Genomic DNA, 72,089 nt, shown 5'->3' with positions numbered 1-72,089 from the left:
AATCTTTTACAGGTTGAATAAATTGTCAATAATCAATGTTAATAATAAAATAGGTGGAAACATAAATTTTGCAAAATTTCTTTTTTTCCTTTGGAGAAAATTTACATGAAATGAACAATTTCTGAAAACTAAGATACAGTCAAACCTGTTTTAAGAGGCCACCTTTGGGAAGACTGAAAAGTGGCCACTTAAGACAGGTGGCCTCTTATTCCAGTTTGCCCTCGTAACAGTCAGTCGGTCAATAAATATACGACATTAAGCACTATAGTTTAATTAATTAATCAGATGTTTGAACAGGTCAACTTCACAAAAAAATTATGTGAATATATATATTAATTCATGCTCATTAAAAAAAAATAATTCCAATTTTTTAAGATTTGTGCATGTTTCTGTTCCAACATATCATTTAATCTTCATACATTCACCAGTGTGCTTTTGTTACATTATAGACATTAGAGATATATGTGCCTTAGTATGAACTTTTTTAATTAAAAAAAAATTACACAAACATACTAATTAAAAGACAGTTTAATGGTAAAAAAATAAAGCCTAGAAATTTATTTTAGTAAGAACATGCATGTCATTAAATTGCATCTAAAAATTTCACTTTTATATGTTCAAGTTTTGATCAGCAGTGTACCCCCCTCCCTTTCAATTAATCGGCAGTTAACTTACTTGCTGAAGTTTCTGAAGTCTGGTAAATTTTATTTCTAATAAATCTGTCAGAATTTCCATGTAAATGTAACATACACAGACAAACAAATAAGATTAACCAGATAACCAGAGAGGTGTATTTACGCAGTTGAAAATCATTCTACAACACAAGTGTCCTGTGCAGTAGAGCGTAACTAATCCCTATCGATCGTCTCTTGGAAGTGAAATTCATGAGATAATCATGCCATACGTAGCACTTTGTTTTTACAAGAGTAGCAATTAGGGCTTCTACATGTAATCAAAATCTAAAAGGTGTGAAAATATCGATAGCCTTATATTAGGTCACAGACTCTCACAGTTAACATTCAAGACAATGTTAATTAATATCGAAAAGTATACAATCTAGCTTGAAGATTGAATTTATTTAGGTATGGGAAAACTGAAATTGTTATTAACTTCTTTAAATTTTTCAATCAGCGATCTTGAAAAAAGGTTTAACAGGAGAAATATATTATTTTCATAAACACAAACATAGTTTAGCGTATCTAAATGTAATTTGTTTAATTGCTTTAATAGAATAAATTGACTACCAAGCATTTAATTGCCCAGGCGAATATGTGTTTTATAAACGTGGTAGAATCGCAAAAAGTGACAAAATGGCCGCTTATTACAGTGTCAATAAGGCTGTGGGTGATGATTTGAGTGGCCGCTGGCCGCGTTACACAGGTGGCCGTTTATTCCAGTTAAAATATATAGTAAAAGTCGTCAGGGGGAACTGAAAGTGGCCGCTGACCGCGAGTGGCCGTTGATTTCGGGTGGCCGCTAAGACAAGTTTGACTGTACATGTAATTTTAAAATCTGTTCCATGGTAAAAATATACAGCGTAGATTATTTAAAATGTTGAAATGTCGTAATAATTTAGCATGATTTCAATGTACAAGTCTTATTACCGGTAATTCCTTTATCTGTATACTGTACCTTTAAACTAATTTTGATGATTCCCGTTAAAACAGAGACTTTGGAGAAATCCACAGCACTAAATATTTCTATCTTCTCAGAAAACAATTTCTGAATGTTGCTCATCAAACTGTTGTCAGTGATGCTGAAAATACATTAAACTTGATATTGAACAGGTTCAAATTATAAAGCCAATAAATCTTAAGGCAGGGCTTCATATTTAAAATTTTGTTACTAAATACCGATACATTACTTTAAATCAACCACATACTATACATTAACAGTTCTTCATATCTACATTCAATATGCATATTTCTTTAAAACTCTATTGAATGCTCAGCATTTACAATACCATAACATAAACAAGAAGGCCAAAAAATTATTGTTTTTATGATTTTACAAATATTGGACAAGTGCAAAACCATTTTCCCTACATAAAACAGGAGAATAGCCACCACTGCATGAATATGGGCCTACTAAGATTTTTTTCAGAGAGAGAGAGATGATTCAATATTAACAACATCTCCTAACCACAGGTCAGTTTTACCTGGGAGCGATGTTCCACTGCCCCTTCCTCTGCGCCGCTGACATTGTGTAACTCTGAGGGTGAGTGCGGCGGCTGGAATCACTACTTCTCTCCTTCCGCGTCCCCTCCTCGTAGAGCTGTCCCACCTGTGTGTCTATTGCACTGATGTCCTCAATCACCCGCTTCATCACCGCTCTTACATTCCGCGGCTCAATGGTGTTCAGCCAGTCTCTAGTCTCAACACTTTTACGCAGCATCTAAAACAAATATTTCTGATTCAGAAAAGTTTTACAGAAATCCTTGTTTTGACTTCAGGTAAATGTGGCGATATGATTACAAGAAAAATTGTACTCCTATACCATACCTGTGAGATAGAGAGACCCTGTACTTTGACATAGTGATTGAGAAGTTTCTGGGCAGTCTCCTTGGAATGGGCTGTCAGGTCACTGATGGGGGTCACTTTTGTTCTCTCCTCCACCATAAATTGTTCCTCTGTTAGAGTTATCTAGGGGGAAATATCAAACATTTATTGTAGTGTTGGCAAGTAAAATGTAGCAAGGCTCTTACTTTTTTAACAGTATAGATTTAATACAGAAAAGATAAACTGTACAACAATATAATGTAGTGGACCCATAAAAGGTAAGATATGCTAGAATCTTGTACAAAATGAAGTAGCACAACTACCTGTAACACAAAGTGAATCTTTACATGATGAACATGCCTTTTTTTGTAAAGTAAGAGTGACATCTTGCCAGGTACAATCTGGAGATGAAGCCTTCAGTAAGAGTCTTACCAGGTAGGATATAGTGGAGCCCTCAAAATCTAGACACAGGCGGGACAGGATCAGTAGCAGGGTAGGGGGAATAGAACTCTTGTCTCCTCCGCCCTCACAGAACTCCTGAAAATAGAAACATCCTGGTTACAAACAGAAACAGCTTTTTTTCCTCTAAATGTAAAAACAATTGACTTCATCATAGGGGAGAGAATCAAATCTTTGCAAGGCCCCTCAAAAAAATTTAGAAGAGTACAATGCTTGCTTGCATTTACAAAACAATAGTCAGTTGATTCTTGTTCTAAACTCTACAACTAGAAATGTACATGTACATCAGCTTTAGCAAATGGCTGATTACAGGCACCATTGGAAACCCATGAATGATACTTTGTATTTCTTTATTGAAGAGCAGGCTAAACATGCTCATATACATTTTCACAAGTCACTCTTAAAGTTATACATGTATTGACATTTGCATTGTAAGCATTTTTCATTTTTCAAATGATTTTATTTCTCAGCTGACCTCACAGACTGTGTTGATGTGAGTTAAGAAGGCCACTACCAGCCCCTCCCTGACATCGTGAGTACAGAATGGTCCCCGGAAATACGGCTTAGTGGCAAAGGTGATGTCTGAAGCAGTGAATGCCTGAAATGTACAAGTTACATGTATATCAGAAACAATTCAGAAAAAGAGTCTAAAAGAACATCCATACAAAAACAGTGGTTAAACTGTATTTTCTAAGTCAGGTGGACAGTTAATATGTACATCACTCCATGTATGTAGGTCATTCAAGGTACAAAAAATATGCAACACTCTTATAACTTTTTAAATTCTAAAACACAGCAATTCAAAACAATCACGATATTTACCTTAAAAAAATTCTGTAAATTGAAATATACATGTAATTTTTATACACCAGTAAACTGGTAAAAACTCTTTTGAATGTAACAGACTTTATGTGCAGATAAACATAAAAGGTTACTGAATACTATAATTTTCTTGCATTCCACATTTTGACATATGCCCCTACCTGCAAATTTCCCAGGACTGACTTGATTTGTTCTAAGATGGAGGACTGCATATTACCAAGGAGGTCGTTCAGGTTAGCCCCGCCCTCCTTCCCAGCAGTCTTTGGGGCAGCTAAACTCTGTCTGACATCTGTCATACAATCTACAATAGATAGTAAGCACATTATCAGATAATGATTTTTCAAAATGTCTTTGGAAATAATTTCAGAGTTTCTTAAAAGCCGTATACAGGGAAATTTTTGCCCCTGTTTTATTTTCGCCCCTTTCGCCCTTGTCACAAGTGGGCGAATTTAAAACGGGGTGATTTCAAAGAACACAGTATAAATTCTTAAACAGAACTGGGACTGGGCAAATTTAAAACGGGGCAAATTTGTAAGCAAGTGTAAAATGGCGAAAATAACACTGGGTGAAAATAACCCTGTATACAGTATTTAAAAACAAAATCTAACTTTATTTTATTCAAAATCAGTTCTCCTTATTACCAGAAAAATGTTGTTTAAGAGCCTGTAGATAATGCCCCACACGGTCCCTGGCAGCTTTAGAGACAATGTCTGTACCAGCTCTGCAAATTATTTCAAACAGAAAATTTATTACCTGTGTATAAATTTAAAAAGAGACTTATTCTTTTGTTTTAAATGAAAAATTGTATGTCTCCCCAACTGAAAAGTTATTAATCTTAAAAGTGTGAACAGAGAAAGATATTTGTATATGCATTACACTTGCACATTTGAAGTTCGTCTGCAGGTCATTTTCGGATTATGTTTATTTTAAAGGAAGATTACATTCATATGCGTATTTTTCAATAACAATTGAAAGATTGTAAAGGAAAATCAGTTATTATTAAAAAGTTGCTCAATTTTAATGTTTCTCATATCTTCAACAAATACCTGGAGAAATCAGTGTCAGGTAGAAGCTTGTTCATGGCCTGTAATCGACGATGGAATCTGTCTAGTGCTCTGACAAGAATTGTGTTGTCCCCCGTCTCCCTCTATAAAGTTAATAAAGGCCAATACAGTAAAACTTGGTCATAACAAAGTCATTGGGACCTATGAAATTACTTCGCTATACATGTATCCGTATTTCATTAAATTCGTATAAGAAATCTGTTAAATTTATTTAGCTGGGGATCCAAGATAACTTCTCTATATCCATGAATTAGCAATACAGTTAATTCTCGATAAACTGCCACCTTTGGTAATTTAGAAAACATGGCGGTATAACGAATTTGGCGATGAATTGAATTTCCCATTTTTTAGGAAACAGGAAGAAGAGTTACCGTTCTTAGAAATACCATTTAGCGTTTCTATTATCATTACATGTACATGTATATAAAAACATATTTCTAAATTTGAAAATACTTTTTATGTACAATTTTGCTAAAACAAAATGTGCAGTTGTGAAATAAAGACAAGTACATATGTTTGCATGTAAATCTGCACGTCTGATATTGAAAAAAAAACATGCTGGGTTGATCGTGATATAGATCTATGGCCGATAGTAGGTAAAATGAATTCTTGATTAAATTCATTGTTTATGGCATCATTGTTAATGAAACGTTCACAATTTATACCGTATAATTATTTTTTTATCTAAAGCAGAGATCATCAAAATAATATCGTTATATCAGTGTACTTTGATAAAGACCACTTTCGCCACAGTGTCGAAGCCGTGACTAAATGATTTTTATTAAACGGAATACAAAGTTATTATAACAGTTCATGTTAAAATTATACTTTATTTAAATCTTATTTAATTATTTAATTGCATGTATCTTGCTGGGTTTGCATGCTTTACAACAGGGATAGTGTCAACCAATTAGCCGCGCTTCACTGACCACATGCACCTGTGGCGGTATATCGACACTTAAAAATGGACGTTTGTTGTGAAAACAGGGTGGCGGATGGCGATATGCGAATTTGGCGTTATAAAGAGAATTTTATATAGCAGGAAAAACGTTCTTGGGAAATCATGGCGGTATTGCGAAAATGGCAATGAATCGAATGGCGATAATTCGAGAATTGACTGTATCTATGTTCGTACTAAACGAGTTTTACTGTAGAAAAACAACAATTTCATATTTAAAATAACGAAATTCTTTTGGTCTCTGTGAATCTATTTCATCTGAAGAAGAAAATACCTCAAGTTGGATACGTCTTTGGACATAGGAAAAATATCTCTCCATTAAATCATTGACAAAATTCACCAACTTCTTTAGTGCTATGGCATCTAAATTCTCACTGTAAAATAAATTTTCAGACATTTTGTTTCAATATTTACCAAAAAATTTCAATATACAAATCAAGATAAAGAATTTGATGTTCTCTTACAAAAGTTACAGAAATAAATTTTTAAGTAAATGCAACATATATAATCCAACTCACTCTTCTTGAAGCCTGTTTAGAAACATGTCATTATATGAGGCAATCACAAGACAGATGTTACTCAGAAAGCCATTACATCCATTGTCCACAAATTCCAAAACATCCTGAAAAATATCATGTTAAAGATAAAAAGAGTTTATGTTCAGAATAAAATTCACCTCATCTACAGCATTCACTGAATTTTAATGACACCTTATTTTCTCCAGATAGACATTTAATCTTCATTAGTGAAACAATATTTTCAGACATTGTGCTCACTAGTCTATATACAATATACATGTATATTCCATGTAGCAATACTAATCTACACAGGAATTATATTTTCACAAGCACATTAAAGTTCTCGCGAAAAGAAAGTAATTTACAGCATGTACATGTATTTTCATCTGATTTTGTCGCAGGGATATTTGTACAGTGATTTTTACTCATAATTTCAGATAGATTAATTTGTATTTACTTTCAAAATACCAGTGATACACATGTAAAGTTTGTTTAAAGCATATGTCTTTAATTTTTTTTTTTTATCAAATATATGAAGATCTTACTTATTCCTATTAAATATCAAAATACATGCATTGCATGTATGTTATTAACATATGTACACATTATCTATACATGTATATGCATCCAAGTATTGGGGGGGGGGGGCATCACTATCCTCAACTACATGTACATATAGTTAATCAAATTAAAATCTTTAATCAAACATTTTAGGCGGCAGATGGTGAAGTTAAGATCTACCATGGGTGTGGCTAGGTAAGCCTCTGCAGGGGAATCCATCTCCTCCTTCATATCCTCCCCCATCTGTAGCCGAATCTGTCGGTCCAACAACGACAAATCAACTTCTATCTTCTGTCGAGCACTATCAACATAATCAAGACCCAACATTAAAGATGTTGTAAAGAAATAATGGCTTTCTTTTTGTTCTATCAAAAAGACAGATTGTTTGTACTCACTGTGATAGGAATTCCTCACACAAGCCTTCCGCTGGTTCATTTAACTGTAGTAAGAGGTCCACACACTCAGCCAGTTGTTTGGGTGTAGACTATACATGTAAACAAATCATTCAACTTTCTATTAATACAACACAGGCACTTGTTTCGGTAATAAATTTGTAACCCATAGTATAATAATAACATAATGTTATTATTATACTATGGATTAAAATTTATTACCAAAACAAGTGCTTGTGTAATACAAGTAGTTCTAAAATTTGTAACATTAATCAATACATTGTATTTGTTTCAGAACTCTAATTAGGGTTCAGTTTTGCTCATATTGAATTAATCTCATACATAGTCATGAATGAAGCTGTTGCTTCATAATAATTAGACTTGAAACATTACACTAGAATTTAACATTTGCTTTTTAACATAATATTATTTATGAATACATTATACAAATCAGTTAACAGTGTTTGTGTATGTTACCTCTTTATCCTTGAACTGCTGCCTGAGGATCTGACACAGGTGTTGGATGATCTGGTGACAGTCCTGGTTGATTCCCTGGAAACTGGCAATGTGCTGGTACCGCTGCAGGATTCTTTTGGCTTTACTGTAGTATCTGATGATGAAAATATACAGAACTTGTTAATGCAGTAATCATACAATGTATTCAGAATATAATTTTCTGGGAAAATATACAGGTACATGAATGTCTACATAAATTTCTTTGCGAGAATAATGTTATTAATCTACAGGCTTGTAAATGGGCCTATGTGTGGGGATTTGTGAAAATGTGCTTAACTCCACAAAGCAGTTTGGAATAAATAATGAAATTTACATTTGTAGCAGATAAATAGTAATTCATTTAACATTCAACAACCTTATTGCTAATACATTTATAACAAACTGAGCCCTTGGGGTTAATTATTTTTGTTTAAGAGTATGAAAAGCATATACATTTCATGCATTACAAAAAGAAAACAGACAATTTCAGTGACTATGATGCCGATGGTGAACTTTTGCAGAATGTGTTACGTACCTGACAGCTTGACTGTAAGCGTTCATTTCAATGCACTTGTTTAATCTCTTAGGAAGCTCAAACAGAAATTGAAGCTGAAAGACAAATACTGAATTGTAAATGTTTTGCATAACATTAGATAATCATAGCTTTAAATATTTTTTTTTTATAATGAATAAGTTGCAGAATTAAAATACAGTCTTGTACTTTTTATGTGAAATCACCTCGTGTCAAAAATCTATGTGCAGAACTAGAGTAATAAACTAATAATTGTTCTAAAACATATTCAATATTATCAATAATTCGGGGTAGCAATTTATTCCTTTAGATTTAAAAACTGATGGTAATTTTTCACACTGCTTATTATGGTAAATTTGCAAAATCTTGATCAATATTCATATTGGATATGACAACACACAGAAAAACCTACTCTCTTGAGAAGGGAGTGAACTCCTGATAGTTTAGTAATTTCCTGTCTTCTGTCCTGAAGAGTGTTACTAATGTTCCCACTGAATTCTGTAATTGTCGACATATTGGTTGCCAAATGGTCCATTTCATCCTCCATTTTCTTAAAATCATTTTTCATCTGTCAAGTTTGAAATGAGAAATGCATCTTACAATTTTCAACAGATTTAATATAAGAGATAAAATACAGTCAACCGAAACATCACTTGGCCTTTTCAGTCAGTTCAACTTGATGGAAAAGCCTGAGTGATGTTCTCTGACATTGAAAAAAACAGTCAATCCTTATTGTTTTGAACTTGATGGGATCAATGAAAGAACTGCTTCAAGATTTGACAGTTTTTTGAAATTTGAGACATTGGGAAAAAAATACAGAAAGAAAAAGTGGCTGGTACTGTACTATGAATATACATGTAGAATTTCACATAAAGATTTAGATATATAGACATTTGCAAGACCAAGGTTCAACTGTATTATAAATATAAAACCAGAAATTACTTTTCTGATTGTGTCTGTGGCACTGATGAATTTGTTGTAGTTTTCATACACCAGAGTTTGCATATCACTGTCCAGTGCTCTGATCTGAGTGACTGTTTTTGCCTCCTCATCCATTAACTCTGTCAGAGATTTCTCTTTTATTAGCTTGGAGAGATACATGTCTGGGTTGAAATGTGCTCCATTGATATCACAGGGATCTATAGTGGGGGATCCAGGAGTGCCTTCCTCCATCCCGTAGTACATTTTAAGCATTCCATGTCGCTTTTTTCGACTGCCATCATTATTTATATCTGAATTTAACAATGTAAGACATATACCTGGTATATCATAAATAAATTTAAAGTACAACATAGTTAATTTTCATGTACACATTTTCGTTTTAATTGAGAGCAAACAAATATATCAAATAAGTTCATGAATGAAATAAAATTTTAGGATATTATATTGTAAACCAACAATTATTCGCGTCATGTTTTATTCGCGATTCGTCAGTTTAAAATCAATCCGCGACAATTAATTTTCATGACTGAAGAAGCATTTCCTACAAAAACAAAGGAAAATAAATTGTGCGGGGCAATTAATATTTGCGACTTAAAGAAGATCGTGAAACTTGCGAATATTTCTTGCACGCGAATAAAAGTTGGTTTACAGCATATAGCAATTAAAAAACAAAAATAATTAAATAATACTTTTCTGAGTTTGTTTATACAAATCTTGCATCTCACGGCTCTTTTTAAAATTTTACTCAAGTTAAAATAATCTAACTGTGTCTTGGGACAAGCCCTCACCACAGTTAGAATACTCATATACTTGCAATGTAGCAAAAAATTGCAGAATTGCTCCGAAACGAATTTGAAGAATATTACACAAGGATTTGCACTGGAAATAATTTCAAAATTAAAAATAACAAACCTTTTTCAGGTTGCATATTTCTTTAACCTAAAATATAATCTAAATAAGGCGGAAATTCAACTAATTTTCTCAACGTTTTTTCTTGCTTCAAATTTACGTGTTATGTTTGCATTCGGACATCTCTGGATTGTTCTTAGTAAATGCACTGAGTTTGAGCAGGGACCTATATACTAGCGAAATAGGGACCTAATTATACTATCGAAATAGACATCTCTCGCGATATCTCGTAAGTCGTTGAATTTAGTAAGTCAGCTTTAACTAATTATATCACTTATACTATGAGATATTTCAGATCAAAACCTTTAATTATAATATCTACCAAAAATTTAAAATCATTCCAGATTTGTTTTTAGGACTGATTATACTCCTAATCTTAGTTGTTATTTCGTTTTATTCAAAATCACCACATGCCCCTGATCAGCCATATTTCTGAGGAATCGCTAATTCTGGTGTTTGTTTGCTTTATATTTAAATTATAATTTATGCTTTAAATAAATATTAAAAATCCATTCCAATACATAAAAGGAATAAATAACATTAATCAGAAAACAGGATTTTAACTGAGAATAAAAGTAGTTTGAAAAACTTGTAGTGTGGTGCTCGATGTTTTGGGTAAATAAACATGGCCATGAAGGAGTTGCCTATCCCATTAGTATATAGGTCTCTGGTTCGAGTTATCGCTCATGTTTATTTTGCTACATAGTGAATACACGGAACGAATTCTATCGTTAAACCGGGTATGTAGGACATACATGTATATCATTTTAACGATAGAACATTTTATCTATATTTACCCTGATTCTTTTAAACTGATGCTTATAATTCGTTCCATCAAAGTTTAATAATGCTAAAGCTTTATGGTGATGTCAATTAGTAAACTAGATCTGAAAGTGCTTTATGAAGCAGCTAAGAAGGAATGCAAAGAACAGACTTCTGAATTTAAATAATCAGCTAAAATATTCAAATTTTCCACCTTCTTAGGCATAAATCTGGTTTTGCATGATTTCATTATTTCATTTTTAAAAAGAGGAGGTAATCGATGTGCATTTGTTGCAAAAACACACATCATATCAGGGACATATATTTTATTAAGTATATAGGTCCCTGATCATATACCCTGAAATTATGACAGCCCTGTTTAAAATGACGTGTTTATATCAGGTTATGTTGAAATTGTTATGATAATCACAAAACTAAATAAAGGAGAAACTTTAGTAAATAAATTTATAAACAAAAATTGTTTTGGAAAATAAAAAAATAAACGTCATTTTAGGCTGCAGGTGTCAATAAATTATCAAATCAGAGTCAAATGACAACCTCCTTCATCTCCTTCGGCCATCTTGTTCGCTTATATCATAGAATTAAATACTTATATGAATAAATAGAATTAAGTTGACTATCTGTTATAAAAAATATACCCACAATAAAGTATTGAATTTATTACAATAAAGAGAGAGCTCAAGAGAGATATCATTACAATACTCCAAACTTCTTATATTTTTGTTAAGACTTTAAGCGGTCTTCCGGTTTCCTAAAAATATGTGTCCATATCATTTCAGTCCACGGCTTTTCGTTTCAATTCATGATTGAATAGTAACCTATGCTTTTCAAGTACTATATGGTCGTGTTTTATTTTGAGAGATGTTAAATGTTACCTATTTAGGCGATAATTTTGTTGTTGAATGTACATATAATTTTCTACAGATGTAAAGTTCTAATGTTTTTGCCCAAGTTAAACATTTTACTTTTTTTGCGCTCTTTTGAGTTTAGCTTCCTTTCACTTCTTTTGACACATTATGGGAGCCTCGTTGAAATGAATTTAGTTTTAATGGTAATGCAATACAAATTGTACCTCAAGATACCCCCTTTTAGCTTTATGTCGTAAAAGGCGACTTTAGCAACAGCTGTGCTTATTGAAAAGGCCTGTTTTAAAATGAAAAGAATTATTGGATTTGATAACCCATGTAAACTTTTAGAAAAACTCTTTGATGCCCCGTGTTCACAGCAGGTGTGGCACGATATTTCAAATGTTGATATTTTCACTTAAAATTCATCCCTAGAGTGCTCAATGGCCCTAAGTGCCGAGCATAGGCCTAAATTTGCAGCCCTTCACCGGCAATGGTGATGTCTCCATATCAGTGAAATATTCTGGAGAGGGACGTTAAACAATATACAATCAATCAATCTTTTGAGGGATATACTTTGTGTATGTAGGTGCCTACAGCGCATCTACAGTATTCTATTCATTGACTCAAATATATTCTATTGTATTGCAAGCACATAAACTTCCAATAGACAGTTCATATATTTCACAATATATGACCGATATTGTAATGTTTGTAATACTGGTGTGATTGGGTGACCATTTTCTCACTATTCTCGACCAGGGACTTAAAATTATATACTATAAGTCCCTATTATATAATAGTATATAGGTCCCTGATGGAACCTACAACCCTCAGATTTAAAATCCAACTCTCTACCAACCGAGCTAAAGGATTAACCACTAGATAGTGCTTAATTATAGCTAGTAGGAGTGTGGCCTCACTATATACAACACATACAGCAACCTCTTTGAACTCTTGTTACACATGCATACAATAATGACTATAAAGTAATGTTTAATACCTTTCTGAATATCCTCGTCCCCATTTCCTCCTCGTAAAGACTATAATCAACTTCCAATAGCATGTAACATATCATAAGTTATATGGTACATCTATGTGCTATCGTAAGTTTAGTATTAAAGTAATAATCGTTATGCGAAGGATATTTAAATGTTTCAAGTGCAGGACTTATATTTTGTGAATGTTTTACTTTTCAATCTTCTCGGTTTACATTGTGCATTTTCCTTTCCTTTTGTGATCAGAAAATGATCTTCTTTGGTGAAATATTGTAAAGGTGTTATAAGCAAGCATTTTAAATGCCACAACACACTACTGTATGGTGCTTAAAATTCTATCATGCTAGCTCAAAAGCAAAAAAAAAACAAACCATTTTTTGGCATTTTGTATTTCCATTTAGTTACAGATGTTGAAATAATTAAAATATACATGTATTCTGAAAATCACTTAATATAATATCCCAGCAGATTATACCCATTTTTTGTGGCAAAAAGATATCTTTAAAAGCTTAGAAAAACAAAAAACGAACTAGTTTTATGCATTACATTCCAAATAAAACATATTGCACCAAATAAGTCTATGGAAATTGGACTTACAATAATATATAATGTATTTCTGAATCAGCACTGCATATACAAATTTGGACTGCACTTTCATAAACAATATGCATATTATAAATATTTATCAATTTCATATGTCCAAACATGTCATGGTCATGCCATGCACAGTTTTATGGCACTTAATGTTTACAAAATATCAAAGCTTGATGCCCTATCCAATTCATTTCCACTAATGAAATATTTTAAAACTAATATCAGCAAATTGGTAAGCAAATCAAAGGTTTAAAAATATGCATAAAATAAATTGGTAAATACATCTGCAATGAACTCAATTGCACATTTTTTTCTCAAATTCTAATAGTATCATTGCAATACACATGTATTAGTATGGTTATGGTATATCCAGTTTTTCGACATTGGGCCATAATAAAAATATTCCGAGATTCTCATCCCCGCCCGCCCCGATTTTATACCCCCACCTCGATTTTTTTAATTTCTGTTTTTCTTCGTCTTAATTCTGATCGGGATCGGTATTCATCTACCATTCTACTTTCGTTTTAAATCCCGCGAAAGTCGACATGATTTTGACAGCTGAAAAGATTGTAATTGCTGTAATACATGCCTTATATATTTTAAACAAGGGTTAATGGTTGAAAAAAGATTGGTGATGATGTGAAGTAAGAGATAATTGAACCTTTACTATGACTTTTATTTGGGTATTGTAGATAAAATTACACCGATTGACCAGGTCTATAAAAAATCTGCAAAATTGCAAAAATATAAAATAAAAGCCGCCCGCCCGCCTCGATTTTTAAAAAAAATTCGGATGAGAATCTAGCAATTTATTTATTATGGCCTTATTAGTAACTATATTCCTACTGCATACCGAAGTAATACAAAGAAACACACTTTCTGTTCAAACAAATAAATATGTCAAAGCATGGTTTTTATAACTTTGAACTTTTATTTATAACTTTTTTTAAGCGGCCACATTGAATTTTTGCAGATACGTTTTACGAGCTTCCATGTCATCAGCGGGCCTGTTGTGTGGTGTCCATACTGGCTCTCCAACAAAAAATCGATGAGCCTGGATATAGTTCTACAATTCACAAATATATATGCATTGATTAAGGAAAGATAAACTACAAATAAAACATGTAAATTGATAGCATTGGTGTTAATTATTACCTAAAATTAAGTGTTTAAACCAAGCAATGGAAATATTGACAACATAATTCACACACAACAATGCAAATCTGTTACTTTTTGAGAAAACATACATATACACTTACAGTATATTCATAGGGTTGTCCCTAAGACCCAAGATCTGGGAAATATAATGACTTAATCCCCCCGTTATTAAGGGAGGAACCCCAAACCCCTTCTATCTTTTTAATGTCCCCTACTGATTAAAATAATGCATCTAGAGATGGACAATACCAGAATCTGACCTACATTTTCTAGATGTGACCAGGTTAAGTTTTGGGAACAGGTCCATTCCTAAGTAATTATAAGCCCTACCTGAACCAAACTTCAATGCAAGGATGGTGCATCCAGGAATGAACAATAACCAACCTGCTTCAGATGCTTGATCTGACTGATTTATATTTCCCAGATGAGTGACCAGGTTAAAGTTTTGGGAGCAGGTTCTTTCTAATGTAACTATAAGCCATATCTGGGCCAAACATTCATGATTGATGGACACTAACACATCTGATCAACATTTTTCTAGATGAGTGACCAGAGCAATATTTTAGAATAGCTCTATAACGAAATGCCTGTTATGATCAAACTTGCATTAATGATTCAGCTAGAAGTAGACACTAAAAGACTTGCTTCAGATATTGGATCTGACCTACATTTTCTGGATAAGTAAACATGTTTAAGTTTTGCATGGAATTTGATCTTGTGATGCTCAAGAACAAATTTTGGTGTGAGATTAGCCTTATTTAGGGACACCATTTGTCAAGGTGAGTTTTCTTGTCTTTGATTACCTATGTTTTATTTATTTTTTTGGGGGGGGGGGGTTGCTGTGGAAGGAGATGAGTATAACCAAACATTTGCTATCTCACCTGTTCGTCCAGTGTAAACCTGTGGTAGATGCCTGCTGGGAGAATGATCAGATCATTTGGGAGGACTTCAATTCTGATCCACTTGTTGTTTTTATCTCTGACATCAAAGTAGCCACTACCTTCTGTAATGTAGCGTATTTCCTCATCTGTGTGGAGGTGCTCCTCAAAAAATATCTTCAGCTACAATTCAAACCTGTATCTTACTGACCAAAGCCAAAGCAATTAAATGAATCATCAGCTGGAACTTTTCAAAAGTGTATCATTTACTAAATAGTTTTATTCAGATGCCAAACAAAAAGTCATGGTATTTATCATATGTTCTTGTTCCATCACAATTTCTGCTTGAGAAAAGAAGGTGGCAACCAATAAAGGATACAAAAATATTAAGGTAAGTGAGAATTCAACACAGACAGCAGTCTGAAGAGAGCAAAGAGAAAAGTTGCCATGTAAAGAGAGCCAAGATTATCAACACCCATATGATTTAGTCCCCTTATCTTTGCTTTCTTGTCCTGACATTCTAGTTCTCTACAGTCAACCATGTGTCCCTTACCTTCTTGCCCAGATAATAAAACTAGGGAGTGAGACAGGGAGTAGCTCTAAGTACACCAAATTTGAATGCATATTCAATTATCTCACCTTTTCCTCATAGTTTGGGAGTTTTTCCCTGCTGCATGTAATCATGTCTTTATAAGTGTAGCCACGGTCACTTCGAAGCTTGTTCACTTCCTTCTCAGCTTTGGCAGGATCTGAACTTATCTGATAAATAAAAAAAATGCTCAAATTTATTTTGTGAAAAAGATTTACAATATCAAAGTTTAATTTCTTAGCAAGAGGCCCATGGACTTTGATGATATATGGGTATCATGAGTTCTCAAACATATAACCAGCTTAATATTATACACCTGTGATAGCTTGTTTCTCTGGCCTTCCAATAATGCTGCATAAACGAAGTTCATTTGTGCAGTATTATGGGAAATCCAAGTAAAAAGGCTTTTCCTGTGACTGTAACTCTCTAAACAAGAAATCAAGTGCACCTTTCTTTTTAAAGAAACCTTATTGTTTGATGGTTTCTTGTTAATGAAGACTATGAGAGATTGATATCAATCATTTTAATTATACAGTTGATCTTTACACATTGACATCTCAAATACCATGGATATATCAATAGTGTTGGAGGCCCTCGTCACTAATTTTCCATGTATTTTAACCTTGGTTTGTCAATTTCCTCAAAAAAAATGTGGGGTGGGGGGTGGGGGTGGAGGTGAGTGTAACAGGATTGGGTAACTCAGTGGTTAGAGTACCCCCATGGTTAGCAGGAGGTCGCAGGTTCAAGTCCCAGTCTGGACAACAATCATTCCCGCCTGTTGCAATATATTTAACCCCCCGCCCAAAGAGTATACCTAGCAATAGACCCTTGATCAAAAGTTATAAAAACACACATCCTTGTCACAATGTCATGCATTCAGTTTGTCTGCTGTGTGTAGGTTTTCAGAGAAAATGTTTTATGGGGTTGTCACCATGCAGGTTTCTGGAAATGTGTTAATTTGTGGAAGAGTGTGAGTTGAACCCCTCCCTTTAATTATTAATATTTACTTGGTTTTAAAACTATGTATAGCTAAACAAAAATGTAGCAGTCATTGTGTAATTAATTATTAATTTACTAAATTACGATTATCACCAAACTAGCCATGCAGTCGTCTTCTTTTTTTTATTTTACCTCGAAGTACAAGACCCCCAAATCCTTCAGCTGGTCCATGCTGACAAACTGTGGGGGGTCCGTCATGTGGGGTTTCCTCTGGTCATCCTCCGCCTCGTCCATGTACCACGCTCGCACCATTGTTTACAACCTTAATGTCGCACAGTTCTAAATATAAAGTTAACGTCCTAGATAGTATCGAACCAGTTAATTTATCAAGGTGAAGGTCACATAAGATGTACTACAATAATATCCTGGATATTTAAAAGCCTCATTGTTTACATGGAAACGGGATGATGACATAATTAGACAAAAACCTGTTATGAATATTGGATGTGACAAGACAATGTTTTGCATTCTTTGTGGCAAATAAATCTTACACTGTTTACGTGGTGCTATTTTTAGCACAACTCAACGCCCTCTATCGATTGACTAAATGTCAAGTAAGGGGGGGGGGGGGGGGGGGCAACATGGTATGCCTCATCAATGACAGAATATAACATGACATATTTTGTTGCATAGTATAGCCTAGATATTATAATGAAATTAATTTTTTTCAAGTGCTTTGATCATAATTAAGGGACTCCGATCCTCAGCCAGAAAGGGCAACTCCTTAATTTATAATTTAATTCAAAAAGTCTCAAAATGAAGCTTGAAAATTAAATCTTTTCATGCAACAATTTTCATTATATACCTCTCCATGTGCTTCAAGGTTTTTTGAAGTTCTCAGAAAGGTCTAATTAAAAGTTGAAATTTTACCCCGTAAAAGCATTTTGAAATTACATATATATCAAGAAACTGATGTTTATTTTAATTTTACCTTTGATGTTTATTAGCATGATATGAAATTAGAAGTGATTTATGGAGCTTTGCAATGACAAGAGAACCTTTATACACTTTGCATTTTTTAAAAAATGATCGAAGTTAATAATATAAATTAAAGTACATTATATGTATAAAAATTGTGGAATTCCTTCTAAAGCCTGGATACCTAAGATTTTTATTTTCAAAATGTGTTAATTTATCAAATTTGAATTAGAAAATACATAGCAGGTGTTTTTATTCGCAATTCCTGAAAATATATTTGAGATTTACTAATTTTCTCTATATAATATGATAAACTTGAAAGAAGAAGTTTGAAGAATAATTATGGGTAAAAACACGTTATTTTGAAAATTCAGAGGCAATTTTGTGAGCATTTTCAATAAGTCAATGCTTGATTTCAGAACCTGAGAATCGGAGTACCTTAAGTTATCATTCTTGTTAATTACTGCATGTTGGAAAAAAAATATTACAGAAACAAGTATAATCCTTTGATATCACATCTTTCTTTAAAAGTATTTTATTGTGCTAATGCTGAATTAATTAAAAATTCAATTATTTCTACGTACCTTATCCTTATTAAATAAGGTAGCATATATATATATATGTGTGGGCAAATGTCTTCATCATATATTGTGTGGAAAAAAAATCAGGGAATTCTATGTATTGGGTCAATTTAATCTACAGAAACGTGGAGATATTTAAGTTCAAAATCCGTGAAAAATTAATTTGAAATTAGATAGCAAATATCATCTTTATCTACACTTAATGTAATATTTTTATTTTTTTAGCTCAGATACGCCAAATAAAGCTTGAAAATGAGCCATCAATTTCTCAATAGAGAATATGAAATGGTATGCACACACCAAAGAGAGCAAAAAAAAAAAAGAAAAAAAAAGAAAGAAAATAGAAAGATGGTCCATTTTTTAAATTTTACCAATGGCTATTTGTTTTTTTCCCCCAGAAATACAATATATGTGAGGTACACTTTAATTCACAATTGCAATTTATCAAAAACAAACTTTTTTCAGAAATCAATAGAGCAATATTTCTCATAGATTTCACAGCCACGTAGCATCGTTTTTGAAAGTTGGGGGTCAGCCAGAGAAAAAAAAAATTACTTACCTGAAAAAGTTGACAAGCAAAAAAAAAAAAGAAAAAAAAAAGGAAGTTCCCCAAAGTCGAAAATCCTATTTCGTGTGTGTGAGAGTGTGTGTGTGTGTGTGGGGGGGGGGGGGGTTAGGAGCCAACATTTTCCTTATATCACAAAAAGTTTGAGGGGGGGGGGGGCAACCAGCCTTTCAATGATCATTTCCTATAGTATAAGTAATGTTGGGAAGTAAAGTGTTGCTACGTGCCTGTTTCAAGTAAACTTAACAAAGTTTACGACCTATAGTGGGATAATTTTATAAGATGTCATAAAGTTAAAAAGTTGAGCAAAATTTTGTACAGATTTATCAAGAAAGCTAACATTGTAGACACGTATCTTAGAGCATCCAAGAAAAGTTAGAAAATCTTAAGATATCTTTATATATTTCATTTGTGTCTTTTTTTAATCATAATCAATCCAAAAATATATATCAATCCCCACATAAAATTTTTGTTCATGTTAGTATCAAGTATCCTATTAAATAATCAAAAATACCATTCCTTGATATGAGCTGCATGATTTTATAATAGTGCGTCAGTTCCTTAGAGAAAAGCGCTCCTCAGGATTTTCATAGCTTTATTTTAAATCCCCAAAACCTGAGCTTTCTTCATAGTAACATTTTTGTTGTGAAAATATTTCCATACAAATCAAATTTTGTCACAATTTCATTTCTGCTAATTATTGGAACTTTGTTTAACATAATTAATTCACAAAGTGAACTTATAAATGATAAACATTTGGGGCTCAATCTAGCCATGCATTTTGCATTCCTTGTTAGCATAGACGTCAGAATCGGAGGGGCTAGGAGACTTCCTCACTTTTATGTATATAGTTTTTCGCCTCCCTCGGTCCGTCTGTCTATGTAGTTGTCTGTCTGTTTGTCCGCAAAAACTTTATCCTGCCAATAACTTTTGACTGGGTGGGACTATAGCTTTCATATTTCACATGTGTATTCGTTGTCACAAGACATACAAATATGATCCCCTGACCTTGGAGTTTGACAAAATTCCAAACTTTAACATTGGCCATAACTATTGAGCGATAAAGGCTAGGACTTTGATACTTCACATATGTAATCCTTGTGACAAAACCTTTCATTGGATACCAACAACCTTGACCTTTTGACCTTGAACTACTTAAAAAAAAGTTTAATCTTGGCCATAACTTTTGAAGGGTAAGGACTAGGACTTTCCTACTTGAAATATGTAATCCTCGTGACAAGACCTATCATTGGATAGCAACAACTTTGACCTCTTGACCTGACCTTTGAGATTGACCTACTTTTAAAATCTTTAACCTTGGCAATAACTTTTGAACAGTAGGGGCTATGACTTTTATTGCTCACATATGTATTCTTTGTGACAAGACCTTTCATTGAATACCAACAACTTGACCCTTAGACCTTGAAGATTGAATTACTTTAAAAAAAAACTTTAAACTTTGCCATGACTTTTTAAGGATAAGGGCTAGGGCTTTATACTTGACATATGTAATCCTTTTCAAAAGAACTTTCATTGGAAAGCAAGAATCTTGATCTTTGACCTTGATCTCAGAGTTTGACATACTTTTAAAAAACTTTATCCTTGGTCATAACTTTTGAATGATAAGAGCTAGAACTTTCATTACTCACATATGTGTTCTTTTTGACAAGACTTTTCATTGGATACCATTGGATAACAACTTTGACCTTGACCTTGGAGATTGACCTACGTTTTAAAAACTTTAACCTTGGCCATAACTTTTGAACAGAAAGAACTAGAGCTTTCATACTTCTTATATGTAATCCCTGTGACAAGATCTTTCATTGGATACCAACAACTTTGACCCTAGGGGTTCTACCTTTTTTCAGTACCAAATTTTCCTTCCAAATGCTCATATTTACCCTTTTGTAACCTAAACTGCAACATGTTTGTGGAAAGTAGGGGTCTATGGACCCCAGAAGGGAAGAGAAGGAAAGGCCGACCAAAAACAACATGGAGGCGAACAGTGGAGAAAGAACTAAAGGAGATAAATCTCACCTGGGGAGAGGTGGAGAAGATCGCAAAGAATAGAGAGGAATGGAAATCCCTAGTCCTTGCCCTATGTGCCTCCGGGTGCAAAAAAGGACTAGGTAGGTAGGTAGGGGTCTAAACCTACGCCCCAATTTTCATTGCCTATATTATGTCTATCTTTGCGGGTATCATCATGTTTGATTTACATTTGAAAAAATTTAACCTTTGCCTTCAGTGTTTCACAAACACATCTTGAATTTTCTTGGTTTATCCCCCCTTTCAATTAACACCCCCCTTTCACTTTGCTTTCAATGTCTATGGTTTGCCCGAATTTTTTCAAGGTGTACCTGAAGAAACTGTAACGTATAGAGTTTGGAGCTTTTATTCTAAGTGAAATATTATTCAAATTTTACATAGAACACTGCTTGCAAGTGATGGCCACCTTTCTCTTTTGTGTGAAAGTATCAGTGTTTTGTTGTACATAGATTTATGGTAAGTAAAATATCAGTTTACACATCTAATTTTTGAGCTTGATCATCAATAAATACTTTTAAATATTATGAATGTTTCTCCTCCTTAACCTTCGAACCCGTGTGTTTAGTCCATATTCTGCCTCAGGTGTGTCGGCCACTAACACTTCTGGTGGTGCCCCTCTGTCTGGGGTACAAATGCTGGACATTTCCACTAAGTTCTGTTTAAGCTGTTCTTTTAGCCTCCCTCTTTTCTTACTCTGTTTTTGATTGTGAGAGTTTGATAGAGAGGCAGGAGATGATCCGCTGAACAATCTTTTTACAGGTGTTGTAGGTGAATCTACTTCAGGTGTCCCAGAATGCACTTCTCCTAGTTCTGGAGTTTTAATCACTCCTGGGTTTGCCATAAATTCACACTCACCACTCCTTTGTAAAAGTGGATCCATATTTTCCTTTTTCTTATTGCTCTTTCTATGTGAAAATGAAATTTCTTTCCTGGCTCCCTTTTCGGGTGAATTTTCCTTGAATGCCACACTTTGATCCTCACAGTCGGTAAAATTGACATCCTCTATGACTGTGACTGGAGGAGTTTTCTCCCCTACAAACTGAAGGGAAGCAAATTTTGTCTTTTTCTTAAGTCTGGTGAATCCGGGTGATTTAGAATTACTCCTGCCCTGACAAGTGCACAGAGCTTTGTTGTCAAGTAAAGATGGGGGTGAAATTCTTCTCCTGCGGGCCCTCCTTTGCCCTCTTACTGTTCCTGGAACACCATTAAACTGAGGAGATACCTAAAATACAAAGTAGTGTTTAAATTTCCAATGATTCATACTAAAATTCTTTTTTCAAAACAAGTTGAATTAAGTTTTCTTTCTTGAATAAATCAAATTTTAGAGTTTGACAAATTAGCTCATTGTAAACATCTTACAAACTTAAGCCAAAGAATTCTTGGACTATTCATTTTAAACTATTCATTTATTCATGTGTTATTAAAGCAAATTGAGATTTGAGAATAGGAAATATCTAGCAAAATTCTGGGAAAATATCTAGTCCTATCTGTGTAGATTGACAGAACATTGTTAATCATCAAATCTGAAGTTTATTAAGTAACAATTCATATAAACATGTATATAAATTTTAATAAATTTATTTCTCTAGAGATAAAAACAAGAACTACAGTTAGATCTCACTTACCCAAGAAACATTACTTGTGCTGTGCTGCCCTACAGTTATTGGGTGCTGAGCACAAAAGACAGGGGTTGGCACATTTCTCTGTTTGTTTACAGGACTTTCAGTAAATACTAATGGAGCTTTGTGATGAGATGATTTCTTTCTCCTTCTTGGCATATTTCTTTTCATACAGATCAAAAACTGAAAGAAAACACAAAGACCAAGACTATAATAAAATGTTGGTTTCTTCAAAGAATGGAATGCAAACCTTGAATCTTGTTGATATCAAGAAATCTGAACTATACAGTTAATTTTTTAAAAAATCATGTAAACCTTTTGGCACTATCTAAAATAAAGAAGTCCATAAAACTTTTCTAACATGTCTAATTCACTCTTTCAATTAATAAATAAATGAAATAAATGAAAAAAAAAATTATTGACTTCAACTATTTGATTAATCAATGAATTCTTTCCTTGTAGTTCTAATGCGTTACTCTTTACAGGCAAACCTAAATGCTCAGGAGTTTAATAGTAAACAAAATTATGCATGACAGAGTGCAATCTAATGAAAATTAGATTCATAAATCATCTTCTTTCTTCTTCCGGTAAAGTGAAGGGCCGCTGCTGCGGCATATTCTCACTATGTTTAAAAGCGTGTACGTGAGGGGGAGTCCACAATATTAAAAACTGATAAAAACATGTCCTGCTTGGTTTACGGTGCTTTATATCCCTGAATCCTGGTCTTAAAGGACTCCAGGGACATGGCCGTGATGGTGTCTTCTGGCAGCTGGTTCCATATCCTGATGGTAGTAGGAAAGAACGATTCCTTGTAGACGTTGGTACGGCAGAATGGGATCCTGTACCGGTGTTGGTGTCCCCTGGTGGCTGCTCCTGTTTGGCAGAATTGGGGAGGCAGGTCTATGGCAACAAGGGAATGGACAACACGGTACATCATAATAGCCTTTGCTTTAATTCTGCGTTGTTGTAGACTTTCCCATTCTAGCCTGTCGATCATCGTTGTGACACTACTGGTGGTGTTGTAGTTATTGGTCACGAACCTAGCTGCCCTTCTTTGCACAGCTTCTAGTTTTTCGATGTTTTTCTTTGTGTGAGGGTCCCAGACAGTGGATGCATATTACCTGGGGTCTAAAAAATGTCTTGTAACACTTGTCCTTGATGTTGCTGGGACAGGACTAGAGGTTCCTCCTTAAGAAGGCAGTGGTGTTGTTTGCCTTCTTACATACACTATCAATATGATGGTTCCACTATAGGTTGTTGGAGATGTTGACCCCTAGGTACTTGGCCTTGGTGGTAGTGGCTAGCTCCTTCCCATGGATGTAATATGGGGTTATGCGTTGCTTCCGTTTGGTGGTGATACGGATAACCTCACACTTGTCTGGGTTGAAATGCATTAGCCAGTTTGTTTCCCAATCTTGGAGGTTGTCAAGGTCCGTCTGGAGTTGTCTGGTATCCGCCTCTGTAGTGATGGTCCTATACAGAAGGCAGTCGTCCGCGAATAACCTGGCCTTGGACCTCACTCTGGAGGGTAAATCATTTATGTATGTCAGGAATAGCAGTGGGCCGAGGACTGTTCCTTTTTTCACTCCAGATGTTACCGGTGCGGTTGGTGAAAAATGGCCCTCGACCAATACCTTTTGTGTTCGTCCGGACAAGAAACTCCTAATCCAATTGAGTAGGCTGCCTTGTACCCCGTAGTGGTCTAGTTTGGCTAGCAATCTCTCATGTGGGACCTTGTCAAATGCTTTGGAAAAGTCCAGTAGCACTGCATCGACCTGGGTGTTGTTTTCAAACTCATAGCGAGGTCCTGGATTGTTGTTATTAGTTGGGACTCACAGGATCGCTTCTTCCTGAACCCATGCTGGTAGTCGGTTAGGATACTGTGATGCTCGAAGAAATTCATCAGGTGGCTGTGGATGATGTGCTCTATTACCTTGCAACACACAGAGGTCAGGGACACAGGACGATAGTTTGCAGGCTTGCTTTTATCACCCTTCTTGCAATATAGGCCACCTTTCTCTTTTGTTGAAAGTCCTCAGTGTGTTTGACCTTGGTCAATGGATGCCTAAAAATCTTGGTGAGTGCTGGTGTAACAGGGTGAGCCATCTCTTTTAGAAATTAGTGGAGATCTCATCCGGTCCAGTCGCCTTATGGGGTTGAGTCCTTGCAGGTGTGTCGGCCACTACGCCCTTCTCTGTGACTCTAATGTCAGGTGCCGATGGGGTGGAACAGTGCCTAGGGATGGAATATTGGATGTATCCTCTGTGGTGAACACTGACTCTTGTTGGTTCAGGAGAGAGGCTTTAGTTTGTGGATCTCCATGAAGGTTTCCGATAGAGAGGCAGTGGAGCGATCCCAGCACTGTCACACTTCTTACCCTTAATGAAGGAGTAGTTTCTTACTGTTGGAATCCTCTTGCACCATGTCTGATACGTACGAGTTATAGGCACTTTTGCATTCATGTTGGGTTGATTTTCACGCCTGTATCTCTGTCGATCCTTATCCTTGCCTGATCTTTTATATGTGTTGTAAGCTCTTCGTTTTCGTCTTGACAGATGCTTGATCTTTCTGTTACACCATGGCTGGTTAAATCTACCTTGAAGTCACACTTGGTTGGTAAAATGCTTCCTGATGGTGTTGAGGCAGACTGTCTTGAAGGTGATCCAAAGGTCATTTATGGGGGTGTCATGTGTAGAGCCATCAAGGAGGTGTGCCAGGTCGCTGTCAAGGTCTTCTGCCATCTTCGTTGTGTTTGCTTTCTTCCATAAGTGGATGAGGCGTCTGACCGGTTTCTGTCTGGAAGGCACTATGTTTGTGTCGATCATGATCATGTCATGGTCACTAAGGCCCGGGCAAGGTATGCACCTGTTTAATAAGGAGGGGCGATTTGTGATGAAGACGTCTAAGGTGTTGGTACCTCTGGTAGGAAAGTCTACCATTTCGCCTCCAATGTCAAACACAGTGTTGATAAAGGTGGTGTTGATACCTGCTGGGTTATGTTGGGTAGAAGTGCTGGAAGACTTCCAGTCGATATCGTAAAGGTTGGCATCGCCTCCAATCCATATGACTGAACCTTGATATTTCCTGGCAAGGTTCTTGACAGCTGAACACAATTCCTCTATGTATTCCATCTTACTGCTTGGTGGCCGGTAAATTGAACCAATGATCAATGGGTCTTTACTGTGCTTACAGGTGATCGCAGCTGCTGTAAATTCAAATGGTGGTATCTGTATTACCTGGACCCCAGCAATGTTGGATTTGGCTATGATATACACCTCCATGTGGGTCGCCTAAATTTATCCTTCCTGGCAAGGAACTGGTAATTATCCGGGAGAACTTCCTTTTCCATAATTCCCTCGTGTAACCAGGTCTCTGTGGCGATGATGATGTCAGGATCAGTATCCGATAGTAGATTCCAAAGAGACTCTTTTTTGGCTTTAATGCTTTGGAAGTTGATGACTATGACGCACAACTTTCTTTTGTCAAAGTCGTGCTTGATGGCTCTGTTAGAAGCTTGTGGTGATGACGTGTGTTGGGGTGGTCCAACTGTGTCAGGGTCAAAGTCAGAGGCTATGGAAATATGTGATGAGTGTGACGGCAAAGCCACAGCTATTTTCCATGCTGGCAAAATCTATGTCCTCGAAGAGGCTAGTGTTGAAATTTGGGAGCCCACATTGGCAACAGTACCAACTTACGTCTGTTTTACTAAAAGCTTCATAAATACAGGTGTTCATGTTAAGACATTTCCTGTGGAACCATAATTCGCAGTTGTTACATGCTATGGAGTGTACATCTTTAGACCATTTACAGGCTTTACCACATATTTGGCATGGAAATTTTGGTGGTCAACTCCTGATTAGGGTGGCAGTCATTAGCATTTAGCATGACAAGACAAAATAAATACAAAAGGGCTGGCCTTTCGAAACACTTTTTAGGTGCCATTTTGAACTGATGTTTCTCTACAGTACTTACTGGGCATGTGAAAATGCTGGCACATATATGAAAATTATTCATTCATAACTGAATGGTCACCCTGACATGAATCTATGGGATGTTTTTAGACGATTAAGAAGACTAGTTGCACTGGATTCAGAAAATCTCATTTTAACAGTTTGATTTTCACTATATCTGACAATTGTCTCCAATGCTTTGTCTATAGATTTGAACAGAATTGAATCAGGGATGGACACATATTGATTGCTGAATATTGTGAAAGACTAGTAGAATCAGTGTTCAGGAAGGATCATCGAAATAACTTTTCATATTTTAATAGTTGGTATACTTGAAAGAGTTTAGTTGAAAAAAGTTCTTTAATCCTGAAGGTGTTGAATATATTCAAGTTTTATTCAGAGCATATACAATAGACGAACAAATGAATTAATCTCACTCATTTCAAAGATCCCTTGCCCAAATGAGCTACGAAACTAGAAATAAGTAAAGTAATGTTCACTCACCTTAGAAACTGCATTGTCTAAGCTTGTCACCTATATAGATAATAGGTAGGGAGCATTCCATCAGAAACCAACTTAGAGCGCCTGATGAACCAGATGAATATTCTTTAACTTTTTTGACTAATTTTTTTTTTTATCATTAAGCTATGTTTTCCAATTCTTTTTTAGTTTATCTCGAGAGCTCTCTTTGAATATACCAAAATTTTCGAATAAGGCACTTAACACGGTTTTTATTTCTGTGTAATTAAGATGACACGCAAGTTCTTATTTCATCCCAACCAACTCAATCATCGAGCCAGCTGATTATTGTACTTTCACTTTCGGTGAATGTTAAACAGTTTTTCATTGGGTGGATTTTTTCGAGTGTCCAATGAAATCGACTTTAAGAAATCTCTAATGATATTTTAGTCTCGCGAGACTTGTTATTCTACGATTTGATTGGTTGACATGTTCTGTGCATCGAAATTCAAATATGGTGGAAGATAATGGTCGTAGTGGCTTGCCTGTCGGTGGTGCATTTTCCTCAATAATTGGTGTCATGCACTTATGAAAGAAATACAAAATACTGTAAAATTGGTATAACAAACAAGTTTTAACAAAATTGTGAGGAATTTCCATGGAAATGCATATTTTTTAGGTATAATAATTTTACAATATGTTTTGTTTGCCGTATGTTTATCAAAAGGTCAAGAAATCAAATTTTACCATTAAGCAACAAGAAATCGTAGAGTGAAACATTCTACCCCCTTTAAATAAAAAATACATACGGAGGAGTTAGGGATTTTTCGTTCAAGGGTTTATTTTCTTCATTAACAAAATGTATTGTTTAATTTGTGTGCATTGAAACTCTTTATCAGGTTGGGCACACACCCCCAAATGGTCATTTAACCCCCGTTTGGTGGTTAATCGCCCATATCGGCGTCTTTATTACCTACCAAATGGGAGAGAAAAATCGTTATGTTCAGTTCTCTAGAATGACGTGAAATGGCGCATAATTTCAACTCACAGGGAATAAAATATAGATATTTTTCTAAACTTTGAACGAAAAAAATCAAAATTTCAACACGGACTTTTTTGCGCAGTGTTGTTCAAATATTTGACAAAATCGTCACCTATGTAAACAAGACTTGAAGTGTAACGTTTCTGTGTTTTAACTTAAAAAGAAAAATTCCCTCCATCTCGCGAGTAGTTGCACCTATCAATCGTGTTTATCACTTCATATTTCTGTCATCCGGGCAACCGATCAATTATCTTAACCAATTAAAAATGACGATCTTTTCCGAACTTGGGTCAAATGACTCATTTAACTACGGAGGCCCATTAGTGTTAATTTTCAAAAAGTAAAATAAGAGGAAGGGTAAGAATTCGCTTTTATTTCGTATGCAATGGCTTTATTTTTTACAAAAATACGATTTGCAGTGAATTCATGATAAAATAATCGGTCGAAAACTATAATCTTGGAATAAAAACAAGAATAATTGCAAATGTCACTTTGTAAATCTTTTATTCAAAAATATTTAATAAATATAGTAGATACATCATAGATATGCATACTAAACCACAAAGGGTCGCACAGAAATCGTAACTTCATCCTAAATGGAAATAAAGAATAAATGTTACATTCAAATGTAGAAAAAATGAATATTATAGCAATAAGTGCCCACCATACGAATAAGATACGAGGAGCTCGTGTTTAACAGGATTTTATAGAGATTTATATAGATGCAGATTGAAAGATCATTTGAAAAGTTACTTCTCTAGACTAACACCTCTTGTTTAAATATATTTTTTATCGAACTATACACAACAAAATAATTTTTCTTATTGTTTGAGCAAATAGTTCGGCTGTCATGAACAACTGTGGCTTTCGTTTTTACGAAGTTCCAAAGAAATTTCACATGGAAAATTGACTAAATTGTATTAAATTTGCGAGGAATATGTTAATTAAAATTCCCCAATGCCTAAGTAAATGCACTTTTGCTTTATTTAAATAAAAATTGGATTTGAATAAAAAAGACCACCAATTGGTAGGTAAAAAAGACACCGATATGGGCGATTGACCACCAAACGGGGGTTAAATGACCATTTGGGGGTGTGTGCCCAACCTGTTTATAGGCGTTAATAAACATGTATAGGATCGTCATCTTATGCATTTAGACCTTTACAATCCCAAAATAATAGCTATGTAGTATGTACTCATTATACACTAATACAATACATTGGGTGCACCGCAAAAGTCAGTTCCATGTTCGTTCGCCCTAAAAATTGTTCGCCTGATTTCCCGTTTGCCCAATTTCACATTCGCCCAGAGTCCGCTCGCCCTAAAACTTGTTCGCACAGAGTCGGTTTGCCCTCATTTGATGTAGAATAAAATCTAACAAATTTCTTTCCAAAACTTTGGTACATTCGAAATAAAACATTATGCATATTCTGTCACAAATGGTCACACTAAATACACGACCTATCAAAGACCTAACAGACCTTTGGACTTTTAGTACATAGATAAATTTTGTTTAATTCCTTTAAATCATTCTTTGAGATCAAAGGGAGATTCTTCAAAGGTAAAACCTTCAACATCCGCTGTACAGTTCTATAAATAACACGGGTGTCTCCCCCCTAATTAACATTGATATTAATCATATTAATCATCTAATTTACTCTAGTGCAAACACTTTATCATTAAAAAAACATTAGAATCAAATAAAAAATTAATCAAGACTAAATAAACATTGTTTATCAGAATTTGAGAAAAATATCCCAAGTTTGTAAAGGAAATAAATAGAAGAAAATGATATTGATATATGTTAATTTTTAATTCATATGAGTTAATATATACAAGTATATATAAGTATTGGGCGAACCACATATAGGGCGAACAAGATATTGGGCAAAAAATATTTCGGGCGAACGGACTCTGCGCGAATGGACTCCCGCGAACAGGTAGATCGGGCGAACGAACCCGTTACCGCAAAAGTCATCAGTTTTATCCTTAAAGCAATGTAAACGATAACAAGTATGCTTCACGAGTGTGGAGAGCTTACTGGTTTTTGTTTACGGTGATTTATGGATCCTGTGGGTGCACCTTGCTGCATACTTGACACAGGTCTAGGGAAAAGCCCTATTTTAGGTTGTCTAATTGAGTAATTCCGAATGTTAATAGAGTATATTATTGACTTCAAAAAGTAATAACTGGCATAAAGAAATAATTGAATTTAATTAGAAGAGCCAATTTAGGAGAATATGTCAGTTATAATGTAATACGAGAGGACTATCTCCTCCTGAATTTTGTCAGCTTGGTTCACAGAATGTTTGGCTAGATAGTGCTCCTGAATTCTAAAAGTATGTTATGAATTTCCTCCCCAATTGCACTGGAGCAAGTTTGCTCTGATTTCATTTTTTGCACGTATGAGTTATTTTACATGGTGAGAGCCACATTTTGTTTTGTTGATAGTTTATGTAAGTAAGAGATTTTATAAAGTAATCCTTCTCTTTACAGATTAAACATAATGTCAAATGGATCTGGTTCTGCCGAGAATGTGAGATTTATGTCATTTAAATGTCCTGACACATCTGCTTTGAGTAAAAAGACCAGAGGACATAGTGAGAGACAACCAAGCACTTATGTTTTGATCCTAAATAAAGATGCTGAAAACCAGGGTTCAAATGATAGTTCATCACAACATTCAGATCGGCAAAAACAAGGAGCACAAGATGCAATCAGTGTCTTGAAGAACAAGTCAAGATCAAGGGTAACATTTTGTTCAAATGATAGTTTGAAGCTTAATTTGACAAATGGATTTGATGACTATGACAGCTCTAGTTCTTCCCAGAATGTGTTTAAAGATGATACAGAGGAAGCAAAGGATGAGGGGTTTGGAGAAGCAACCAAAGTAATCAGGTTGAAAATACCCAGTTCTCTACAGAAAGCAATGCAAATAAGTCAGAGACTAAATGCCCAAAGACTCTTAGCTGAGACTTCCACTACAAAACAGGGTGCAGTAAAAGAGCAGATAAATTCAGCAAACAAGTCTTCCTCTCATGCAGAATCAGGATACTTATCAGCTAATAGTAGCTGCTTATCAAAAGAATCCTTTGAGACACCTAATTCTGTTTTTCTGCCAGCTCATCATCAAACAGCAAGGCAGATTTTCTACAAATCATCCGCTGACTCATCGAAAGGAAATCACCTTCAAAACAGCCCTTCATATCTGAAACCATCACCCATGTCATCACTGTCCTCAGGATTACAGAATGTTGCTGTTTTTCAGTCATCGCCTTTAATTTCACCTTCACCAGGAGTTCAAAGTTCAATGAGTTTACAGAGAACATCAACACCAAGATCAGGATATGTGGTGGAATCGAAAGACGGTCAGAAATTTGTGTTACCGGTTGATCCTCAGCAAACAAAAACTGTTTCAGTATCCAAATCTGACTCCTGTATAAATATAAAGCCACTGGATGTGGCTCAGTTTTTACCAAACTCAAACAATAAAGCCTCACATGGCTGGTCCGCGGTTAGCAATGCCAGTGTCAGTCCAATTCACTCAAGTGAGACGGTGAAGACTCAGGAAAATTTAAATTTTCATCAAGGTGATAAGACCAAAGTGAAAAATTCATCCACAGTTTCAAATAAAGAAAATTATCCTGCAAATCAGACAGAAAGTAGCTCTTCCTCAGTTTTTTCAAAGGAGAAAGTTGGCGATGTTGTGATAAAATATGCAAAGTTAGAAGACAATGAGAATGTTGTTAAAGTGGAAGTGGAGGATAAAGATTTTCCTGTCGAAATTCCAAATTCTCAAGGCTCTGCAGATGATGTACCAGATTCACAGGAGTCTACAGAGAAAGGTACTAATACTGAAAATGATAACTTGTTATTTATGTTTAGTTTAATACATCTTTATATTCTTCTTGTTGAATATGTAGCATTAAGAGTAAACTGCCATTTCTTTTTATAGAATCCCTAAATGATTCCTTGACCAATATCCAGTGGTTGGGAGGAATGCAGCTGAAGGAGGACGGGAAACCACAGATGCCCCCCACTCAGAACAAAAAAGACACTGCTATACAATGGAGATGTCTAAGTCATTCAGAAGTTCTAAAAGTAAGATTGTGTAAATAATTCAGTTCTAAATGTTAAGGGTTGTTGTTTTGTGGTTGAAATTATTTTCTTACCTAATGAATTCTGACTACAAACTTTTAACATGAATACCTTTCCAAAATCAAAGAAACTTATCTTCGGTTTTAGAAATATTTTTGCCAATAAAGACTTAAAGATTAGAAGATACTGTTCTTTTGTTAAAGTCTAAATCACATATGATTTTCATAATAGATTGCTAAGGAGTATGGGAGGGCAAAGAGACCTCCATTTTCCTACATGACCCTGATCCAGATGGCCTTGAATAGCAGGGAGGACAAGCGGAAGACCTTGCGTGAAATATGCAAATGGATTGAGGAAATCTTCCCTTATTACAAACACACAGCAAAACCTGGTTGGAAGGTGAAATATCTACAAGTTTAATTAGGATATTTTAATTTTTCATTTGTTGGTTATTAGCTCACCTGAGCCGAAGGCTCAAGTGAGCTTTTCTGATCACATTGTGTCCGTCGTCCGTCCGTCCGTCTGTCCGTCCGTAAACTTTTCACATTTTCGACTTCTTCTCAAGAACCACTGGGCCAATTTTGACCAAACTTGGTACAAAGCATCCTTGGGTGAAGGGGAATTTAAATTGTTAAAATGAAGGGCCAAATTCCTTAACAAGGGGAGATAATCAAGAAAAGACAAAAATAGGCTGGGTTCATTAAAAAATCTTCATCTCAAGAACCACTGGGCCAGAAAAGCTGAAACTTATGTGGAAGCATCCTAGGGTAGTGTAGATTCTAAATTGTTCAAATCATGACCCCGGGGATTGGGCGGGGCCACAATGGGGAATCCAAGTTTTACATAGCTATATATAGAAAAATCTTTGAAAATCTTCTTCTCAAGAACCACTGGGCCAGAAAAGCTGAAACTTATGTGGAAGCATCCTGGGGTAGTGTAGATTTTGAATTGTTCAAATCATGACACCCCGGGGTAGGGCAGGGCCACAATGGGGAATCCAAGTTTTACATAGAAATATATAGGAAAAAACTTTGAAAATCTTCTTCTTAATAACCACTGGGCCAGAAAAGCTGAAACTTATGTGAAAGCATCCTTGGGTAGTGTAGATTCTAAATTGTTCTAATCATGACCCCCGGGGGTAGGGCGGGGCCACAATGGGGAATCCAAGTTTTACATAGAAATATATAGGAAAAATCTTTGAAAATCTTCTTCTTAATAGCCACTGGGCCAGAAAAACTGAAACTTATTTGGAAGCATCCTGGGGTAGTGTAGATTCTAAATTATTCAAATCATGACCCCCCGGGGTAGGGCGGGGCCACAATGGGGAATCAAAGTTTTACATGGAAATATATAGGAAAAATCTTTGAAAATTTTATTCTCAAGAACCACTGGGCCAGAAAAGCTGAAACTTATGTGGAAGCATCCTGGGGTAGTGTAGATTCTAAATTATTCAAATCATGACCCCCAAGGGTAGGATGGGGCCACAATGGGGAATCAAAGTTTTACATAGAGATATTTAGGAGAAATCTTTGAAAATTTTATTCTCAAGAACCACTGGGCCAGAAAAGCTGAAGCTTATGTGGAAGCATCCTGGGATAGTGTAGATTCTAAATTGTTCAAATCATGACCCCCCGGGGGTGGGGGTGGGGGTGGGGGGTTAGGGCAGGGCCACAATGGGGAATTGAAGTTTTACATAGAAATATATTGGACAATCTTTGAATAGCTGAAACTTAAGTGGAAGCATCCTGGGGTAGTGTAGATTTCAAATTGTCTAAATTATGATCAGTGGGGTAGGGTGGGGTCACAATATGTATTACAAGGGGGAAATCTAGTAAAGAACAGAATGGTCAAAGCTTCTCAGGTGAGCGATGTGGCCCATGGGCCTCTTGTATATACTAAGAAGTTACAAGTTGGGTAAGTATGTGCAGATTATGATACATAGGAATTTTTGAGGGGGAGGGGGCTAAGAATCATTTCATTAGACACGTACCAATATTCTGTCATTAAATGGTATTCAATCTGACTGAGTTGAGTTTCTAGAAAAATGGAGATAACATGTTTTCATTTTTACATTGTCTTTTTTGCAATGATGCATGAAACAACAGAAGCAAGAAGTAAATAAATGTTACTGATGTCTTCCAATATATCAAAGATGTGTGGTGATATCTTTGTATTTATTGTTAACAGAACTCCATCCGACACAATCTGTCCCTGTACAGTATATTTGAAAGAGAGAAGTCCAAGAAACATGGCTCCTACTGGACGATACGTGAGGACTGTCCAGAAAAATCTAAAGTGGTTCCATCGAAGGAGAAAAAAGGTAAAACTAATTATCGTATTTGTGAAACTTTATGTTTATTATAAAGTGGCCTCTGGGTATTATGAGATGCATTTTTTGATATGTGTTGTTTCCACTGGCTTCTTGTTAGAAGCCAATTGTAATGACAATATTATTTTTGAATATTTACATTTGCAAATGTTTTCCCTTATATAACACTATTTGAACAAGGCATTTTTACATCTCCGTAAAACACGTTCGTCTTGTGACCATAAATTTCATAAACGATCTACGTAATTTGATAGTGACGTCATAAGCGATCGACGTTATCAACACATTCAATTTATACTGTTGAGTTTTGAAAAAAAAAATTATGGATTTCAAACTTTACTTAAGTACCTTACTATTTGTAATAAATCAGTCACAAATGTAAATATAAGTAATAAGGTATCATCTTCCATAAAGCCTTCGGGCTTTATGAGATTTGATCACGTGACCAACCCGTTTTACATCCCAATAAAACTCAAAAAATGATACTGTATAGGGGGAAAATAACTTGCGGTGTTAATATTCGCTATATTCACGGTGGTAATAAATCCGTGAATTCAAGAAACAGCGAATAAATTTTCAATAATCTCCAAGTTTTATTTGGAAATTTGAGAATGGACTTAGTACGATAGATTTATATAGGTGTACATGCAGTCAGTGGTCATTTCAGTAATTGCGAGTAGTACTGTCATTCAATTAATTTTAATTATCACGCTTTACTTAAATTCAAATCGGCAGATAATAATTTGTGTTTGTTCAAAAGCTGTTTTAATAGCCAACGCTTTATGTTTCATCAATCAAAACACATGGGCCATGGGTTTTGATTACCCGTGCGTAACTAATGTTACCACGTGTATTTGTTACCTGCATTCTCATGCATATTAGTTCATGTAGTTTTTATCGACAACTTGGTTTTAAAAAATCATTCAAATAAATATCAAACTTACTGACGAAGGAAGTGTGGAAGGATATTATTTCGTAGAACTACATAAAAACTTTTATTTCCGTTCAGTGGTTTTTCGCCGCGTTGTATTGAAGATCTCGGGTGCACATGCACTCATCGTAATAGCATATAGGAAAGTCATTTTACGTTTAGGGACTATTAATAACTGCACTTGTGTTACTTAATAATTTATAAAATCTATCAATTTTATAATAACTTACCCTGTTGTTCGTGAAATAAAGACATAACGCTGATTAATGTCGTTTACATGTAGCTACAGTATGAGTTAAATGTACACAAGGGAAGCAACTTTTATTACATACCAAATCCGCGAATTCAAGAAACCGCGATTGTGTAAGATGAGAGAATAACGTGAAAATTACAACCCGTGAAATTAATCCCCTATACAGTATCTTATTTCTTAAATAAGATTGATAAATTGTCAATTCGATCCATCCATGCTGCAAATACCTTGTTATATTCAATACTGTTTTCCACTGACTAGTACAGATTCTGATCTTTTTATTTGGGTAAACTAGTCATATTTACAGTGATTTTGTTCTATCCAACATATTAGAAATAGTATGTGAGTAAGAAATCATCTTGTTGTAAGCGGTATATCAATACTGGTATATCTATTCACTGCATTTAAAATGACTTTTTATTAATACATGTATAATATTTGTCTGCCATTATCTGAAAAAGTACACTTTTATAGTAAATCACTCTTCTGATCAAAAGTTTTTTCAGAGAGACTGAGAGTAGGGGATGAGTTTGCCTTTTTAAGCATCACTAAAATGTTGCATAAATAGTGTCCGATGTATTTCTTATAAACAGCATACCGGTACATGTTGATTTTTTATATTAAATAGAAATATAAGCAGTAAAAGTTCTGTTTAATAAGTCAGCTATATGCATTTCAGATGTGCCGACCTCTCTCTCCAATTATCCTGTGTTCCTTCCACACCAAGCACCAAAGATCCCCAAACTACCAATCCCACCCCACCACAGGAACAACCCAGAGGGACTCAAAAGAAGTAGGCTTCAGATTAGTACTTGTTGTAAATTGATACTCATATTTACTTATGGAGGCACCATAAGTGGTGCCCACTGCAATATCTTTATACATGTATATTGATGAAAAATAACGAGTTACTGAATATTTTATGTCCTTACTCAAGAAAGATGCTCATTACTGCTGCCTTTCAGACAGTCATGTATGCACTGCTGTAGTAGCTGTACAATGTCCACTACAGTGGACCTTCAGATATCCGGATGCCAGATATCCTGAAGCTTCAGTATCTGGACAATTTTTCATCGGAACAGAATTTTTTAACATTATTTTGTCTTGTTTAACTGGTAATTCAGGTATCCAGATGCTTCACATATCTGGACAAATTGATTAGGAAAGAAAGAGACCGTATAAATGAGGTTCCACTGTATTTAAAAATTGATATTCATGTCTAAACACTGAAGATTCTGATTCTTGACTTTTTTCAAAACAATGCATTACTGACGTTTTTGCTTGATACTCAATATGCTTAAATTGGTATAAAATACAGTAGAAGTCTGAAGATTTTATATTTGCATCTTTAGCCTGGTCATGATTTCTAGGATAATTTTTAATATATAGCAAATATATTTTACATAGTACTGTGGAGCAAAATGTGAAACAGTGCCTTCATAGTTAATTATGTATGCGTGTTTAAAATATTCAACCATTTAAAATTTTTTAATGAAGAATGCCTTTTCAAAATTCAAAACATTACTTTAAATTAGGGATGTCAATTTTACTCGGACAGCTTAGTCGAATAGTCGGATGCTTTAGTCGAACGATAGTCGAATATTCCTTTAATTTTAATTATTTTTTCATATCATTTTCACTGTTTGTCTTTTATAGATAAGTTTACAATGTTTTACCTACGCTATCACCATTATACAATGAATTTCTGAATTGTAACCATGTACATGGTACAAGAAAAACTGTTCATCAATATATATCCAATGTATTGGATTTCAAAATTAATATATTAGCTGCACATTTTATCTAAATGCAGGATATCAAATGCTCATGTTTTCCTTTCTTTACATAACGGTAGTACATGTACCCCATAAATGAAGCCTTTTCTACATGTCCGTCAATGATCTTTGACAGGTAAACAATTAAAGCGTGTCTCTCATAAAAACAAAGAGAGAGTGAGAGCTTAGAATAAATTTTAATTATGAGAAGTTGTGCAAACAATCAATGATTGTATGAAATTAACATCAGAAAAAAAGAAAACACGGTTTAATTACCCACATAAGCGACCCCAATTTACATGTATTTACAATTTCGTAACAGTTTTTTAATTAATATTTTTTCTGAATAGTTGTACAATGCACCACGTCAAATCGTGGTTTGAATCTACAAAACTAAACAATTGCCCTCTCCATTTAAAACAGTAAGAGGTAGACAATCATTAACAAACATGTTTGATTTTCTTTCTCAATCTGCTTTTTTGTCATTTTTTGCAGAGAACTTGCTTTAGGAAAGTTTCACTTGATATATATGTTTGACTGATTCAGCATATGATACATCATGCCTGACGTTACACTGCAGAATGCAAAATCACTTTGATGAAGATCAGAAACACATTTTTAACGAATAACCGACTAAAGAAATTTTAGTCGATAGTCGGTATGATCGAACGATAGTCGAGTACTCTAATATTCGTTGACATCCCTACTTTAAATACTTTTTTTGAAAACAGGTCTTCAGCCAATATTACCCCGCCCACATTCCTATGGCTCATCTCTGCAGACTTTTGCTCTTATCCCAATACAGAGCATGAATCAACCCCAGGGAATGTCCAGCACCCAGGGGCAACCCATGCTGATCCAGGTGCCATCCAACCCCCCACCATTAGCTCAGGACTTTCAGAAAGAATCAGGTACTGTAGATTCCTAATTATACGCGAGGAATTAATTATCGCATAATTTCGCAAGAAGCATCACTCGCAAAATAAAATGACTCGCTTTTATTTTTATGGTACTAAAATCCATGTAAATTCTTTTGAACAATCGTTCGTTTGCGAATAATTTTTCTCGCGATTTGACATTAAAGAGCCATTTCGTGATAATATCTGCTCGCAAAAAATAAGGAATTTACAGTAGTCAGGATCCCAGAATTATCAATATAAAAAAAATATATAATTTTAATAGTAGGCCACCTTTATGCTGACCTGAGCAGGGATGGGGTCGATTACTTTCAAAAGTAATCGATTAAATTACAATTGCTTTGGATTTTAAAAGTAATTGATTACAAGCTGATTACAGACATTTTTAAAAGTAATCAATTACATAGCAATTATATTTTGAAGGTAGAATCCAGACAAAGTTTGGTGGTACATTTCTTTATATGGATGCTTAAGATTTATTAAGATCATGTTTTCTATCTTTAATACGAGTAAATATCTGTGTTATTGTTGAGATAGAAAGAAGAGATGTTTGTATAACACTTATGCCCCCCTCCCCCCCAAATTAGAATTTTTTCAAGTTCAAAAAGGCATAACTCTGTCAAAAATGGCACGATTGTACCCAAAACAGAACTTGACCTAGATAGTCATCTGATAAATCTGTATACTAAATTTCATCTCAGTATGTGCAACAGTTGCAAAGAAAATGAACGGAAACTGCAAATTATTGGAATTTTTCTAAGTCCAAGGGGCATAACTCTGTCAAAAATGGTGCAATCGTACCCAAAAAGAGATCTTGTCCTAGATATTAATGTAATATATCCGTATACCAAATTTCATTTCAGTATGTGTAACAGTTGCAAAGAAAATGAGCGGAAACTGCAAATAATTGAAATTTTTCTAAGTTCAAGGGGCATAACTCTGTCAAAGATGGTGCGATCGTACCCAAAACAGAACTTGGCCTAGATATTCAAATGATATATCTGTATACCAAATTTCATTTCAGTATGTGCAATGGTTGCGAAGAAAATGAACGGAAACTGATGGTGGACTGACATGCAGACCAACCAACTGACAGACAGCAGCAAAACAATATGCCCTCCCTTCTTCGAAGGGGGGCATAATAAAAAAAATTATTTATGAAACTGGACATAATTATAGTTATGCATAAAGGGATTCGATAGAGAACTGTTACACAAGTAATTGACCTTCTTGATGAGCTTTTCAGTTAAGCTGCCAATTACTAGATGTTTTTACAAGAATTAACACATTGACTGGGCAAGCATGGATAGTTCAATAATTGTTAAATTGTTATAACCCAAGCTGACCCAGCTTTGGTATAACGGTGTTTTATTACTAATTAATTAACATATCTTGTTTGTACACCTAAAATCAAACAAAGTGATTTTTAGAATACACATCTCAATAAAGGAATATTTGATATTAAAAAAACATGTTTATTCAAACAAATTTTTTTAGGGAATTCGAAAACAAAATGTTGCATTTCACACAATTATGTTAATTGATTGAAACAAAAAAAAAATCAAACTTTAAAATGATCCTGTAGTAATTTTCTTCAAGTTCAATTATACATATACAAAGTCAAAATGGCGAATTGCTAATTATAAACTGCTAAAGTATTTTGAAATTACTACTGAATATAGCTAGGAACTGATAGAATTTACTCATTGTCTGGACAATAGACCTGATTATAAGCATTTCTGGAAGCATTAAAAGACACCCTACTAAAAATAGCTTATAATTTTATAACTTTTTATACCCCCCGCAAACGAAGTTTAGGGGGGGTATATTGGAATCACCATGTCCGTCTGTCCGTCTGTCCGTCTGTCTGTCTGTCTGTAGACGAGATTTTGTCCGGACGATTTCTCAAAAACTATTGGAAGGATTTGTCTGAAAATTTATACACATATTATTCACCATATGAAGGTGTGCACCTGCTATTTTCATCTTGATTGGATGATTATTTTGAATTTTACAGGTGTTTTTTCATTTTTATTTTGTGGTCTTGTGCAGACCGTTTCTCACAAACTATTGCAAGGATTTACCCGAAAATTTGCACACTTATTATTCACCATATGAAGGTGTGCACCTGGAATTTTCAACTTTATTTGTTTATTTTTCTGCATTTTACAGGTTTTACTTTTTATTTAAATTGACTTGTTCATTTTGGGCTCATTTATAAGGTTTGAGAGATAGAATCTAGAATATCTGTACAAAAATGTGAACTAGTACAGCTTAAAACAACTCATTAAAACTGAAAAAAAGAAACATCATCAAGTGTTTAAAACAGTTTTTACATTACATAGAAGATAATGTAAATTCATTTGTCTCTTGGGAATAATGACTGGACATGCATCCAGTTAAAGATAAATTAATGAGTTTGGTGTTGGAGGTTGTTAAGGCATATCTCTTATCAAGCGTGTGTGTGTTATCAAATCTATAGGGAATAAGGCACAAGAATTAAAGATCTCTCTTCTCTTATTCTCTTAATTGTAATTTATTGTCTGTCAAAGCACTTCATTACTGGATGACCAGCTTTTTATTTTCAAAATGAATTTGATATATCAAGATTAATTTGATTTTGTATAATGATTTTTTTTTCAACAATTAGTTTGCAGAGTGTCATGACACATAATTGCAATATATTTCTTTAATGCAGAAATAAAAAAAATGTTACGATTGAATTACAATGTATTAGTTATTGATGTTTCATTTGGTTGCACTTTTGTTTCACTCATTAAAAAACATAATGAGCACTTATATTTTACTGTAAATTTTTATAAGTAAATAGTGAACACCTCAAGATCCATTAAGTATTTTTGAATTGGCACCTTCTCTGAAAAACCCAGCGGGGGGTATTTGTCCCTATTGGACAGTTCTAGTTCTCACTGGTATAATAAAAAATCATTATTTCATGAACTTTGTTTTAATAACTGTAATCATAAAGTAATCAAAAAGTAATCAAGATTACAGGACTTTTTTGAGAGTAATCGATTAAATTACGATTACTTGTAATCAGAAAAATGGATGATTACTGATTACTCATGATTACTTGGCAAACTGTAATCGATTACAGCTGATTACGATTACTGATTACGATTACCCCATCCCTGGACCTGAGGCTCAAATGAATTTCTCTGAGGCCTAAAAAATAATGCTTGTTGCTAGAATCTGGTAATGCAACCAACCCATTAAAAGTGCAGCTAGGTGGAATTTTTTTCTGCCAAATATGTGTTTTTTGATCAATCAGCTGATACAGAACAAGAATGTTAATTGAAGCTTTATTTGACATATGTAAAATATGACATGCATTTTTATTGAAATTTAATTTTTTCAGGCTTTTGGAAATTTCAGCTGGATTCTCAGAAAAACAAACTAATTTAGAAATGACCTGATTTCCTTATAATTGTTTTCCAGATGCATCTTTAAGTATAGAGAAAGGTGACAAGAAAATTGAACACAGTAAGAAAAAGATAATCACTATTGCTCCAAAAATTTCTTCACCAAACATTGTCGAGCAAGCCTGGATAAATGCCCAGTCTCTCAGTGACAACGAGAAGAGAACCGAAACGATTGGTAATACACTAAATACAGACACAGTTGACTTAAGTGCCAAACGAAAGAAACAGAACAATGGGCTACCCAAGCCTAAGATCTACCCTCAATCTAATCCACAGAAAAGGCAACGGTCTCGCAGAAAACAAAAACTGGTTCCTAAAGAACGTGACCTTTTGAATGATAGTTCTGATGATAACGACAATGATGTGAAGGAATTTATAAATAAACTAGAGCAAGATTTACCGACTCCGCTGAGGGCAATCCTAGATGGCAATGAGTCAGACAAAGTGACAACGTCGACCCCAATGAAGAATACCACTGGTTCCCCCAACCTTCCGTCTCCCATTAAGGGCATCACTCCTCTTAAGGGAGTTAGTCTGCTGGATTCCAGTTTTCTGGACGGCTTCAAAGATTTGGAAGATGGCAGAAATCCTTTTGGTTCACCAAATTTTATGTTGAATATGAAGAAAATGTCCCCTTCTCTTATGCGCAGTCCGAATGCCTCTCAGTTTGACAATCTGTTTTCTGGATTGACTCCAATAAAAGGAGATTTGAACTCCAGTAACAATGAGAATTTATCAAGAATATTAGGTGAATTTCCCTTGGATGGAATCGAATCAGAAGATGAAATGTTAACTAACAATCTTTCAAATATGAATTGGAGTGCAATATGTCAGAATATCAACTCAACACCAAGTGGAAAGAATTAGATTGGAAGTGTTGTAAGGTGTTTATGTTAATATGTGGCAAGTTAATGTGTACATCTAAGTATGAATGTGTTCAGTGGCATTGACTTACATGTATGTGTGTGGTTGAATCTTAAGCCAAGTATTATCATATCTAAAATTGTAAAATTGCTCAATTGTTTAATACCAAATACTACTTTTTGTTTCATCTTGCTTGTGAAGAAGATTTTCAACCTAGTGGATAGAAAGCAACCATAGAAAAAGTTATTGAATGCCAATTTTATGTTGTGCAATATTATCTTATAGTTGGGCTGTGTTGTAAAATCACTGGCATTTGGGAGCATAGACCCAGAATCAATCATCCAATTACCACCTCCTTCCTTTTTTTTTCTTTGAAATCTGGAATTCACATTATTTTTCTTTTCATACATGAGAGAATCAGTTGAAAATGAAAACATAAAAACAGTTCCTAAGAGATTAAAAAGGGATACATAGTTATAATGCATATCAGAATACACAAATAGAAAAAAAATTGGTAAATTCCAAATTATTGGAAATGGTTGCCAAGTGCCTGTGAGAAAAATAACGGAGAATATTGTATGAATGTAACTGCCTGAATCCCTTTAATGTGCACATTTTCATTTATAAATGCAAAATATTTTTGTTTCCAAGTCTAATGTATTTTGTAGCTTTTTTTTCTAGCAGGTAATCCAAGAAAACTTAATATTTTATTTTTTTGTATTATTTTTAATGCTTACAAGATACCTGTATATTATGTAGGTACAGGTATAGGTTCAGTTTTTTGATTTATTAATATAAGCATTCCTTGCTATTGGGAACATTCATTTTTATTCTCACTACACACTTTATATTTGAAAACATATAGATATCCTTTATATTTCTTTCACAAGACCCTGTTGCAGTAGTTAATAAGCACATTATAAATTGGGTAGTTTAAAATATTTTTTTATAAAAATATTAATACTGCAGTGATTTTCAGTATTTTATTAGTAGAAATCTTTATACAGGTCTAGGTCTTTTTAAAGAAAACTTCATATGTTCAGGTTTATGGGTAAATATAATTCATCTAAAATCAAATTTATTTCATAAAAGATATTAATACAGTTGAACTTTGGTACATGTATCTTGAACTCTGATATCTCAAATACCATGGATATGTCAAAGTGATTTAGAAGTCCCAACCACATATTCTTTAAGATTTAACCTTCAATATCTTGAATCCTCAGATATCTCAAAGTTTTTTCTCAGCCCCATCAGGTTCAAGATAACGAAGTTTGACTGTATGAATTCTATTCTGGATAAAATGATATCTTTTTAGCTCCTCTGAGCCAAAAGTCCATGTCTATAGCTTCTTTGATTACTCTGCCTCTATTTTGTAAACTTTTCACAATGTTTTTTTTTTCAGGAATCACTGAAATTTAGCATTATCATTTTACATTTACATTTAATTTAGGATTTTTCTGTTTTGAAAAAAAAAAATCAAATACAGAGTAGAACTTGTCAACTCCAGACACCATGATAGGTTCCAAATAAATTCAGACAAAACTCTGCATTAGACAGCATTTAAAAAAAAAAAAGAAAAAAAAAAATAAGAGGATAGCAGTTCCCATCATTATAGGCTTACACAACATTAGAATAGGGCTAGTTTTACTTGACTGATGAGTTTTAGGGAATTCTATCTGAAATGATTGATTGTTTTGTGACTGAGTGAGTTGTTGTTGATGACTGCTTTCTTTGTTATCTTACTGTCTTTGTGTTAGAGATGAGAAATGTGATATATTACAGTGTGAAATAAACACATCTGATCAGCATTGGTTGACTCTGGTATAAATTGCAAAACCTCAAATCTTCTTGAGATATCACCTGGAAATGAAAAATTTACACACAGACAGAAAATATGAATTAACGACCTTGACCTTTGGATCTTAAAATCAATAGGGGTCTTCCGTAGGCCATAGTTGTGGTATAAATTTTCATTGCAAAAGCTTAAAGGCTTCTCCAGATATCGCGCAGAAACGAAAGTGTTGAAACGTACAGAATTTTTTTTAATTAATGACCTTGACATTTGACCTCAAATTAATAGGGTACTTCTTTAGCCATAAGAAGTTGTGTAAAATATCACTTCAAAAGAATAAAGGCTTCTCGAGATATTGGATGGAAACGAAAAGTGTTACAGACAGACGGACGGACAGAGAGACCGAAATTAATACTAGTATTCCACACTTTCAGCGGGGAACAAAAAGTATTTGACTACTGCTTTTAAAAAATGTAAGAGAAGACCGTGACAACAAAAATATATAAACCTGAACTTTTAAGAAATGTTGGTATCATTAACTGAATTCCGCACTTGGAAAAAAAAATGTTACCGACTGACTGCATTGAAGTTTGGAGATTTTGTAATCTAGTTTCCAGGAAAGCAGCCTAAAGTGCACCCAAGGAAAATTACACATAACTATTTCGTTATTTATGAAGGGATCTTAGTAAAAGAAACATACCTGTCCAATTTACCAAGGTAATTCACCTTTCATGACGAGGTGTTTCCTCCGTGGTTTAATTGCAGTTTCTGTTTCACGTTGCTGTCATTGAATATTGGGTCGTGTAACGAATTGTTATGGCATTGATTTGCAATGAAAAAATCTATTTGTAAAAGGACTTTTGTGAACTAGAAAATATTCATATAACCAAAAAGAAAATGAAATTATTATAATAACCTTCATTAATAATAGTCGATATTTAAATTAAGGTCACAATCGTTGTTAGACATTCTCTCTCTAGCAGTACAAGTCATTAAAGACATGTCAGAATAAATAAATAAAAAACAAAACAAGATGTGTTTGTGAAACACTGATGGCAGCTTATGGCGAGGGTTGAAATTTGTCAAATGCGAAATTGTTCGTACCCAAAGAAAGGTCTCACTAGGAATACACCTGTGAAATTTGAAAGCCCTTGTACTAACGGTTCAATAGTTATGGTCAAGGTTACGGTTTTTTCAGGTGGGTCAAAAGTCAAGGTCAAAATGTTGGTATCCAAAGGAAGGTATTTTGAATTTCACAAGGGATACATATGTGAAATGTGAAGAAAAAAAATAAGCCCTAGAGCAATCCATCAATAGTTGGTATCAAAAGTAGGCAAGGAAAAGAAGTCAAATATTTTAGTATCAAAGTATGGTGGCATATTTCTGCCCCCTACATGCAAGATTATGGTGGCATATTTCTGCCCCCCTACATGCAAGATAAATTATGTTAACATGCAAGAAAATTATATCAACATGCAAGAAAATTATGTCAGCATGCAAGATATTATGTTGACATGCAAGTTACAAATCTTTTAAGAGAATCTGATTTTAAAATGGGTAAAATCCCGTACTGACGCTCGTATCTGACATCGTAAATGCAAAACGACAAGATGCGGGTTACTTATGTTGACATGCGAGATAATTATGTAGACATGCAAGATATTCATGTTCACATGCAAGATATTTATGTTCACATGCAAGATATTTATGATCACATGCAAGATAATTAATTGTTAACATGCGACTTATTCATGTCAACATGCGAGTTATATTTTTACATAAAAGATATTTATGTCAACATGCAAGATAATAAGTTGCATATCAACATACATATCTTGCATGTTGACATAATTATCTTGCATGCTGACATAATTATCTTGCATGTTGACATAATTATCTTGCATGTTGACATAAATGAGTTGCAGTAGTATATTATGGTGGCATATTTCTGCCCCCCTACATGCAAGATAAATTATGTTAACATGCAAGAAAATTATATCAACATGCAAGAAAATTATGTCAGCATGCAAGATATTATGTTGACATGCAAGTTACAAATCTTTTAAGAGAATCTGATTTTAAAATGGGTAAAATCCCGTACTGACGCTCGTATCTGACATCGTAAATGCAAAACGACAAGATGCGGGTTACTTATGTTGACATGCGAGATAATTATGTAGACATGCAAGATATTCATGTTCACATGCAAGATATTTATGTTCACATGCAAGATATTTATGATCACATGCAAGATAATTAATTGTTAACATGCGACTTATTCATGTCAACATGCGAGTTATATTTTTACATAAAAGATATTTATGTCAACATGCAAGATAATAAGTTGCATATCAACATACATATCTTGCATGTTGACATAATTATCTTGCATGCTGACATAATTATCTTGCATGTTGACATAATTATCTTGCATGTTGACATAAATGAGTTGCAGTAGTATATTATGGTGGCATATTTCTGCCCCCCTACATGCAAGATAAATTATGTTAACATGCAAGAAAATTATATCAACATGCAAGAAAATTATGTCAGCATGCAAGATATTATGTTGACATGCAAGTTACAAATCTTTTAAGAGAATCTGATTTTAAAATGGGTAAAATCCCGTACTGACGCTCGTATCTGACATCGTAAATGCAAAACGACAAGATGCGGGTTACTTATGTTGACATGCGAGATAATTATGTAGACATGCAAGATATTCATGTTCACATGCAAGATATTTATGTTCACATGCAAGATATTTATGATCACATGCAAGATAATTAATTGTTAACATGCGACTTATTCATGTCAACATGCGAGTTATATTTTTACATAAAAGATATTTATGTCAACATGCAAGATAATAAGTTGCATATCAACATACATATCTTGCATGTTGACATAATTATCTTGCATGCTGACATAATTATCTTGCATGTTGACATAATTATCTTGCATGTTGACATAAATGAGTTGCAGTAGTAGTGTTTATTTATTATAGTGACATGTGTTAAACAACATTATGGTGGCATATTTCTGCCCCTTGTGTGCAAGTTATTTTTCTATCAAATATGTTGACATGCAAGATAGATATGTTGACATGCAACAAAGCTATATCAACATGCAACATAAATATGTTGACATGCAAGAAAATTGTAATAAAATAAAAATCATAAAAAATCTTCATAAATCTCAAATATTGCCCACGTGTGACATCCAACATGCTAAATGCTACATATTTATGTTAACATGCAAGATAAATATGTTGACATGCAACTTATTTATGTCGACATGCAACTTATCTATGTCGACATGCAACTTATTTATGTCAACATGCAACTTATGTATGTCGACATGCAACTTATATATGTTGACATGCAACTTATTTATGTTAACATGCAACTTATTTATGTCGACATGCAACTTGGTTATGTTGACATGCGAGATAAATATGTTGACATGCAACTAATAAGTTGCATGTCGACATAAATATGTCGCATGTTTACATAAATAAGTTGCATGTCAACATATTTATCTAGCATGTCGACATAACTAAGTTGCATGCCAACATAAATAAGTTGCATGTTGACATAAATAAGTTGCATGTCGACATAACCATGTCGCATGTTTACATAAATAAGTTGCTTGTCGACATATTTATTTCGCATGTCAACATAACTAAATTGCATGTCAGCATAAAAAAGTTGCATGTCAACATAAATAAGTTGCATGTCAACATATTTATCTTGCACGTTAACATAAATAAGTAGCATCTAGCATGTTGGATGTCACATGTGGGCGATATTTGAGATTTTTGAAGATTTTTTTATAATACTTATTTGATTGCAATTTTCTTGCATGTCAACATATTTATGTTGCATGTTGACATAACTATCTTGCATGTCAACATATTTATCTTGCATGTCGACATATTTGATAGAAAAATAACTTGCACACAAGGGGCAGAAATATGCCACCATACTATGGATAATTGTACGATAATATCATTATCATAAGTTGCATGTTGACATAAATAAGTTGCATGTTGACATAAGTATCTTGCATGTTGACATAAATTAGTCGCACGTCTACATAATTATCTTGCATGTTGGCATAAATAAGTCGCATGTCTACATAATTATCTTGCATCTTGCAACTACAATATCAGATATATGGTGGCATATTTCTGCCCCCTACATGCAAGATAAATTATGTTAAGATATAACATAAATATGGGGACATGCAACATATTTATGTCAACATGCAAGTTAATTATGTTGACATGCAAATTACCAATCTTATAAGAAAATATAATTTAAATATGGTTAAATTTACTTTCTAACGATTGTATCTGACATGGTAGAAATATGCCACCATATCAAAGAGAGGTCTTGTCACTAACAGATTATCAGTCAGAAAGACAGACAGAGAGACGAACAGACTAAAAACTATACTGCCCCAAATTTTCGATTACGGGGACATTAAAAAACTGTTTATAACTGAGTATGTAATAAATCTTTGTAATTTGTTGGTGTTCTTTTAATCAATGTTTTCGATCTTTAAAACAACTAATTAATTTTGCCAAGAACACAAATCTTATCTAACACAAATCTTTTTTGTAACGATCGCTGTAATCTTTAAAAGCTGATTTGTTAATTGTTTCTGTTCTAAATGAAGTGTCGTATATTTAATGCATTCCCATTTCCATTAGCCTAGAAATTTTTAGAGAAAATGTTTGATTACAGTCGTAATACATGCAGCAGATTACAAAATACAAACAAAATTCAAACAAGTTCTAATTCAATTATCGAACTGAAATGCAGACTGCATGCTTAGAAAAAATTAGACCAAATTCAGTAAGGTATAGTTCTCCATGGCGTAAAGGTAAATGCCATTTCGTTTTTCTTTTCTTTTCTTTTTTTTTTTTGATAATAAGAATTTTAAGGCCCATCAAAATGTATCTGTGAAACTCCAAGGTCCCTAATCCGTGGCTTAGTATGGGAATATTTTGAAATGAAATTATTTTGACGTAAGAATTCCAAGTGTTGTTGTTTATGTCCAGATGCTGTACTAGTAACCACATTTGTCAGTCTTCAAAGAAACCCGATGATTGAATTACATGTAGCTGAATATGGAAATAATTTCGCGTTTTATACAGGATTTTTTTTTATTATGCCCCGTAATCGAAGCTTCGGGAGTATTTAGTTTTTATCCTGTCCCTCTAGCTGTCTGCCTTTCTCTCTGTTTAACTGTTTGTCCGCAAAAACTTTAACATTGCCCATAACCTTTGATTGGTTGGAATTATGACTCTCATATTTCACATGTGTATTCCTTATGACAATTTGCCTTTCTTTGAGTAACAACACATTTGACCTCTTAACCTACATCTTCACCTATTCTGCAGACAAGTCCATTCTATGAGAAAACTTTTTTATCCATAGACTTATGAGTTTGATTTGCAATTGAGAAATTTCAACCTTCGACAATAGCTGTCATACAGGGGCATCAGTGTTTCACAAACACATTATTGGCTCTCGTGCTCGCGATCACTGGCGATCGGTCGGAAAATATCATCTTGTCCCATCCTTGAAAAAATTCTGTATCCAACAAGAAAACATTGAATATATCCTCAATGTCCTCACTACTCACCGAGGTGGAACATAACAACATAGGTTATTATCGGATTCTATAGCAGAATTATTGATATTTTAATTGATAGTCATTCCTTTAGATGTTTGGCGTGGAAAAGGATGAACAACCTGAAAGACATAACAATTCATCAAATGAGACTAAGTAATTACATTCATTCACCCCTTAATATCAGGGCCTACTAAGAGAACTTCAAAGATCAACACCTCTATTGGAGGAAATAAACCGAAAAATATCAAAAGCACATTTACAATTAAAATTGATTAAATTATTTCCGAAAAATACAGAATAAATAAATAATGTGTATTAATGTCCAATATTTTAATTCTGACATTTTGATACCAATACCATGTTTTCATCATAAAATTTTTAATTGAGGGAAAAAGAGATCAACAACATTTTGAGTTAACTTGAACATTAGATAATCATACCAATACAGAAATTCGAAAATATACGGTTATCAACTGTAACAAAGTTTTGTTCTTTTCAAAAAAAGAGAGCAATTTTATGGTAAATACATTATATACATGTATGTAAATTTTAAGAGCCATTCTCTGTAATGATTTGAAATTTTATATAGGAGCTGTGGCACGCATTGTCTCAGAATTTCTCCAAACTCTCTATGATAAAAGTCATTGATACCCTAAACTGAAATCAGGCAAAAATTGGTTGCTATGTGTTATAGTTACCATGGTAACATGTCTTAAAGTTCGAAAAATGGCATTTTTTAACATGTTTAGAGCCCCATAATTAACATTTGCGGCAAAACAAACAATTGGCAATGACTGTTTCCAAAAGTTGAAGGTCAGATGTCTCAAATGCATGATAAACATGTTTGGTAAATCAACTATTGCATACGTTACTATGGTAACAAAGTATTCTAAAGTAAAAAAAAAATCATTGAATTTTTTAAAGTCATACACGTAAAAATAAAAAGCAATTATGGGATGAAATGTGACCAAATAATAGAAAAAAGAGCCTTGAAACATGTACCAAGAACAAAATATGATATTTCACTTTGGTTGGCAATGGTTGCCAAGGTTTTTATACCGCAGAGAGTCTTCAAAGTAACACTCTGTATGTTTAAATATGATCCTATCTTTTAAAAAGGCACATTTCCTCATAACTAATGATCAATTTTTAAAGATGTTGGTGTGCTCCTAGTTTTCCCATTTGAAAAAATTCAGATTAGATTCTTTAGATAGAGCGTTGCTATGGAAATAAGCAGAAAATATATGCTTAAAAACCGGAAAAATATTTTCTTTCCTTGGATACGTACCCTTAAATGTAGATTCCCAAAACTTTTATGATTGATATTTATTAATAGCTAACCTGACTTTTAATTTTGACTATCATCCAATCTCTAAGTGGATGCAAGAAGTTGGCAAACAGGGTTTAATATTGATATAAAGTTCACAAAATCGAACATTTTCCCTTCTTGGTAACCATAGCAACATTGTTGTTTTCTTCATCAAATTTTATCAATATATGATATTCAACCTCAGTTCTAACAGATAAATAATATTCAAGCTGATTCCTTTATTTTGTTTCTTGATTATATGGCAATTTAATTCTTAATGCAGCGAAAAATAATTCACCTTTAAGCACTGGTACTTTGTCTCCATGGTAACACTGCAAAGTAGCAATTATACCCAATTTTTCTTATGGTTTTGGTGTTGCAAGGTCCTAAGGATGCATATTTGACAGTCTTGAATTTTCATGTTTTTCCTCAAGACAGTAGCATTAACCCAATCTTAGTTACTGGTTTTGCATGGTTACACTGTGTTACCATGGCAACCATAAAAGTTATTTATAGAATAATATTGCTTATACTTATATACTTAAGGTCAAACATTTTCATTGTTTTCCTTAAGTCGTTGATTGAGTTTGAGCATGTAATACCTACCATTAGTTATTACGGAGTGTTTTTCAGCATATTTCAACATTTTAAATGTATTCCAAATGTACCCTTGGTTACCACTTACTTAGAGACATATTCTAAACAGTTTCTGTACAGTATAAGTGACATCAAGGTGTCATGTTTTTGTGAGAATGGTTTGTTTGCTTTTTCTACTTTTTATTAAGCAACAGTCAAGATTTAAAGTGGCTGAAAATCTCGATTTTTCAAACTTTTCCGGCTGTTGCCATAGCAACCGAGTCACTTAGCAACGAAATTTTGGTTGATATTTGTTTCTGGTGTCAAGTACTAAGCATGGGTGAAGTTTCATCAAAATCGGTGACCATGCGTGGCAACGAAGTTTAAGTGGTTACAGAGAATGGCTATTAAATATTCTTTGAATACCAATTCATTAAAATTCAAACACTTACATTAAACTTTGTTAAAAACCAAGCCTACGTCAACTGTATATATATCACCGTGTATATCCCAACATGCCGGGTGTATATACTATGTTGTGCGCGGGGTGTATGCTTCCGAAGCGAGAGAAAGGGGGCCAATGTACATTGTTTGTCCATTTTCTCGTCTTACGGATATTTTTCGTCAGTAAGCATATGCCTATGGAAGGAAGTATTGTATAAGGAGTATATGGATAAAGGAGTATATGGATACCTATGAATTCACTGGACGCCTTCTAGTTTTATCAAACACCTCAACACAATTCCGAGGATCGGAGCAAGATTGACGCTACACTGTGTTTATGATCAAATATCAGAACAAAGCTTTGCTTTATCGTCACTTTTATATTATTGTTAAATACATGTTTACAATATAAACCTTTGTATACAAATTGTCTGTAAATAAAACAGTTCGTATATAAAGATATTGACGAAAAATCAATGTTGTGTCCGGGGTGTATGCAACATGTTGTACGCGGGGTGTATACCCCTCTTTTAACTCTATAGTATCATTGTCTGAAATGTCATTAAAAAATGTTTAACAATTGACTTTTGTAAAAGTTCTTTTTATTTTGTAAACTATTCACCAGTTTTGTAATAGCACAACTTCAGGTTCATGAATTCGATTTACAGGAAATAAAATTGAAAAATGTTCATCGTACTTTCGGTTTTGCATGCAAATGGAAGTAAATGTACAGGATACTTTGTTTAACTGTTTAATGTGATGACCAACAATCCATCCCTTCTTTTTATTTAAATGCACCTATTCAGATCCTTTCTTAATATTAAAATGCTTTACACATGCATCATTTTGAACATTTAATATTTCCTCATAATTTCAGTTTTAAATTTTTTCAATACTTTTTAAATGAGTTTGAAAATATTTATCTTTTTGTAATGTCATAAACACTAGAAAAAATGTTCTCCTTCATGTAGTATTTATATGTTGTGTACTTTGCCCCCAGGAGCCCGTATTTGGCAGTAAAGTATTTGTTTTATATTGAGGCATTGTATTGTACTGAGTACATACTTTCTAGGAATGGGCCCGAAGAGGGTGTGTTTGTGTCTACGGTCATTTTTTTGGGGGTGGGGGTGGGGGGGGGGGTAACTTTACTACGTGTACGATATAATAAATTAGAGGAAGGTGAACATAATTGATATCAATTACACGTCAACGTAAAATGGTAATTGTATCAAAAGCAGTTTTTTTTTCAATTGTGCATGCCCTCGGAAAATTGTCGTCCCTTATTACATGTTTATTGTGATTTGTAACATATGAAATCTTTTCAGATAAGGAAAAATAAGTCCACATATTGCGAAAATTGAAAGGAAAATTAACATACATGTATCATACAGACACGTAGTATCACCCCCCTTTTTGTTCCAGTCACAACTTTTCACTACAGAAAATGTTCATCGAAAGTCAGATTGCCCCCCCCCCCTTTTGTTTCGGCATAGTCAAATAATGGTTATGTAATATGTTTAAATAAAAAAGGAGAATTGGTACAGAATAATAGGGAAGCCTATTAATGCCACGCAATATTTTTTTAAAAGTTGGTAATTCCAACTTTAATCTTGGAAATTCCAACTTTAATCTTGGTAATTCCAACTTTAAAGTTGGTAATTCCAACTTCAAAGTTGGTAATTCCAACTTTAATCTTGGCTTTTCCAACTTTAAAGTTGGTAATTCCAATTTTAATCTTGGTAATTCCAACTTTAATCTTGGTAATTCCAACTTTAATCTTGGAAATTCCAACTTTAAAGTTCGTTGTAATTCCAACTTTAATCTTGGCTTTTCCAACTTTAAAGTTGGTAATTCCAACTTTAATCTTGGTAATTCCAACTTTAATCTTGGAAATTCCAACTTTAATCTTGGCTTTTCCAACTTTAAAGTTGGTAATTCCAACTTTAATCTTGGCTTTTCCAACTTTAAAGTTGGAAATTCCAACTTTAATCTTGGTAACTCCAACTTTAAAGTTGCCCCCCCCCCCCTTTAAAAAAAACCTGAATCCGCGCCAGTACGGAATTGATGCATTTAGTTATATATTTTGTATATTTAGCAGAAAACGTTTCATTTGATGAAATAAGATTTGATTACATCGAGTACTTAATTGCTGTCTCATTTTTATATGTTATTCTTTCATACAATACATAATAAATCTGTAATTGGTAAAGTTTAAATCCTGGCATGTACAGAATTCTGTGTACATAATTTTTATGAAGTTATTCTCAATATAATTGCACAGGAGAACTTAAAGGAATATAAGGATTTCTAATTAAAAGTTGGAAGTTTTCTTAAAGGTCATAAGGAAGGTCAAGGTAAAAAAAATAAAACAAACACAAATAAAAAGAGTTCAACAAATTATTTAATGTGCTAGTATTTATTTTCCATTATAAATGTACCATATTATAACTCCCCATAGTCCCGTCTGCTTTTTTTACATCCCCCACCCCCACCCCATTGCGACCCCTACCCCTAGATTGCAATGATAAATTGCTAACAAATCTATTTCAGTGTGTTATTTTCACTTTAATTAAGTTTGTGATACTTTAAACAAAAGAAAAAAAACTAAGAAAAGGGGGTAGAAGAGCTCGAATAAATGTTTGAAAAGCCAAGATTAAAATTGGAAAAGCCAAGATTAAAGTTGGAATTTCCAACTTTAAAGTTGGAAAAGCCAAGAATAAAGTTGGAATTACCAACTTTAAAGTTGGAAAAGCCAAGATTAAAGTTGGAAATTCCAACTTTAAAGTTGGAATTTCCAACTTTAAAGTTGGAATTACCGAGATTAAAGTTGGAAAAGCCAAGATTAAAGTTGGAATTACCAACTTTAAAGTTGGAATTACCAAGATTAAAGTTGGAATTACCAACTTTAAAGTTGGAATTACCAACTTTAAAGTTGGAATTACCAAGATTAAAGTTGGAATTTCCAACTTTAAAATTGGAGTTACCAACTTTTTAAAAAATATTGCGTGGCACTAATACGCTTCCGTAGAATAAAGATGGGACCTACAACCCCATCTGAAATAGGAGTTTGAGTTTCAATAAGCTCCCCCTTTTTATAGCTAGTAAACTTATGTCAAGGTTTTTTTTCAGGTATCCACCCCTTCAAAAAAGATTCTACATCACTGTCATAAATACTTAAGAATACATGTATTGATAACATAAATGTTGCAGAAACAAAAACAAAAAAACCGATTTATTCATATTACACCATTTATGTGGTGTTTCTATCATTTTTAACAGGCGAAATATTAAGATTAAAACGAGCCAAAGAAAGGGCAAAGTGTCCTCAATGCAGGGATTGGGGAGGGGGTGGGCGAGGGACCCTTTGGAGGGATTTTATGATTACGTAGATTTAGACCATTGCGCCATCTACAATGTAGCATTTAGTCAGATAACAATCGTTCCTTGCACATCTAGCGCCTTTTATGTTTGAATATGATAGTTTGTTTTTAATCTGTCTTTTTTTTAAATTCAGATGATTTGTTATTTTATTTCAGTAAGTTTATGTAAATTACTTTTTGGTTCGGAATTAGTATTAAGGTCTTTTATCAATACTACCTGTCGCTTTTAAACCTGTGTGAATAATATTGCCATTGATACTTAGCACTACACAATCCTAAGAAAAATATGGGGTATACACCCCACGTACAACATGTTGCATACACCCCGGACACAACATTGATTATTCGTCAATATCTTCATATACGAACTGTTTTATTTACAGAAAATTTGTACAAACGTTTATTTAATAAACATATATTTAACAATAATATAAAAGTGACGATAAAGCAAAGCTTTGTTCTGATATTTGATCATAAACACAGTGTAGCGTCAATCTTGCTCCGATCCTCGGAATTGTGTTGTGGTGTTTGATAATACAAGAAGGTGTCCAGTGGATTCATAGGTATCCATATACTCCTTTATCCATATACTCCTAAGATAATGCTTTCTTCCGTAGGCATATGCTAACTGGCGGAAAATATCCGTAAGATGAGAAAATGGACAAAGAACGTACATTGACCCCCTTTCTCGCGCTTCGGAAGCATACACCCCGCGCACAACATAGTATACACCCCGCCTGTTGGGATATATATGGTGTATATGGTCCGAATTGATCATCATACTAAATACAAAATCAAGTTGTTGTCATTTCTGATTAATATTTTATACAAAATTCAAAAAATAATTTTGCACGTTTGATGCGCACAATACAGTCTGTTTTGGAAAAAGACTGAAATGTTGCCATTACTTATCTGACTCTAGATATAAATTACATGGTTATGATGAGTTAGGGTGTCTCGTCTTAAATTGCCCCCGAGTCATGATTTCTCAAGGGTTTATAAGCAAATTATAACTATTAAAAGTGCATGGTTATGATGAGCAAGGGTGTCTAATTATTGAAAATTATGAAATGCAAAGCCCCCGGATCAGGGTTTACGGTTTTTTCTGCTTATAGTAATAACATTCAGGCGCGGATCCAGAAATTTTTTCCAGGTGGGGTCCACCCCAGTCAAAAAAAAATCCAATTTCAGAAATTTCTTGACAAGGGAAAAAAAAAACCTTAACTCGCCCAAACGTCAAAAACTTCAAATCTTTCACTTTTCATACCCATCTCACACATATTCGCGTTTGCCGGGGGTGGGGGGGGGTTAGCGTTTTCCATGGGGGGGCATGGTAACTTTTTTCTTGTTTTAGTATATACATTTTTTAACCTGGTAAATTCAAGGGGGGTCCTGACCCCCCCCCCCCCCCGACCCCCCCTCTAGATCCGCGCATGGTAACATTTTTGTGAACATTCTATGAGGGTACATGACATTGCTTCTGTTCTTATTGTTGATAGTTAACTGAAGTAAAAAGTATGAGAAATAAAATTCAAATAATACAACGCATTTAAATTATGCTCTCGTATAATGATAACTTGTTATTAATTATGCACATATTTCCTTCCCATGATATGCATGTGAAACGGCAGCAAATTACTTTTAATGATCCGTATCCTACGTGTATACATGTATTTGCAAAACCAGAAATTTTTTTTTCTTCCATCAAAAATGTAAGTCAAAGTACGTTTATTAATTTTCTAATATTGTGTATTCTTATGTATTTTTTTCATTACGGTAACCGAAATTGACACATCGTGTGCGACGTCTTAGCTTTTTTGCCCCCCGTTTTCATATTTTTGGTCTGTCTGCACTTCCGTCTTTCTGTAACACTCTCGTATTCGCGGGATAGGGCTTTCATATTTCACATGTACATTACCTGGGACCTTTCCAAATATACTATGATTTTTGACCCCGTGACCTTGGTCTTAAAGTTAAATCTACTTGTCTAAAATTTTAACATTACTTTAAATTGGACTGTTGTCATAACTTTTGAAATAGAAAGGATTACTTATCTGACTCTGTAGATATAAATTACATGGTTATGATGAGTTAGGGTGTCTCGTCTTAAATTGCCCCCGAGTCATGATTTCTCAAGGGTTTATAAGCAAATTATAACTATTAAAAGTGCATGGTTATGATGAGCAAGGGTGTCTAATTATTGAAAATTATGAAATGCAAAGCCCCCGGATCAGGGTTTACGTTTTTTTCTGCTTATTAGTAATAACATTTTTGCGAACATTCTATGAGGGTACATGACATTGCTTCTGTTCTTATTGTTGATACTAGTAGTTAACTGAAGTAAAAAGTATGAGAAATAAAATTCAAATAATACAGCGCATTTAAAATATGCTCTCGTATAATGATAACTTGTTATTAATTATGCACATATTTCCTTCCCATGATATGCATGTGAAACGGCAGCAAATTACTTTTAATGATCCGTATCCTACGTGTATATTTGCAAAACCAGACATGTTTTTTTCTTTCATCAAAAATGTAAGTCAAAGTACATTTATTGATTTTCTAACATTGTGTATTCTTATGTATTTTTTTTCATTACCGAAATTGACACATCGTGTGCGACGTCTTAGCTTTTTTGCCCCCCCCCCCCCCCTCCCATTTTCTAATTTTTGGTCTGTCTGCCCTTCCGTCTTTCTGTAACACACTCGTATTCGCGGGATAGGGCTTTCATATTTCACATGTACATTACCTGTGACCTCTCCAAATATACTATGATTTTTGACCCCGTGACCTTGGTCTTACGTTAAATCTACTTGTCTAAAATTTTAACATTACTTTAAATTGGTCTGTTGTCGTAACTTTTGAAATAGAAAGGATAATAGCTTTCATATTATCACACAGAGACTTGAGACAGTCTTAGCAAAATCGGGTATATTATATACTGTAATAGGCTCCCTATTATACTATATACCCGATTTTGCTAAGACTGTCTCAAGTCCCTGTGATATTACATGGGTATATTACCCGTGACAAGGCATATCTAAATATACTATGATTTTTTACCTTGTGACCTTGAAGTTTGATTATAGTCCTATTTTTATGCGCCCGGATCGATAGATCCAGGGCGTATATTGTTTTTGTCCTGTCTGTCTGTCTGTGTGTTTGTTTGTTTGTCTCGAACTCGAACCTTCACCATAACTTTTGAACCATGAAAGATAGAAACTTCATATTTGGTATGCATACTCCACTAATTAAGGTTCTTTCAAAAGACACCAAGGTCAATGAACTTGTGACCTTAACTGTGGCCTATATGCTAAAAATAGCTTTTTTCTGCAAACTTTAACCTTTGCCATAACTTTTGAACCATGAAAGATAGAGACTTCATATTTGGTACGCATACTCCACTAATCAGGTTCTTTCAAATGACACCAAGGTCAAATGACCTTGCGACCTTCACTGTGACCTATATGCTAAAAATAGCTTTTTGAACCCTCACTATAACTTTTGAACCAGTGATAGATTGAGATTTCATATTTGGTACGCATACTCCACTAATCAATCTCTTTCAAATGACACCAAGGTCAATGACCTTGTGACCTTGACTGTGATCTTAACGCTAAAAAAACCTTTTCCGAACTTTGTTGCTACCGGGCGCATAGTGTTTCACAAACACATCTTGTTCAAAAATGTTACTTTTCCTTATAAATTTTGATTGAGAAAAAACGGAGCTTTCACATTTTTTTTCAACATGTACATTACCCGTAACAAAATGTTTCCGTGCATGATATGAATTTGACCCCTTGACCTTCATGTTTGACCTAATTTTCAAAAATTTTAACTTTGGCATGACCTTGTGACCTTGACTGTGATCTTAACGCTAAAAAAACCTTTTCCGAACTTTGTTGCTACCGGGCGCATAGTGTTTCACAAACACATCTTGTTCAAAAATGTTACTTTTCCTTATAAATTTTGATTGAGAAAAAACGGAGCTTTCACATTTTTTTTCAACATGTACATTACCCGTAACAAAATGTTTCCGTGCATGATATGAATTTGACCCCTTGACCTTCATGTTTGACCTAATTTTCAAAAATTTTAACTTTGGTGATTACTTTTGAATGACATATGATAGAACTTTCGTATGTGACACATGTTATAAAATAGGGAGAGGGCAAAAATAGGCTTTGCCTGCTGCCCAATCCCATTCACATTTTATTTGTGAATAAAATTTTGTATATATAAATAAAAAAAAATATGTTATAAATAATGGCATCCCATCCACTCTGACACCGAAAGCGAGGGGATCGCATCTTTGAATTTTCTTGTTCATTATTAATCTGGATGGTTATTTGCGAACTCAAGCGTCCGATCAGATAAAAGCTCAATAATACATCAATGAATCTGGGAAATAGGTTGTCATAGATTTTACTTAAAAGTTTTAAACTATCTGCCTTGGGGGCTTATACGTGTTATTAGATGTTCAAATGAACTGTTTGAATAAAATGCATCCTTCCAAAAACATATTGTTCTTTGAGTGACTGCATGATGATAACAAAAAGAAATACAGATACAAAAGTTAGAGATAGGCAAAAACAAAAGTCAAAAGTTACGGTTATATTTGAACATTAACTCTTGCAAAATGTTTGGCGCCTTTCTTAAAAAAATAGATTATTAAAAGATCGTTTACTACAAAAAATTCATATAATTAATTACTGTGCACACATACGCTGTACTCTGGACGGAGATATTAGATAATCGTAAAAAATGTGAAAAGCCTGATTATCGTTTTGAAAAACGCCAAATGCAATCGTTTACCTCCTCATAATAAAGAATTAGTTATTATTTTTTTTTAGACTTTTTTCTTTTGGAAGTCTTTTTCAAGTACTCAGTTTTTCTATCGTGATATTTAAAGAAATTGACGACACGGGGTGCGTCCATAAGCACTATCCCAAGGATGACGAGGCAGATGACCACAGCGCCCACTCCGCCCACGCGCTGAGCAGACGGTCGGTCATCAGGCGCGGAAATCAGTCGTCTTCTATAGGCGTTTGTGTCCTTCACGCTGACTTTTAACTCCTGGATCATCGTCTCTATCATCTGACTTATCTCCTCGTCTGTATAGTTTCTGTAGCTACACGTCTTATCAGAGGGACAGTAACAGAACGACTCTGTCGTTGTCTCGCTCGAAGATGGCTGTCCAGTCTGAGTTGACGTAGTCGATGACGTCATCGTTAGAATTGTTGATGATGGCCTTGTTGTTTCTGTGATAATCTCCGTCAGTAAGGTTGATGTTGTTGGTTCAATTGTCGTGGGATCTTTTAATTTTTCTGCTGTTGTTGGTATTTGTGTTGTCTCAGAATCTAATGGCGTTGTGTTCGATGAGATTTCTGTGTCATGAAGAGAAAACATACATATACCATATTTATGGCACGCCAAATTCACAAAAATGAGCTAAACATAGTTTCACAGTCGATAAACTAAGTTTATCGGTTGTAAACTATAGTTTACAGACTGTAAACTATAGTTAACAACGTTAATCTATATTTTACATCTGTAAACCATAGTTAACGCGATAATCTATGTTTTAGAACCGTAAACTATACTTAACACTGAAAACAATCATTTGCCATTGCAAAACAAAGATTATCTGATAAATACAGTTTCACGATTTGTAAACTATGGTTTACAACTCTTAACTATAGTTAACGATCTGATAAATATAGTTTCACGATTAGCGAAACTATGATTAACAACTCTTAACTATAGAAACTGTTCACGATTGTAAATCATAGTTTACAGACGTGAATCTATGATCTATTGTTAACGTTTTATTACAGACAGATAAACTTAGATTAGCATTCGTAAACTATAGTTAACAACAGTTAAACATAGTTTTACAGATGAAAACTATAGTTAACGAATTGTTAACTGTAGTTCACGGTTTGTAAACTATAGTTTACAGTCGATAAACCTAGTTTATCAACTGTGAAACTATGTTTAGCTCAATTTTGTGAATTTGGCGTGCCATACATATTATAACTGTAGCTTTCATAACATCTCAACTTTGCTTATTAATTTTTTTCTCTACATTTCATTATATAACACTTAAAATGATTTTTTTTGTTTTCAAATTACTTAAATGTAATTAAAACTGTATAAATTGTTTACCAAATTCCCACTCGGCAGGAAGATCGGTTGATGATATTTCAATATACTTGGGATAAAACGTTATTGACCAGGGAAAACTTCCGATAAGTCCATCTGATAAGTCAGTGCCGCGCCCCATTTTCCATTCCTGGGCAACATTAAGAGTGACATAGTACCATGAAATCCAATAATCATCAAATGAATCACAAGTATTCGAACATGCATAGGAAAATTTAGTGTAGATATCGTCTCCAAACTCGCATTTTGTGTTGTTTTTATATCCAAAGATGAATTCTCTAGTTAGAGTGGGAAGGGTTTCTGAATCCAATAAAAATACATGGGCGGATCCACATGCTTTTACTCTAAATATCAAAGAAAATCGATTCTCTGCTGTTATTCCATAATGACTCAATTTGATTCTGCTCGAGTTTCCCGGTGTTGTAATGAAAATGCATTCTACAAAATAAATTCATTGATGTATGTTTTTTCTCTAAATTCTTTAGAAAAAAAAGAAATATACGTAGCCATATATGTATTAGAAATTACGGAGTATATTTGTGCTGCTTTCAAGCTAATGTAATACACCCCCGGACATATATAACAAGAAATCCAGTCCTCCAGATTAGTTTGAAAATAGCTATTTTGCGTCTGTTTGAAGAGATGGTATATACTTTGGGGGGGGGGGTGATGTATATACATCTCACTTGAAAGTGGTTCTGTAATTTTTGAGAAATTTCTTGAAAATTCTTATTTGGATCAAAGAAGCTCCCGACTTCAATCGTTTAGCATAGTAGCATATCGTGTATGCACTATAGAACGTGAAGACACAGTTTGGAGCTATTATATGTTCTGAAAATGGGGTACTCCTACGAGTATTAAAGTTCTCAGGTAAGCTTGGACTTTCAGTATAAGGCGTGGCATTCTCGGTGCAACGTAATTAGCGTGTCAAATGGCGAATAGATTCTCATTGGTTAAGAAATTAAAATAACGTCATGAAATTTAAATTGTTGTCGACGACGATGAGACGACGTAAGCCCCGCCTCTGTGCCGTGCGAGAACTTTTAATTGGCTATTTGCTACACTATTTGACATTCGGCCGAATTTCTTTCCTATGTGTATTTCTAAGCTTAACTGGGAATTGTCCTAAGAGCCTATGTTAACGTCCCTATGCTCCTTTATACCAGCGGCTCCAAGTCAAGGTATACCCGGTATCTCGCCGTGAACCTCTAGCATGCTGGAGTAAATATGGGGCAAGGAAAGTTTTACGTTTATAAAACTGTGTATGTATTTTACACTTTTACATTATCATAGACTCATTACAAGAATTTTCATCTTTATGTAGTGGAATCCATGACGATGAAAGTCGCTATGCATTATCAAATTTTTGACAGAAATTTTTATTTAGCCTCTTTGAATTAAAACTATATACCGTTGGTAATCCAGGAATAAGAAGTAACGGCGACTTGATGTATAAATACTAGTAAACATTCCTATTTCAGTTTTTCTTCAGAAAAGTTAATACACTTCGGGTATTTGAATCTCAGACACTTGTTTCGGAAATAAATTTTTAACCCATGATACAATTATTATACTATGTTTTTTTTTATATTTCCGAAACAAGTGCCTGTGGTTTGAATGGATTCTCCTTATTTCATAATGATCGGTAACACTGGACGCGAACAGCAAGGCAAGTTATCACCAGGAGCGCTTCGCATTGGGATGAGGAAATGTATCCCCATGTTTCAATGTCATGTGATGCAATCCCAATTCCTGTATCAGTTTTATCACAATAATACATGGATTACCTTCGCAGTTATATCCTCCACAGTTTTTATGAACAATTAATTAAAAGAACTTGACGAATACGACCTGATTATTATACTGATATAGTCAAGGATGATATTTTCAATTTATTTTAAAAAGCAGTCAGTGGGATCTTTAATTAAATAGTTTACAATATTTTCAAAACACCGATTCTTCTTGATAAAATTAGAAAAACAAAAATATATTTTAAGACCCCCCCCAAATAAAATCAAAATTTATCTTTAGATCAAAGAATTTTTGAAAGTCAGCAGAGAATTTTTTTCAAATGGTTTGATCATTTTCTTTTCATTATTTTTTTCCCAATAAATTAAATATACATACCAGCGATTTCAAATAAAAATGTTATCCAAAGTAATCCAAGCATGACTTAAGCTTCAGTAATCAGCCTGTTGTCTTTGATGGATTTAGAACATCTTGCAATCACTTCTTTAACGAATCCGCGTCCCGTTATAATGTCTCAACGCGCCCAGAGTCAATTCAGAGTCCATTTGTCGATTCTGCGTCCGTTCGATAATTCAATTCCTTCTACCGGTAAACACGAGATGGCATTAATTCATTATGGAATATTTCTCATTTTTACTTCAAACAATTTATTAGAAGAATGTTAAGGAAATTATTTTCGCTTTAATCAGTAGCTGCTACATTCTGTAAAACGCACAAACAATAACAGAATGTCTCCGTATGGAAATTCCCATGAATGCAGCTTCGATGTACGTTTTTAAATAAAACGATCCTCCGTTTGATGTCAAAAAGCATTTTGTTAAATTGTTGTGCATCACAACCATAAAACAGCTCTCAGCTTAACACGTTCTGTTCCATCAGCGCTTTAGTCTGTGATTTTTCTACTTATTTGTTCATGACGAAACAACATCAAAGAATTTTTTCACTTGCATCGATTTGCTTTATTTCGAATCCTGTAATAATGTGACTTAAATTATTTGGAAAAGTCGACAACCAATTAAGGCGTTTACGAGGGTCGTTCAATTAATAATGCAAAATGCCATCTAAAAATAAGAAAAGTACGAAATATATATATTCTTACTAGTTTCACCCCTCAGGGCATTCCCTGTTACCCTTTACACATGTTATGTCCATGAACAGAAAACCTCAGCATACATCTTTCCTTTAAGGCTGCTCCAAAGACATTCATGAATGTAATTTATCTGATATTGTGCAATCTTCCTTTGGTTGATTTCGTATATTTTGGGAATAAAAGGATCTCACAGTGGCTGAAATCTAGCGAATATTGCTGATGGAAAAGTTTTGTTTACTTTCTTTTCTTCAACATATTATTTCTTAAAGCTTATCTGCAGGTGCATTGTCAAGTCCAGGAAAATTTCCATGGGAACCGGAGTTTAGACTTTCTTTGCAGGAAATTTGTATAACTTTAAATATTTCTGCATTTTGAACATAAAAGTACCATTGCTATAGTAAGCTAGCAGCCAATAACAGCAGCCACTAAGCGCGTAGAAGCTAGCAGCCAATAAGGAAATTCATCAAAGAACTGAGAGTACTCAGACGCAGTACTGTTTTTAATACGTTATTTTAGATAATTAATGGTTAATGATTAGAAAATTAATGCAACAATTAATTACATAATAAATCAGATACTCAGAGGCAGTAAGGCTCACCTGAACAATTTTTTTTTTCTTTTTTAAAACCGAAAAATAAGAAATACATTACTTTATAATTTTTATCCAATTGAACAAACAAGCACTAGGAAATGGTTAACTCCTTCAGGAAGAATCCCTTTTCAACTCCTTCATGGACCTCAAGATTATGACAGGGCCAATAAGCTAACCTGAAATTTGATTAATATATAACGATTGTAAACCGAAATATGGCACAAGTGTAAACTAGGTTGAAGTATGTTTCGAACATTATTACTGGGACAACTTAATGAATCTATAAGACTGTAAATTACCACTATCAGTAATAAGTGGTGGTGGTGCCACTTAAGTGGTTCCAAATTTTTTTTGATATTACAGGCAGGTATTATACCCATGATTTATAAAGTGATCAACATTACTAGGGCAAGATAGAAGGGGCCAAGGATTATTATTTCCTGCTATCAGAAGGGGCTTTAGTGGTACCACCAGGTGGTGCCAAGTGCATGGGTCATATTTCAAGCAATCATTCGTCATCAATTATTGGTCATTAAGTTAAGGGTCTTAGGGAGAATCCCTTGTCAACGTTTCAAAAGGTCCCAGGGACTGGAATGGGCCAGTTATCTACTATGAACTTTGACTGTTTTGCATTTTATCCCAAAAACGCCATTAAAGATCAGCTATTATACGCCTAATCTTTGAAGTGTTCATCAAATAATTATTGGGGCAAGGTAGAGGGGCCCTAGGGCTATCATTTGCCACTTTCCGAAAGGGGCTGTAGTGGCACCACCAAGTGGTGCCAAGTGCGTGGGGCATATTTCCAGCATTCATATTTCATTCATTGTCGACCTCCTGAACAAACTAACACTGGGGGTGGGTAGGGGGCCTTAGGGGGTATCCCTTGACAGATTTCTGCAGGGTCCTAGGGGCTGGAAGGGTCCAGTTAGCTAACCTGAACTTTGATGTTTTTCATCATTGTACATTGGGAAACGGGAAAAGGGCAGCTATTATACGCCTTATCCTTGAAGTGTTCATCAAATGATTATTGGGGCAAGGTAGAGGGGCCCTAGGGCTATCATTTGCCACTTTCAGAATGGGGCTGTAGTGGCACCACCAAGTGGTGCCAAGTGCGTGGGGCATATTTCCAGCATTCATATTTTATTCATTGTCGGCCTCCTGAACAAACTAACACTGGGGGTGGGTAGGGGGCCTTAGGGGGTATCCCTTGACAGATTTCTGCAGGGTCCTAGGGGCTGGAAGGGTCCAGTTAGCTAACCTGAACTTTGATGTTTTTCATCATTGTACATTGGGAAACGGGAAAAGGGCAGCTATTATACGCCTTATCCTTGAAGTGTTCATCAAATGATTATTGGGGCAAGGTAGAGGGGCCCTAGGGCTATCATTTGCCACTTTCAGAATGGGGCTGTAGTGGCACCACCAAGTGGTGCCAAGTGCGTGGGGCATATTTCCAGCATTCATATTTTATTCATTGTCGGCCTCCTGAACAAACTAACACTGGGGGTGGGTAGGGGGCCTTAGGGGGTATCCCTTGACAGATTTCTGCAGGGTCCTAGGGGCTGGAAGGGTCCAGTTAGCTAACCTGAACTTTGATGTTTTTCATCATTGTACATTGGGAAACGGGAAAAGGGCAGCTATTATACGCCTTATCCTTGAAGTGTTCATCAAATGATTATTGGGGCAAGGTAGAGGGGCCCTAGGGCTATCATTTGCCACTTTCAGAATGGGGCTGTAGTGGCACCACCAAGTGGTGCCAAGTGCGTGGGGCATATTTCCAGCATTCATATTTTTATTCATTGTCGTCCTCCTGAACAAACTAACACTGGGGGTGGGTAGGGGGCCTTAGGGGGTATCCCTTGACAGATTTCTGCAGGGTCCTAAGGGCCGGAAGGGTCCAGTTAGCTAACCTGAACTTTGATGTTTTTCATCATTGTACATTGGGAAACGGGAAAAGGGCAGCTATTATACGCCTTATCCTTGAAGTGTTCATCAAATGATTATTGGGGCAAGGTAGAGGGGCCCTAGGGCTATCATTTGCCACTTTCAGAATGGGGCTGTAGTGGCACCACCAAGTGGTGCCAAGTGCGTGGGGCATATTTCCAGCATTCATATTTTATTCATTGTCGGCCTCCTGAACAAACTAACACTGGGGATGGGTAGGGGGCCTTAGGGGGTATCCCTTGACAGATTTCTGCAGGGTCCTAGGGGCTGGAAGGGTCCAGTTAGCTAACCTGAACTTTGATGTTTTTCATCATTGTACATTGGGAAACGGGAAAAGGGCAGCTATTATACGCCTTATCCTTGAAGTGTTCATCAAATGATTATTGGGGCAAGGTAGAGGGGCCCTAGGGCTATCATTTGCCACTTTCAGAATGGGGCTGTAGTGGCACCACCAAGTGGTGCCAAGTGCGTGGGGCATATTTCCAGCATTCATATTTTATTCATTGTCGGCCTCCTGAACAAACTAACACTGGGGGTGGGTAGGGGGCCTTAGGGGGTATCCCTTGACAGATTTCTGCAGGGTCCTAGGGACCGGAAGGGTCCAGTTAGCTAACCTGAACTTTGATGTTTTTCATCATTGTACATTGGGAAACGGGAAAAGGGCAGCTATTATACGCCTTATCCTTGAAGTGTTCATCAAATGATTATTGGGGCAAGGTAGAGGGGCCCTAGGGCTATCATTTGCCACTTTCAGAATGGGGCTGTAGTGGCACCACCAAGTGGTGCCAAGTGCGTGGGGCATATTTCCAGCATTCATATTTTATTCATTGTCGGCCTCCTGAACAAACTAACACTGGGGGTGGGTAGGGGGCCTTAGGGGGTATCCCTTGACAGATTTCTGCAGGGTCCTAGGGGCTGGAAGGGTCCAGTTAGCTAACCTGAACTTTGATGTTTTTCATCATTGTACATTGGGAAACGGGAAAAGGGCAGCTATTATACGCCTTATCCTTGAAGTGTTCATCAAATGATTATTGGGGCAAGGTAGAGGGGCCCTAGGGCTATCATTTGCTACTTTCAGAATGGGGCTGTAGTGGCACCACCAAGTGGTGCCAAGTGCGTGGGGCATACTTCCAGCATTCATATTTTATTCATTGTCGGCCTCCTGAACAAACTAACACTGGGGGTGGGTAGGGGGCCTTAGGGGGTATCCCTTGACAGATTTCTGCAGGGTCCTAGGGGCTGGAAGGGTCCAGTTAGCTAACCTGAACTTTGATGTTTTTCATCATTGTACATTGGGAAACGGGAAAAGGGCAGCTATTATACGCCTTATCCTTGAAGTGTTCATCAAATGATTATTGGGGCAAGGTAGAGGGGCCCTAGGGCTATCATTTGCCACTTTCAGAATGGGGCTGTAGTGGCACCACCAAGTGGTGCCAAGTGCGTGGGGCATATTTCCAGCAATCATATTTTATTCATTGTCGGCCTCCTGAACAAACTAACACTGGGGGTGGGTAGGGGGCCTTAGGGGGTATCCCTTGACAGATTTCTGCAGGGTCCTAGGGGCTGGAAGGGTCCAGTTAGCTAACCTGAACTTTGATGTTTTTCATCATTGTACATTGGGAAACGGGAAAAGGGCAGCTATTATACGCCTTATCCTTGAAGTGTTCATCAAATGATTATTGGGGCAAGGTAGAGGGGCCCTAGGGCTATCATTTGCCACTTTCAGAATGGGGCTGTAGTGGCACCACCAAGTGGTGCCAAGTGCGTGGGGCATATTTCCAGCATTCATATCTTATTCATTGTCGGCCTCCTGAACAAACTAACACTGGGGGTGGGTAGGGGGCCTTAGGGGGTATCCCTTGACAGATTTCTGCAGGGTCCTAGGGGCTGGAAGGGTCCAGTTAGCTAACCTGAACTTTGATGTTTTTCATCATTGTACATTGGGAAACGGGAAAAGGGCAGCTATTATACGCCTTATCCTTGAAGTGTTCATCAAATGATTATTGGGGCAAGGTAGAGGGGCCCTAGGGCTATCATTTGCCACTTTCAGAATGGGGCTGTAGTGGCACCACCAAGTGGTGCCAAGTGCGTGGGGCATATTTCCAGCATTCATATTTTATTCATTGTCGGCCTCCTGAACAAACTAACACTGGGGATGGGTAGGGGGCCTTAGGGGGTATCCCTTGACAGATTTCTGCAGGGTCCTAGGGGCTGGAAGGGTCCAGTTAGCTAACCTGAACTTTGATGTTTTTCATCATTGTACATTGGGAAACGGGAAAAGGGCAGCTATTATACGCCTTATCCTTGAAGTGTTCATCAAATGATTATTGGGGCAAGGTAGAGGGGCCCTAGGGCTATCATTTGCCACTTTCAGAATGGGGCTGTAGTGGCACCACCAAGTGGTGCCAAGTGCGTGGGGCATATTTCCAGCATTCATATTTTATTCATTGTCGGCCTCCTGAACAAACTAACACTGGGGGTGGGTAGGGGGCCTTAGGGGGTATCCCTTGACAGATTTCTGCAGGGTCCTAGGGGCTGGAAGGGTCCAGTTAGCTAACCTGAACTTTGATGTTTTTCATCATTGTACATTGGGAAACGGGAAAAGGGCAGCTATTATACGCCTTATCCTTGAAGTGTTCATCAAATGATTATTGGGGCAAGGTAGAGGGGCCCTAGGGCTATCATTTGCCACTTTCAGAATGGGGCTGTATTGTGGCACCACCAAGTGGTGCCAAGTGCGTGGGGCATATTTCCAGCATTCATATTTTATTCATTGTCGGCCTCCTGAACAAACTAACACTGGGGGTGGGTAGGGGGCCTTAGGGGGTATCCCTTGACAGATTTCTGCAGGGTCCTAGGGGCTGGAAGGGTCCAGTTAGCTAACCTGAACTTTGATGTTTTTCATCATTGTACATTGGGAAACGGGAAAAGGGCAGCTATTATACGCCTTATCCTTGAAGTGTTCATCAAATGATTATTGGGGCAAGGTAGAGGGGCCCTAGGGCTATCATTTGCCACTTTCAGAATGGGGCTGTAGTGGCACCACCAAGTGGTGCCAAGTGCGTGGGGCATATTTCCAGCATTCATATTTTATTCATTGTCGGCCTCCTGAACAAACTAACACTGGGGGTGGGTAGGGGGCCTTAGGGGGTATCCCTTGACAGATTTCTGCAGGGTCCTAGGGGCTGGAAGGGTCCAGTTAGCTAACCTGAACTTTGATGTTTTTCATCATTGTACATTGGGAAACGGGAAAAGGGCAGCTATTATACGCCTTATCCTTGAAGTGTTCATCAAATGATTATTGGGGCAAGGTAGAGGGGCCCTAGGGCTATCATTTGCCACTTTCAGAATGGGGCTGTAGTGGCACCACCAAGTGGTGCCAAGTGCGTGGGGCATATTTCCAGCATTCATATTTTATTCATTGTCGGCCTCCTGAACAAACTAACACTGGGGGTGGGTAGGGGGCCTTAGGGGGTCCCCGTTGACCGAAGTCTGCAGGGTCCTAGGGGCTGGAAGGGTCCAGTTAGCTAACCTGAACTTTGATGTTTTTCATCATTGTACATTGGGAAACGGGAAAAGGGCAGCTATTATACGCCTTATCCTTGAAGTGTTCATCAAATGATTATTGGGGCAAGGTAGAGGGGCCCTAGGGCTATCATTTGCCACTTTCAGAATGGGGCTGTAGTGGCACCACCAAGTGGTGCCAAGTGCGTGGGGCATATTTACAGCATTCATATTTTATTCATTGTCGGCCTCCGGAACAAACTAATACTGGGGGTGGGTAGGGGGCCTTAGGGGGTACCCCTTGACAGATTTCTGCAGGGTCCTAGGGGCTGGAAGGGTCCAGTTAGCTAACCTGAACTTTGATGTTTTTCATCATTGTACATTGGGAAACGGGAAAAGGGCAGCTATTATACGCCTTATCCTTGAAGTGTTCATCAAATGATTATTGGGGCAAGGTAGAGGGGCCCTAGGGCTATCATTTGCCACTTTCAGAATGGGGCTGTAGTGGCACCACCCAGTGGTGCCAAGTGCGTGGGGCATATTTCCAGCATTCATATTTTATTCATTGTCGGCCTCCTGAACAAACTAACACTGGGGGGGGGTAGGGGGCCTTAGGGGGTATCCCTTGACAGATTTCTGCAGGGTCCTAGGGGCTGGAAGGGTCCAGTTAGCTAACCTGAACTTTGATGTTTTTCATCATTGTACATTGGGAAACGGGAAAAGGGCAGCTATTATACGCCTTATCCTTGAAGTGTTCATCAAATGATTATTGGGGCAAGGTAGAGGGGCCCTAGGGCTATCATTTGCCACTTTCAGAATGGGGCTGTAGTGGCACCACCAAGTGGTGCCAAGTGCGTGGGGCATATTTCCAGCATTCATATTTTATTCATTGTCGGCCTCCTGAACAAACTAACACTGGGGGTGGGTAGGGGGCCTTAGGGGGTATCCCTTGACAGATTTCTGCAGGGTCCTAGGGGCTGGAAGGGTCCAGTTAGCTAACCTGAACTTTGATGTTTTTCATCATTGTACATTGGGAAACGGGAAAAGGGCAGCTATTATACGCCTTATCCTTGAAGTGTTCATCAAATGATTATTGGGGCAAGGTAGAGGGGCC

General features: G+C 35.4%; 5 protein-coding genes across 6 annotated transcripts in view; 1 reads left to right on the top strand and 4 right to left on the bottom strand.

Moving 5' to 3' along the window:
- LOC134228560 (vacuolar protein sorting-associated protein 51 homolog) overlaps positions 1-11,497 on the bottom strand; it is a 12,684-nt gene extending 1,187 nt beyond the window's left edge. The window contains exons 1-17 of one of the 2 annotated variants that reach the window (XM_062710213.1): positions 11,471-11,497; positions 9,242-9,531; positions 8,712-8,867; positions 8,303-8,376; positions 7,750-7,882; positions 7,276-7,364; positions 7,061-7,181; positions 6,320-6,423; positions 6,076-6,175; positions 4,826-4,926; positions 4,421-4,500; positions 3,929-4,080; positions 3,433-3,555; positions 2,931-3,035; positions 2,502-2,642; positions 2,159-2,394; positions 1,633-1,756 (exon numbers count right to left, since the gene is read on the bottom strand). In XM_062710213.1, coding sequence (XP_062566197.1) covers positions 1,633-1,756; positions 2,159-2,394; positions 2,502-2,642; positions 2,931-3,035; positions 3,433-3,555; positions 3,929-4,080; positions 4,421-4,500; positions 4,826-4,926; positions 6,076-6,175; positions 6,320-6,423; positions 7,061-7,181; positions 7,276-7,364; positions 7,750-7,882; positions 8,303-8,376; positions 8,712-8,867; positions 9,242-9,531; positions 11,471-11,492 — 2,151 coding nt within the window. In that variant the 5' untranslated portion in view covers positions 11,493-11,497. The remainder of the gene's footprint in view (positions 1-1,632; positions 1,757-2,158; positions 2,395-2,501; positions 2,643-2,930; positions 3,036-3,432; positions 3,556-3,928; positions 4,081-4,420; positions 4,501-4,825; positions 4,927-6,075; positions 6,176-6,319; positions 6,424-7,060; positions 7,182-7,275; positions 7,365-7,749; positions 7,883-8,302; positions 8,377-8,711; positions 8,868-9,241; positions 9,532-11,470) is intronic. The other variant, XM_062710214.1, reaches the window with a different exon arrangement.
- Positions 11,498-13,306: 1,809 nt separating this feature from the next.
- On the bottom strand, positions 13,307-17,340 carry LOC134228559 (acireductone dioxygenase-like). The gene is made up of 4 exons (XM_062710212.1): positions 17,127-17,340; positions 16,046-16,165; positions 15,410-15,589; positions 13,307-14,436 (listed from the first exon to the last, which is right to left on the bottom strand). The coding sequence occupies exons 1-4, from the start codon at positions 17,244-17,246 to the stop codon at positions 14,317-14,319; spliced, it is 540 nt and encodes a 179-aa protein (XP_062566196.1). The 5' UTR covers positions 17,247-17,340; the 3' UTR covers positions 13,307-14,316.
- A 4,094-nt stretch (positions 17,341-21,434) lies between these two features.
- LOC134228551 (uncharacterized) lies at positions 21,435-27,420 on the bottom strand. Its single transcript, XM_062710204.1, has 3 exons — positions 27,178-27,420; positions 22,730-22,906; positions 21,435-22,326 (listed from the first exon to the last, which is right to left on the bottom strand). The coding sequence occupies exons 2-3, from the start codon at positions 22,892-22,894 to the stop codon at positions 21,619-21,621; spliced, it is 873 nt and encodes a 290-aa protein (XP_062566188.1). The 5' UTR covers positions 22,895-22,906; positions 27,178-27,420; the 3' UTR covers positions 21,435-21,618.
- Positions 27,421-27,643: 223 nt separating this feature from the next.
- Positions 27,644-44,592, top strand: LOC134228558 (forkhead box protein M1-like). Its single transcript, XM_062710210.1, has 8 exons — positions 27,644-27,811; positions 30,671-32,019; positions 32,130-32,275; positions 32,504-32,671; positions 34,460-34,592; positions 36,465-36,578; positions 38,292-38,471; positions 41,934-44,592. Exons 2-8 carry the CDS (start codon positions 30,681-30,683, stop codon positions 42,782-42,784), a joined length of 2,931 nt encoding a protein of 976 aa, XP_062566194.1. The 5' UTR covers positions 27,644-27,811; positions 30,671-30,680; the 3' UTR covers positions 42,785-44,592.
- Positions 44,593-60,773: 16,181 nt separating this feature from the next.
- LOC134228549 (uncharacterized) lies at positions 60,774-61,343 on the bottom strand. The gene has a single exon (XM_062710202.1). It carries the CDS (start codon positions 61,341-61,343, stop codon positions 60,774-60,776), a length of 570 nt encoding a protein of 189 aa, XP_062566186.1.
- Positions 61,344-72,089: the final 10,746 nt, after the last annotated feature.

The sequence above is a fragment of the Saccostrea cucullata genome, unplaced genomic scaffold (assembly GCF_032062105.1).
Source record: "Saccostrea cucullata isolate Sc308-1 unplaced genomic scaffold, CSIRO_AGI_Scuc_v1 ctg426, whole genome shotgun sequence".
NCBI lineage: Eukaryota > Metazoa > Mollusca > Bivalvia > Ostreida > Ostreidae > Saccostrea > Saccostrea cuccullata.
Note: the sequence above shows the minus strand (reverse complement) of the source record. Positions and strands in the feature narration are given on the sequence as shown.

Bases quoted from the DNA above. Each gene is read 5' to 3' on its own strand.
- LOC134228551 (XM_062710204.1), bottom strand. From the start codon at position 22,894: ATGAAAAGAAATATGCCAAGAAGGAGAAAGAAATCATCTCATCACAAA. The intron at 22,327-22,729 runs GTAAGTGAGATC...TTTGTATTTTAG, and splicing joins GCACAAGTAATGTTTCTTGG to GTATCTCCTCAGTTTAATGG.
- LOC134228559 (XM_062710212.1), bottom strand. From the start codon at position 17,246: ATGGTGCGAGCGTGGTACATGGACGAGGCGGAGGATGACCAGAGGAAA. The intron at 15,590-16,045 runs GTGAGATAATTG...TTTGAATTGTAG, and splicing joins TCCCAAACTATGAGGAAAAG to CTGAAGATATTTTTTGAGGA. The intron at 14,437-15,409 runs GTGAGATAGCAA...TGTGAATTGTAG, and splicing joins GGTTTACACTGGACGAACAG to AACTATATCCAGGCTCATCG.
- LOC134228549 (XM_062710202.1), bottom strand. From the start codon at position 61,343: ATGTTTTCTCTTCATGACACAGAAATCTCATCGAACACAACGCCATTA.
- LOC134228558 (XM_062710210.1), top strand. From the start codon at position 30,681: ATGTCAAATGGATCTGGTTCTGCCGAGAATGTGAGATTTATGTCATTT. The intron at 32,276-32,503 runs GTAAGATTGTGT...TTTTCATAATAG, and splicing joins GTCATTCAGAAGTTCTAAAA to ATTGCTAAGGAGTATGGGAG. The intron at 32,672-34,459 runs GTGAAATATCTA...TATTGTTAACAG, and splicing joins CAGCAAAACCTGGTTGGAAG to AACTCCATCCGACACAATCT.